Below are 67111 nucleotides of genomic sequence, written 5' to 3'. Positions count from 1 at the left end.
TCCATGAGACAAAGATGTTGCAGACCGAGGGTCCCAAAGAATGAAATAATTTTATAATTATTAATAATGAGACAGACTACCAGGAATGATATAGAACAGAGTGTGAAAAACAGGGGGCCAACAGTTCCTATGACTGAAGGCCCCAAGCCATGCTTCTCTGAGTATTTATTTAGAATCATAAGGAAGGTAAACAAAGTAAAATCATAAGAAAGTACAAAACAAAAACAAAGGATAATGGTGAAGACTTTTACAGATAAGGCCAAGTTCCTCTTTATGCTAATCTCAGGAGGGAGGGATTCAATTGATACAAACTAAGAACAATGTTGACTCTTAGGGAACACCTTAGTGCCACAAGGTGATCTTCAGCTTGTATTAAGCCTCCCTCATTTCCTGATACAACATTTGGTCTACTGTTAGTAAATTTGATATTCGGCTTCCCTCAGTGAGCTGTGTGAGACTCTTAGCACTGGTCCCAGCACATTAGCATTCTCCTGTTGCCGCCTAAAGACACAGTGTTGTTGCTATGTGCCATGGAGTCGGGACAAACTCGTAGCTGACCCTCTCGTGGATTTTCAGATGTTGTAAATGGCAAGAGAGGAGACTGCCCATCCTTCTCCTGTGGAGCAGCTGGTACATTCTAACCACCAACCTTTGGGTTGGAAGCACAATGCCTTCCCCACGAGGCCACCAGTTGTTGGTTGTTGTTAGGTGCTGTCAAGTTAAGCATGACTCATAGTGACCTTATGAACAACAAATCTGAACCCTATACTATCCTGTTCTTTCCACACCATCTTTGACATACTTGAGCCCATTGCTGCAGTCACTGTCAATCCACCTTGTTGAGCATCTTCCTCTCTTTTGCTGATCCTCCACTTATACAAGCATGATGCCCAGAATGTGTGAGACGAAGCTTACTTATTATCTCTCTTCCCTCCAAGGGGCACTCTGGCTCCTAAACATGTTTCTTGCAGTCTATGGACTGAATATTCAGGACTCTTCTGCAACATTACAACTCAAAGATTTCAAACTTCTTCTGTCATCTTTCATCATTGTCCTGCTCTCAGATACATAGCAAGTGATTAAAAAGACCATGGCTTGAATCAGGTACACCTTAGTCTTTAAATTTACATCATTGTTCCTTAGTATTTTAGACAGGTCTTTGAAAGCTGACTTTCCTAAAGCAACACATCTTTTTTTTTTTTCAACATATCTTTTGATTTCTTGACTGCTGGGCTCAGAGATGTTGATTGTGAATCCAAGTAAGATGAAATCATTGGCAATTTCAATCTTTTCTACATCCATCAAGATGCTGGCTATTGGCCCAATGGTGAGGATTTCTGTCTTCTTTTTAAAAGTTTATTTTTGATGTTGAAGACATAATCCACATTGAAGACTGTAGTCTTTGATCTACAGCAAGCATCTCAAGTCATCTTCACTTTCAGCAAGCAAGGTTTTGTCATCTCAATAATACAGATGGTTGATGAGTCTTCCTTTGATCCTGATGGAATGTTTTCCGGACCAAATGCCAGGTCACTGGAGTTTCCTAAAAACCCCCACACAGTAGGTGTTGTCATAAAATCCCCAGCTCTTTCAGACTTCTCAGATCTATCTACTAGATCTCTCTACCTGCCAATTAAGGCCCATAGGTAAGATAATCTTCAGGACCCAATATTCCTGATGTACTTTCTTGAACACCTTCCAGGTGGCCTCCTCCTGCTGACAGCAAAGGGCCCCCTTGGGGCCTCCAGATAAGAGGATGAATGACAGGTACAATGTTATCTGTCAAATGGACATCTGGGATCCTCAGGTAAATAAAAATCATACCTATTTCTATGCATTGGGCTAGACACTAGCTAAGAATCACATACATAGCCTCAGTAATCCTCATGGCAAACTTGAGGCTCCTACGATTATTTTCAATTCCCTTTAGAGGTACTGAGGCTTCTCAGGTGGGGTTGCTTTCCTAAGCTCACACAGCCAGGCAGCAGTAGGACCAGCATTCAGACATCATCAGAAATCAGAGCCCAGGCTTCACGTCGGGAGGGCTTCACATTGGGAGGGCAGGAACAAGCCACATCTATTTCAGCCATGTTCATGTCTGGCATAGCTCTGCACAAAGTAGCTTAGAAAACGAGTGCTGGACTAAATGGAGCCAAATCAAAAGATCCCCAAGGAAATAGAAAGATCCATTTATTTCCTATTGGACAGAGTCCCTTAGGGCATTTCTGCAGCTCTAGCTCCTAGCAATGAGCCTGGCACCTACTGATGTCCAAACAAGGCTCATCGATCAATAAAGCAATGAAAATTTCATACACCCTGGCCTGACTTTACACTGAGGTCTAGATTTACAATTGCATAAAATCCTCAAAACTAGACCTGTTACCATCACATTGATTCTGACTCGTGGTAGCCCTGTGTGTACCAAAGAACTGCTTGTAGGCGTTTCAATGGCTGTGATCTTCCGGAAGCAGATCTCCAGGTCTTTATTGTGAGGTGTGTGGGGGTAGATTTAAACCATCAGCTTTTTAGTTACTAACCAACTGTTGAGTTGTCCCACCCAGAGACTCTTATTGCTGTTTGTTTTTTGGTTTGTTTTTTTTTTTTGCCATGGAGTCAGAATCAACCCATAAACGATCCTCCAGCAGGTTACAGAGGCAGTGAATGGAATGGGAGGAGATTGACCATCCTTCTCTGACAGAGCAGCTAGTGGATACAAACCATGTGCCTTTGGGATTACAGCACAGTTTCTTACCACTAGACAAAATACAATTTTCTACTTCTATTATTCTTGCTCGTCCTTCCATAAAGAAGAATCATCCACATTAACTGTCCACTACAACCATCTTTCTTTTCCCTCTGCCCCAAGTTCTCATGTCAAAATGCTTCTCCTCCAATTTGAGGCTCCTTTTGGTTCTCCTAGAAGGATCTCAGATGGATCTTGGCTGAAATCAGAGAATACCTGAAAGATGTCTATCTGTGTTTTATTGATTATGCAATGGCATTTAACTGTATGAATCATAACAAATGATGGATAACATTGAGAAGAATTAGAATCTCAGAACATGTAATTGTGCACATGCAAAACCTATACATAAACCAAGAAGGTCTGAACAGAACACGGGAATATGTCATGGTTTAAAATTAAGCAAGTTTCGTGTCAGAGTTGTAGCCTTTCCTTATACTATCCAATATGTATGCTGAGCAAATAATTGGAGAAGCTTGATTTTATGAAGAAGAATGTAACATCAGGACTGGAGGAAGACTCATCAATAATGTTCATTATGCAGACAACAAAACCCTGCTTCCTGACAGTGAAGAAGACTTGAAACACTTGTTGCAGAAAATAAAAGACTATAGTCTTCATTATGGAATATATTTCAGCATCAAGAATACAAACGTCTTTATCACTTGGCCAATAGGCAACATCATGATGGATGGAGAAGAGATAGAAATTGCCAATGATTTCATCTTGATTGGATCCCAAATCAACACCCTTGGTATTGTTGTTATATGCTGTTGAGTCACCTGTGACTCATAACAACCCTATGTACAATAGCTCTGAACCCTCCCCATCCTGAGCCAATATCACTGTCTCCGGCACATCTGTCCCCATTACCACCATCACTGTATCAATCTATCTCATCTGAGGTTTTCCTCTTCTTCACTGTCCTTCCACCCTTTCAAGCATGATGTCCTTCTCCAAGGACTTGCTCCTTTTGGTCACATGCCCAAAGTATAGGAGATGTAGCTTCCTCCAAATCCTTGCCTCCAAGAAACAGCTCAGTTTCTCCCTCTCTGGGATAAACCCGTTTGTTATCTTGGCAGTCCATGTTATGTTGAATACTATTCTCCAGCACCACCGCTCAAAGGCATCAATTCTTCTGTCGTCCTTAGTTATTGTCCAGCTTACTGATGCATAGCAAGTAATTGCAATGACCATGGCCTGGATCAGGCACATCTTAATCTGCAGACTGACAATATTGCTCTTTAGCACTCTGGAGAGGTCCTTGACAGCAGATTTTCCTAATGCAATTTACCTTTTGATTTCTTGACTGCTGGTACCAAGAGTGTTGATTAGAGAACTGAGCATGCCAATATTGATAAGAAACAACCTCAATCTCTTCACCATCTATAATGACACTGCCAGTTGGTCCAGTGGTGAACCTTTGTCTTCTTGATGTTGAGCTGCAATCCATATAGAAGACTACAGTCCTTGACTTTCTGCAGCAAATGCTTCCCGTCTCCTTAGTTTCAGCAAGCAGGTTGTATCACCTACATAATGCAGGTTGTTGATGAGTCTTCATCCAATCCTGACGCCACACTCCTCCTCATAAACTATAGCCTCCTGAATGACCTGTTTTACATAGAGATTTAAAAGTTATGGAGAAAAACAACTATGAGATATCATCTCATCCCAGTAAGATTAGCAAAATTTAACAGAACAACAAACAACAAATGCTGGTGAGATTGTGGAAAAACTGGAACCCCTATTCACTGTTGATGGGAGTATGAGATGGGCAACCACTATGGAAGGCGGTGTGACACTTTCTCAAAAAGTTTGAAATAGAAATACCATTTGACCCAGCAATTCCACTACTGGGAATATACCCTAAAGAAACCAGAACTGCCACTCAAACAGATATATGCACACCCATGTTTATTGCAGCTTTGTTCACAATAGCAAGGAGTTGGAAACAACCCAAGTGCCCATCAACAAATGAATGGATAGAGAAGCTCTGTTATATACACCCAATAAAATACCATGCTTCATTGGAAAACAAGGCACTTATGAAATATTATACAAAATGGATGATGCTGGAAGACATTATGTTGAGTGAAATATCTCAGTCACAAAGGGACAAATACTGCATAAGGCCACTGTTGTAAAGCAGGACTGACATTGGGGTTGGGGGAAAGTAAGAAAAGAGGGGATTAATAATGTATACTGCATTGAAACAAATGAGGGAGAGAACTGTTTGAAAGGAATATAAAATTAGGTATTATTTTCATGACAAGAGTCCAGAATGAGAGCTGCATGGTGGAGTGGACTGGGGAGGGGGAGATTGAATAATAATGAAAGTTGGGGTTTTTTTGTTTTTTGTTTTTTTACTTTTCAAAGAGAAAAACCAACTGGGGGGAGGTGTGGGCAGAGAGGAAAATGGGCAACAATGAATGAATAGAAATCCACAAGCTTCCATTAAACTTTTAATTACCCCCCCCACTTTTACCCCTTGGTTTTTTCTTAAAAAAAAGAACAGAAAAGGGAATATATGAAGACAGGATGCATCCCTGATGCACTCCTTTTCTGATTTTGAACACGTAGCGTTATCTTGCTGTGTTTTGACAGTTGCTTTCTGGTCCAAGTATAGGTTTTGTATGAACACGATCAAGTGGTCTGGGATTCCTATTCTTCTCTTAGCCACAATTTGCTGTGATCCACACAACCCTTGGTAATAGCAGTCAGGAAATCAAAAGTCGTATTTATAGTGGGAAAATCTGCTGCCCAGCCTCTACAAAGTGCTAAAGAACAACATTACTTGCTATGTATCTGAAAGTTGGACAAGGAATAAGGGTGACAGAAGAAGAATAAGTGCCTTTGAGTTGGGATGTTGGAGAAGAGTATTCAATGTCCCATGCACTGCTAAACGAAGAAAGATAAATGTTTCTGAGAAGGTGCAACCAGGGTGTTCCTTAGGGCATCTCACGTACTTTGGGGCATGTTGTCAGGAGGGAGCAGTCCTCAGAGAAGGACATTATGCTTAGGTAGGTAGAGGGTCAGTGAAGGAGGAGACCTTTAATGAGATGAATTGACACAGTGTCTGTAACAATGGGCTCAGGTGGAGCAGAGATGAGAAGGATGGCACAGGAGAGAGCACGGCACTGATCTGATGTTCCTAGGGTTGCTAGGAGTTATAGTCAATAGTCAACTCAAAGGCACTAAACAACAATGTCGGGATTCTTGATGGCTTCGGGGTTACTGCCAACCCAAAGGCATGTGGTTTGAATCCTCCAGATGCTTCATGGGAGAAAGATGAGCAATCTCCTGCCATGCAATTAGTGCTTCTGAAAACCTTCTGGTAAGTCAGTTCTGCCTTGACTGTACATAACAACATTAGTATAGGGTGATAGACAAGAAAGGTCAAGAGCAAGCACCTACTCTTTGCTTTAATATGTGCTACCACATGTAATGATCCCACTGGACCTGCAAGAAGACCAAGATCCAGTGAGGTTAGATGACTTTTTGCAGTAACCAGGCAAGTTAGAGGCTGAATGGAGATTAACACCCAAGCCACCTGGCCTTATATCTCATACCCCTTCTCCACCAGCAAATTTCCCTCCAGACCCAGGTCACCTCCCTTCATGCAGTTTAGATCTCAGAATGTGTAAACCTGGTGACACCAGATCCGTCACCTTAGGGTAGAGTGAGGGAAGCACCTGGGGATCAGCTTACTAATTCGAGGGGCGATGAATTATTCACACCACCATTAACTGGGAGGCCCTTTCGGCCTCATCTCCCTTTACCTGCTCTGGACCCCCAGATCCTGGGACCTCTTGTCTCCAGTCTGTCTTCAGCTCTGCAGACCTGTGGGGACCCTGGTGAGGAGATGCTGGCAGAGCTAGGATCCTGTTTGCTGCTGGCCGTGGCTTTGCTGGGCCCAGGGCCCAGGGCTCAAGCCATGAAAGGTAGGAGCCCAGAAGGTAGGTGACAAGGAGGAAGGGGGGACACAAGTAGGTAGCAGTGTGGTCTCAGAGGACTTATCTGTGGAAAGATAGAAAGAGGGAGGCTCTTTGATGGATATTGAAGGAATCGAAGGTAGATTTTCATCTGAAAGGAGGTGAAAACACTATTTATTGACTGTCTATTATTATGTGCTGGGGCTTAATATGATTGCATTTAGTCATGTAAACTTTAAACCCCTCATTTTACAATTGAAGACATGGAGGGCTAGCTTTCGTTGTTATTGTTAGGTGGCATCAAGTTGAGTATGACCTTTAGCGACCCATGAACTATAGATCTGGACCTTGTCCTATCCTGTGCCATCCTCACACTTACTGACACATTAGAGCACATTGTGGCAGTCACTGTGTCAATCCACCTGGTCAAGGGTCTTCCTCTCCTTAGCCAATCCTCTACCTTTCTGAGCATCATGTCCTTCTCCAAGGAATAGCCCCTCCTAGGAACATGCCCAAAGTCTGTGAGGTGAAACTTTATCACCTTTACCTCCAAAGGAAACGTTGGCTGCCCTTTCTCCAAGATATATTTGTTTGTTCTTTTGGCAGTCGATGGGATGTTCAGTGCTCTTCTCCAGCACCACATCTCAAAGGCATCAATTCTTCTTCTGTCATCTTTATTCATTGACCAGCTCTCAGATGCATAGCGAATGATCAGAAAGACCATAGTCTGAATCAGAAGCACCTTAGTCCTCAAACTGACATCATTACTCCTCAATAATTTGGAGAGATCCCTAACTGCAGACTTTCCCAGTTCAATGTGTCTCCTGATGGAAAGTGATAGTTAATAGACATTGCTGAATGCACTCCCCCTCACTTCAAGAGGTTCCCAGTGTTCATGCTATACCAGTCCTGCATTAGATACACACAATTAATTCTACTTCCGTCAATTAACCTTCAGTAGTTCCTTAAGCCATTCCTTTTCCCCTTGGTAAGCATCCAGTCTTGGATGATTTCTTGTTTGCATGAACACTGGGCACCTCTCGAAGGGGGTGCCACTGGGCAATGTCTGTTAATTATCATCATTTCCATTGCCAGCTCTGATAGAACATTCAGCAAGTTAAAACTGCATAGCTGACCCTCCAGTGGGTTTTCAGAGGTAGTAAATTGCATGAGAGGGGATTGCTCATCCTTCTCCATGGAGCAGCTGTTTGAACATGAGTTCAAACTAAGTTCCTTTGAGTTGGCAGTGCAACTCCTTACCACTAAGCCATAGTAACTTGGTATTTGGGAGCCTCCAAAGCTAATCGTGTGATCTGTTCCTCTCCCCACGCCTGATCTGCTTCTGAAGCCTGATCAGGGTCATTTCAGTGTGATTGAGGTGAGGGGAGGGTATTGGCAAGATGAGGTTCAGTAAGACGGCAGGCGAGGAAACTTCCTTCTTGCTATCTAGCCTGTGTCTGCGTGTGGTTAATTCATTTCAGTGCTATTATTACCAAGGCACTGACGGGGTTGGGGAGAACAGCCTCAGGAGGCCATCGCCACTACACTGTGCTTCCACTCTAGGGAAGGCCCCTGTCATTCTTCCTGCTCTACCCTTTGGGGTGGCCTCCACTCTGTGGCAACCTCACAGTCTTCCTGGCCATTGCTCTGATCCTCTCCACCCTCTGTTATGTCTAATTCCCAAACATCCCACTCTTTATGAGGCTTTTTATGACGACCAGGGGGCCCGGAGGATATGGGCGTGTCCAAGAGGTGCCAACCCCTTGAAGGTTACAGACTGCTGTACGCATTGTTGTTGTGTAATGTTGAGTCGGAACCCACCCACAGCTAACCCTCCAGTGGGTTTTCAGAGATAGTAAACAGCACAGGAGGAGATTGTCCACCCCTCTCCTGTGAAGCATCTGGTGGATTCAAACCATGTGCCTTTGGGATTGCAGTGCCATTTTTTACCACTAAGCCACCATAGCTCCCCACTGCACGCATTACAGGTCCATTTTCATCAGTGAACGTAAAGAAGGTACAGCTGTTATTTTCATCTAGTGCCGTAATATGTTAACTAAAAAATGAACAAACTTGACGTGTATTTTTGAGCTGATAATTTGGTCACTCACTGCCATCGAGTTAGTTCCAACTCGGCAATCCTTCAGTGGGTTTCCAGGACAATAAATTACAACAAGAGGCCACTGCTCTTCTTTTGCCCGTGGACCTGATGGTGGATTTGAACCAACGGAGACTTATGGGTTAGCAGCACCAGATATTTGGACAGGAGTGCAATCTCAGTGCTAATCATAGATGCTATTTTCTGTCTCTTCTCCTCTTGGTTGGCTGGAATCTTTACTCTCCTCCTGAGAATCTGTTGTATGCCAGCAAGGAGAAATCAGAGTGCTTTAACACAGCATTCAGGTGCTCTGAGTGTGGATCCAACTGCCACATGATAACAAGCCTCCGGCCCCTGTATTGTTGGGCATCCTGTGCTTTCATACCTGATGCTTTTTGCTCAGCTGTCCCATCTGTCTCCAAGGTCCCTTTTCCTTTTTTAATTTTTTTTTCAGGCAGAAGGGGGAAATATGGACTCATCCTTCAGGGCTCAGTTCAAATATCATCTCCTCCATGAAGATTTTCTACATCCCTCCACAACCCTGGAGCACTGCTTCCTTGAGCTCCCACAGCCCTCTTCCTGCATGGGCTTCATGGGCCACTTATGCCGCTTGAGAGCTGCCTGCTCCCCTGTCTTTCCCTGAAGGCAGGGACATGTCATTTCCCTCTACTGCAAAGGACTTTGCATGCATTTAAGGCTCAGTCAATAATCAGCAGCACCTCATTTTCCTGTAGGCTTACGTGGGGCTCAGGGAAAGTATACACATTTCCAACTCCTCTGTCAATGCAGATACTGGAAGGGATCCAGGGTCTCACCCTAGACAAGAGTTATGGTAGGGGCTATTGTTGTTGTTGTGTACCATAGAGTTGAAACTGACCCATGGCTGACCCTATGGCAGGTTTTCCGAGGCAGTAATCGCATGGGAGGAGATTGCCCATCCATCTCCTATGGAGCTGCTGGTGGCCTCAAACCCCATGCCTTTGGGATTGCAGTGCTGCTTCTTGCCACTAGGCCAGCAGAGCTCCCCATATGGGAGGAGCTAGCGGTTCCCTTTTGCCAGCGACCAGGACTTCATGGCCTTGGTGTGACCCTGAGTTCAGGGAGCTGGCTGTGCCCCAGAACAAGGTCTCCTCTTATGTGGGTTCTGTCTGGGGCAGCCTGAGCCCCTGAGAGTTCCCACAGCTTTTCTTATCTGAGAGCTGTTCCATGTCTGAGGGCCAAAGCTTAGGAAGATAAGGGGAGGGGATAGGAGAAAAGGACAGACACTGGACAAGATGTCCCCTCCATCCTCCTGCCATAAGGCATGAAGCAGACACTGGCCTGCCCCAAGGCCAGGCAGGAAGCCAGTACTGTGACCTGGGTTGTCCCTTTATCTCATTTGTCCTCTCAACAGCCCAGGGAAGAGCGCTCATTACCCCATTTCACAGAGGAATTACTGAGGTCAAGGAGGCTAAGTGATCATGCTATTCCCTTCATAGCAAGCTGCTCTCCTCATTCTCTGTAGATATTCCCCAAGCTGGGAAAGGTGGAGGTCAGATAAAGAGAGGTGGACTCTTAACAAGTTGGATTGATCCCGTGACTGTGACAGTGGGCTGGACCATGTCAGAGATGCTGAGGACAGAGCAGGGCAGGGCAAAGTTCAGATTTGTTGTTCCTACAGTTGCTGTAAGTCATAATCCGCTTGATAGCTCTTAACAACAACAACACCACTTTCTCCTTTTCCCTGTCATTGTTCAGTGCTGTCAGGTCAGTTCCACTCAACGCAGCCGAATGCAGTCCCCACTCACAGCAACAGCACCAAACACTGTTTGGTCTTGCGCCATCCTCATAACCACTCCTGTACTCAAGCCTGCAGTTGCAGCATCTACATCAATACACTTCACAGTCACATCCTCTATGAAGCTTGTCTCTCCTGAGCACCATTAGTCCCAGCAAGATTGGCCTCCCTCTCTCAGGGCTCTCGCTCTCTCTCCCCCCCACCCCATTGTCATTGAGTTGGAACCTACTCATAGCTGACCCTCCAGTGGGTTTTCAGAGGCTGTAAATTACACAGGAGAAGACTGCTCAACTTTCTCCTCAAATCTGGGAGCTCCAAACCTACAGAGAGGTATGGCTTCTAGGGTTGCAGTTCCTCTCTGTGGGCTATACCACCAGAGCTCCCTATAGTGGGATCTGCATATTACAGATTCAAATGAGTTTCTAAATTCCTGATGCAATGCTTTGTATGGTCCAGCTTCTTGGATCATCTCTCAGCATATAGATGATGTTAAGTGTGGGGAAAGGATACAACAGTCACATAGATCTTTCCTGATTTTAAACCATGCAATATACCCTTATCTGATTAAACAACAACCTTTTGGTCTATGTACAGGTTCTACATAAGTAAAATTAAGTATCTGGAATTCCTATTCTTCAAAATGTCATCTATAATTTGCTATGGTTCACCCAGTCACATGTCTTTGCATGCCAATGAAACACAAGCAAACATCTTTCTGGTATTTTCTGCTTTCACCCAAGATCCATCTGATGTCAGCAAGATGGCCCTTATTTCATGCCTGATTCTGAATCCAGCTTGAGTTTCTGGCAGCTCCTCGTGGATGTGTTGTTGTCATAGTTTTTAATGTGTGATATTAGTGGGGAGTACTTGTAACCTATCCTGCAGGGAACTATGCTACTAATCCAAAGACCACATCTCCCTGCTGGTTCAAATCCACCAGCAACTCTAAGAGAGAAAGATAAGCAATCTACTCCCATGGGATTTGTAGCCTCAGAAACTCAAGGAAGGGTCACCTATAAGTTGGTTCCAACTTGACAGCACTGAGTTTTTATTATTTTAGTAATATTATTCATGATTTTTAAAAATAATTTTCACATTCTATGAGAAACAGAAGAACTGAAATCATTGTCTTATGGTTAGATTGATTGCATTAGGTAAACCTGTTGCCAGGGACCTCTACAGAGTACTGAGAAGTAATGATGTCAGTCTAGAGACTAAGGTGCGCCTGATCCAGGTCATTGTCTTTGCAATTGCTTGCTATGTATCAGAGAGCTGGACAATGACTAGAGATGACAGTCCTTTTTGATGCCTTTGAGTTGTGGTGCTGGATCACCAAGAAAACAAATAAGTCTGCCTTAGAGAAAGTATAACCAAGTTTCTTCCTGGAAGCTATGATTTTGAAGCTCTGTCTCACATTGTTGTTGTTGTTGTTATGTGCCGTCGAGTCATTTGCGACTCATAGCAACCCTATGTACAACAACGCTAAACCCTGCTCTATCCTGTGCCAATCACATGGCCTCTGACACACCCATCCCGATAACCCCAGTCACTGAATCAATCCATCTCATGGAGGGCCTTCCCTTCCTGCGCTGTCCCTCTACCCTACCAAGCATGATGTCCCTCTCCAAGGACCTGTCTCTCCTTACAACATGTCCAAAGTATGTCAGACAAAGCCCCAGAATCCTTGCCTCCAAGGAGTAGCCTGGTTTAACCCGCTCCAGGATGGATCTGTTTGTTTTCTTGGCAGTCCATGGAACATTCAATACTCTTCTCCAGCACCACAGCTCAAAGGCGTCAATTCTCCTTCTGTCCTCTCTAGTCATTGTCCAACTCTCTGATGTATAACAAGTGATTGCAAAGACCATGGCCTGTATCAGGTGGACCTTAGTCTCCAGAGAGACACCGTTGCTCTTGAGTACTTTAGAGAGGTCCCTAACCACAGACTTTCCCATCACAATACGTTTTTTTATTTCCTGGCTTCTGGTGCCAAGAGTGTTGACTGTGGAGCCGAGCAAACTGAAGCTGTGAACAATCTCAATCTCTTCGCCATCCATCCTGATGCTACCGATTGGTCCAGTGGTGAGAATCTTTGTTTTCTTGATGTTGAGCCTTAGTCCATACTGAAGGCTGCAGTCCTTGACCCTCTGCAGTAAGTGCATGAGGTCCTCCTCAGTTTCAGCAAGCAGGGTTGTGTCATCTGCATAACACAGATTGTTGATAGATCTTCCACCAATCCTTGGCCAACTGACTGGAAGAGATCTATATTTGTTCCCATCCCAAAGAAGGGTGACCCAACTGAGTGTGGAAACTACAGAACAATATCATTGATTTCACATGCAAGCAAGATTCTACTGAAGATTATCCAAAAACGACTGGAACAGCACATCAACAGAACTGTCTCACATACTTTAGATATTGGAGAAGGTCCTTGGTAAAGGACATCATAGTCAGAAGGGTGGAGGGACGGTGCAGGAGAGGAAGACCCCAGATGAGATGGATTGATACAGTAACTAGGGCAATGGGGGTAGGTGTGTTGAAGTCAGTGAGACTGGCTTAGGACAGGGCAGGCTTCAGAGCTGTTGTATATAGGGTTGCTATGAGTCACAAGTGACTCTACAGCATATAACAACAACAACAACATGGTTATGGAGGCTACAAGTTTAAATCAACATGTTGGAAGTCATACTCCTCCCAATGTTGACCCTTTCTAGTCTCTTTCAGCTTCTAGTAGCCCCAGGCATTCTTTAGCTTATAGATGTATCTTCTATGGATGTCCTTCCTCAACCTGTCTTTTATATCTGTATCTTTTGTCTTATCTCTTGTAGCTTGTATACAAAGCAACTCAGATTAGTTTAGAATCTACACTACTCCAGTTTAACATACTGCTTTCTTAACTTACATCTTCAAAGTCTTTATCTCCAAATGTTGTTGTTGTTGTTTGCCTTTGAGTCAAAAGGCCTGAAGCCTTTCTATAACTATCAACATTTATCACAGTTCATAGAGGCATGTTGTTTATGAGGTCACATCAAAGGCACCAGGGGTTGGCACTTAAGTGTATCTTTTCCTAGGACACAATTCAATCCATACTAACAATCAAGACACTGCACTGCAATCCCAGAGGTATGTGGTTCAAATCCACCAGATGCTCTGCTGGAGAAGGAGGGGGCAATCTCTTCCTGTACCAGTCAGATCTGATTTGACGGTACACGTAAAAATAATACAATAAAACTTGTTTTTAAAAAAGAAAGAATCTGTTGCTATTGTTGTTTTAACTTTTAATTATGAAAATTTTGAAATATATAGCAAGTAGAGAAAGTAATATAATCAACCTTTATGCATCGATCACCATTGGGCCAATTGGCAGCAGTAGAGACTGAGATTGTTAACAGCTTCAGTTTGCTTGGTTCCATGATCAACACTCTTAGTTCCAGCAGCCAGGAAATCAAAAGATTAATTGCACTGGGAAAATCTCTCCGGAGTACTGAAAAGCAATGATGGCAGTCTAGAGAATAAGGTGTGTCTGATTCAGGCCATGGTATTTGCAGTTCCTTGCTATGCATCAGAGAGCTGGACAATGACCAAGAATGATAGAAGAAGAACCAATGTCTTTAAGTAGTGGTGCTGAAGAGGATTATTGAATATACTATGGACTGCTAAGAGAACAAACAGGTCTGCGTGAAGAGTGTGAAACCAGACTGCTCAATAAAGGCAAGGATATTGAAGCTCTGTCTCATATTCTTTGGGCATGTTGCCAGGAGGGATCAGTCCTTGGAGAAGTACCTCATGCTCGGAAGGGGAGAAGGACAATACAAGAGAGGAAAACTCTGGATGAGACGGACCAACACAGTGACTGGGGTAATGGATGCAGATGTGTCAGAGGCAATGAAATTGGTTCAAGATAGAGCAGGGTTCAGAGCAATTGAGTCGTAAGCTACTAGACGGCACATAACAACAATAATGTATCCATCAACCATCTTCAATAAAATTCTCAGCATCCTGTTCTCCTTGTGTCTTCTTTCAAAATAAAATCTGGAAAAATTTTAAAATGATATCTAGAATCACATTATAATTCAAGATAGATATCTAACAGAAAAAGATGCTATCTATATGCATACCCTGCATTCCCCGTTCGGTCAATTCTAGCACATAGTGACCCTAAATGACAGAATAGTGATGTCCTATGATTTTTCCTAGGTAGTTCTGGTGGGTAAGGAGTTGTATTGTCAGCCCAAAAAATATGGTTCAAATCCATTAGCTTCTCCATGGGAGAAAGATGGGCAGTCTCCTTCAGTGTGATTTACAGCCTCTGAAAACCTGCTGGAGGGTCAGTTACGAGTCATTTCCAAATGGACAGCACATAACAACAGTATGTTTCCTCGTTGATAATCTTTACGGACACAGGCTGCCACATATTTTCCTCATGGGATGACACGTGGTTAGCAGCTGTTTAAGCCACTATGTCACTAAGATGTATGTGTATTTTATGTGTGTGTGTTATGTATTGCCAAGTCAGAACTGACTCATAGATGACTCTCCAGTGGGTTTTCAGCTATAAATTGCCTGGGAAGAGGCTGCCCATCTTTCTTCCACAAGCATTTGGAAGATTCTAATCACCTGCCTTTGGTTCTGGCAATGCAACTCCTTACCACTAAGCTGCCAAAGCGTGTGTGTGTGTGTGTGTGTGTGTGTGTGTGTGTGTGTGTGTGTGTGTAAACAAACGTGTGCAGCCCTGGTGTTCCTTAGAGCCAAGGATGGTGAAGCTTCATTTCACACGCTTTGGGCATGTTGTCGGGAGTCCTTGGAAAAAACATGATGCTTGGAACAGCAGACAGTCAATGAAAAAGAAGAAAACTTTGAAGGAAATGAGTGTATTGTCACAGTGCTACAGCAAAGGGCTCTAATGCAGCAATAGTTGTAAGGCTGTCTGAAAACTACCTAGTATTTCATTCTGTTGTAAGAATTGAAACCGACTCAATGGGAACGACAATAACACAGTTTGATTTTAAGAAGAAATCAACAACATGGTTTAAGATGGAAGGAGTATCCCAGGACACAGTCCTTCCTGTGCCTTTTGATACCATAGTTGTTTTCAGTAAGTGATTTCTGGGGTGACAAGATGACCCAATGACGCAAGCACAGCTAATATATTTCCTGTCCTAGATCTGCTATCAGTCATTCTCTAGAGAACTCAGATTCTTCCCATTTGGAAATTATACCCTTGACCTGAGTTGTAGGGGTACAAAGTGTTACTGATTTAACCATTGCTTCGAAGTATTTTCATTTTTTTAAATGGAAACAAGGATTGTTTACTGAAATAGAGAATGATGTCAAAAGACAGAGGAGGGACTCCCACTGGCTAAATATGGTACAGTGAACACCAAAGGAAATGCTCATGGATGGAAATATCTAAAATATGTAGAAATTTATGAATTCACAAAACTCAAAAGTGGTTAAAAGAAATCATGATTTTTTTAAATTTTTTTTTTTTTTTACCTTTCAGGAGGATTGCTTTGGATTTTGACTGATAGTTTTTAAAAGCTGGGTTATTTTTTTGTTTTGTTTTGGTTTGGTTTTTTAAATGTTATTTTTTAAATTTTAATAATTTTAATGAACATTTACAGAGATTTTGGATTTCCATTCATTATTATTACACTTTTTTCCCTGCCCAGCCCCCCCCACTCCTCGCCCCATGGGTTATTTTTTTAAAAATTATTTTATTGTAATTTTAACAAAAATTTACAGAACAGTTGGATTTTCATTCCTTTACTGTTGCACATTTTCCTCCCCAGTTAACTTTTTTAAGTTATAATTTTTCCTTTCTTCTTGTTGCACATTTTCTTAGCTCTCTTCGTCCCTCCCCAGCCCTCCCAGCAATCCATGCCTTGTTCCAGATTGTCACACGAATAAGGCCTAATCATCTATGCCTTCCAGACAATTCTTCCCCTCATCTGTTCTAAATGTTTAAAATCCCTAGCTATCAGAGAAACACAAATCAAAATAGCTATAAGGTATCATCTCACCCCAGCAACATTAGCAAAGTTCAACAGGACAACAAATAACAAATGTTGACAAGGTTGTGGAGAAATTGGAATTCCTCTTCACTGCTGGTGGCAATGTAAAATGGAACAGTTACTATGAAAGCCAGTCTGACATTTTCTCAGAAAGTTAGAAATAGACATACCATTTGACCCAGCAATTCCATTACTAGGAATATACCCTAAAGAAACCAGAGCCACGACCCAAACAGATGCATGCACATCCTGTTTATTGCTGTGTTATTCACAATAGCAAAGAGATGGGAGCAACCCAAATGCCCAACAATATACGAATGGATAGAAAAACTATGGGTCAAGGCACTGCAGTACATTGAGCTCCGTACAGGCAGCATTGGGCCAGGCAGAGCCAAATGGCACTGGGCAACTCTGCCTCATGGATGAGAAATAACTAACCACAAACAAAGGAGATCCTAAGAAGCTGAGAGGCAGAATGTCATCGGATGCATTTTTCATGCAAATCTGTTGAGAGAAGCACAAGAAGAAGCACCCAGATGCTTCTGTCAACTTCTCAGAATTTTCTAAGAAGAGCTCAGAGAGGTGGAAGACTGTGTCTGCTAAAGAGAAAGGTAAATTTGAAGACATGGCAAAGATGGACAAGGCTGTTGAGAGAGAGAGAGCGATATGAGGATGAAACAAAAAAGAAGTCCAAAGGTCCCAATGTGTCCAAGATGCCCCCTTTGGCTTTTTTCTTGTTTTGTTCTGAGTATCACCCCAAAATCAGAGGAGAGCAACCTGGCCTTTCCATTGGTGAAGTCGTGAAGAAGCTGGGAGAGACGTGGAATAATACTGCTGCCTACGACAAGCAGCCCTATGAGAGAAGTTCATTAAGCTGAGGAGAAGAACGAGAAGAATATTATTGCTGCATACAGGGCTAGAGGCAAGCCCGATGCAGCTGAAAAGGTAGTTGGCAAGACTGAGAAAAGCAAGGAGAGGAGGAAGAAGAGGATAATGATGATGATGAATAAGTTGGTTGTAGTGCAGTTCTTTTTTCCTTGTCTATAAAGCATTTATTCTCCCTGAACACAACTCGCTACTTTTAAAGAAAAAAAAAACAATTGGCATGTAAGATTTGTTTTTAAACTGTACAGTCTCTCTCGCTCTCTCTTTTTGGTATGGTTAACACATTACTATGTGTGTGAAAATACCTGGAGGTATTTTCAATAACCACTAACCTTGCCTAGTGCAGTATGTGGGTTGTAAATTGGCATGGAAATTTAAAGCAGATTCCTGTTGGTGTACAGCACAAATTAGTTATATATGAGGATTGTAGCGTGGGTTTGAGCTTTTTTTCCATTTTCAGTTGTCTGATGCACCTTATATGAAGTAATTCTTCTGCTAACTGAAACTCTATGAACTTTGATAAACATCAATAGTTGTAGAGGGGCTTAAGGCCTCTTGTTCATAGGCTTGCTATGAGTCGTGTTCAACTTGAATGCAATCAACAACAACAACCAAATTCCACTCTGTAATTGTATAAAAACAAAAAAAAGTTGCAGCTGTTTCATTGATATTCTGAATGCTTCTAATTTTATTATATAATCTATATTTATATAATTTTATTAATAAAAAAAGAAAAATGATGGCACATTCGCACAATAGAATATTATGCAGCACTGAACAACAATAAACTCATAAAGCATTACACAACATGAGGGAGGGAGTCTGAAGGACATTATGCTGAAAGAAATATCTGTCACAAAAAGGACAAATATAATACTGCTGTTAGAAAATAGGACAGATGGGGTGAGGTGGGCAAAGAATGGGAAAGGAGTGCATATGTTTTTAAAGTTTATATACAAAAGCTGTGGAGGGTGATGAATCCCAGAGACTATTGTCCTAGGAGTCTCTTTCCAAGCTAAACCCAAACAATCCCCAAAGTTTTCTTAAAATCAAGCCATCTTATTGTTGTTGTCACTGAGTCAGTTTCAAATACTATTGGTCCTTTGCACAAAAGAATTAAATACTGCAAAATTCAGCAAACAGATGAGCCCTAGATGTGCTCACCAGGTTGTGCCAAGAAATGTGGAGAACAGCTACCTGGCCAACTGACTAGAAGAGATCCATATTTATTCTTATTCCCAAAAAAGGTGATTGAACATTATCCAACACTATCACTAATATCCCATGCAAGCAAAATCTTGCTGAAGATTATCCAAAAGTTAATGGAGTAGTACATTGACAGAGAACTACCAGAAATACAAGCTGCGTTTGGAAGAGGTCATGGCACTAGGGATATCATTGCTGATGTTAGATGGATCTTGGCTGAAGGCAGAAAGTATCAGAAAGATCTTTGTGTTTTTTACTGTGGCATTTGACTGTGAGAAGAATAGGAATCTCAGAACATTTAACTATGTTCATGCAGAACTTATACAGAGCCAGCCAAGATGCTGTTGTCTGAACAGCAAGGGAACACTGAATGGTTCAAAATAAAGAAAGAAGTGCATCAAGATGTAACCTTTCTTCATACATTTTCAGTCCATAAGCTGAACAGATCATTCAGGAGGCTGAACTTTAGGAATTGGAGGATTGGAGGAAGACTTACCAACAACTTATGTTATGCAGATGATACAATCTTGCTTGTAGAAACTGACCCGGATCTGAAGTGTTTGGTGCAGAAGATCAAACACTGCAGCATTAAATATGGATTGCATCTCAACATCAAGAAAACAAAGATCCTCAGACAGCATCATGCTAGGTGGAGAAAAGATTGAGGTTGTTAGTAATATCATCTTAGTTGGTTCCACAATCAACACCCTTGTTACTGTTATTGTTGTTGTTAGGTGCCATCGAGTTGAGTATGACTCATAGTGACCCCATGAACAAAAGATCTGAACCTAGTCCTGTCCTGTGCCGTTCTCACACTTTACTTCCTGACACACAAGAGCCAATTGCAGCAGTCATCTTGTCAGTCCACCTAATTGAGGGTTTTCTCCTTTGCCAACCCTTCACGCTTCCCAATCATGTCCCTTTCCAAGGAATAGAACTTCCTAGCCATATGTCCAAAGTATGTGAGGCAAAGCCTCATCATCCTTGCCTCCAAAGAGCACTCCATCAACACCCTCTCTAAGACATATCTATTTGTTTTCTTGGCCATCTATGGAATGTTCAGTGCTCTTCTCCAATACCACAGATCAAAGGCATCAATCTTTTTTCTGTCATCCTTATTCACTGTCCAGTTCTTGGATGCACAGTTAGTAATTGGAAAGACTGTGGCCTGAATTAGACGCACTTTAATCCTCAAACTGATGTCACTACTCCTCAATAATTTGGAAAGGTCCCTAACTACAGATTTTCCCTGTGCAATACGTCTCCTTATTTCCTGACTGTACCAAGGATATTAGTTTTGGATCCAAGCAAGATGAAGATGTTGGCAATTTCAGTCTTCTCTCCATCCATCATGACACTACCTATTGACCCAGTGGTACTTCCTGAAAATTTTCAGTGTCCATCAATTCTTTCTGGTACAGTGATTCAGTGACTCCCTCCATCTTCTTTTGATGCTTTCTGGGCCAAATTATCTGAGAAGCTGGACTCCATGAAAAGGAATGTGGCATCAGGATTGGTGGAAGAATCATCAACAACCTGCGTTATGCAGATGACACAACAGTACTTGCTCAAAGTGAGGAGGACTTCAAGCTCTTGTTGCAGAAGATCAAGGAATGCAGCCTTCAGTATGGATTTTGTCTCAATATATTAAGAAAAGCCCCCAAACGAGATTCTTACCACTGGACCAATAGGCAGTGTCATGATGGATGGAGAGAAGAACAGTGTCAGTCTAGAGACTAAAGTGCACCCTTCCAGGCCATGGAAGGCCACCCTTCTCAATCTGTGAGCTGGACAATGAATAAGGATGACAGAAGAGTCGATGCCTTTAAGTTGTGGTGTTGGAAAAGAGTATTGAACATACCATGGACTGCCAAGAAAACAAACAGATCTGTCATGAAGAGGGTGAAACTAGGGTACTCCTCGGAGGCAAGGGTTTTTAAGCCCTTTCACATATTTTTGGCATGTTTCCAGGAGGGACTAGTCTTTGAAGAAGGACATCATGCTTGGAAAGGTAGAGGGTCAGCACAGGAGAGGAAGACCCTGGATGAGCTGGACTGACACAGTGTCTGTGGCAATGGGGTCATGCACGTCAGAGATGGTGAGGTTGGCTCAGGATAGAGCAAGGTTCAGGGCCATTGTTCATGGGGTGGCGATTAGTTGTAGCGTTCTTGACGGCACATAACAACATCTAGGTGTTTTCAGGGGACAGAGAACTGGGATACAAAATTTTTACAGATATAAGGAAATGCTAATTTCATCCTGAGAGTTTTTAAAATTGAAGACCACAGGCTTTCACATAAACTTTTAATTTGATAATATCTTTTCTTTTACATTTAAAGGTTTGGTTTCTGTTGACACCAACATACATAGTTTCTTTAGTTCCTTCCATTATAGACCAAACTTGTAAAATAATAGTTTTGAATATTATTACCAGTAGCAGGTCTAGTGCATGTAGTTTAATTCTTTGTGGTTCATTTTGTCCTAGGACACGCCTCACTAGGGATGCACCATCAAGACATGTGCTTCAAAGACCTTTGAAATAATTTTTCTCTGTGTGGATCTGCCTCCAGCTTGGTATCCTGTTATTGTTATTAGGTGCTATGCTATTAAACCAATTTTCAACTTACAGTGACTCCTTGTGACAGAGCAGAGCAGCCTATAGTGTTCTCTTGGCAGTCAGAAAGTCGTTTCTACAGAAGCAGTTTGCTTTCTTCCCTGTAGTGACCGATGAGGAGCTTCCAAGCCCTGAGCTACTGCACCACCAGGGCTTTAAAGCAGACTTGCTTTCACGTGGGAATTTTAGAAGCTTTTTTTTTAAAAAAAGAGATCTTTATAAACGATGTAAAACCTTCTACATCTTTAAAAAAGCCCAACTCCTCAGACAAGGTACATTTAGAGAGGGCTAGCCAAGCTGCCTGCTCCTTCCCCCTTCTGTTTCTTCCTCCAGCGGAGAACCATTTTTATGAGCTTCCTGCCATTGTTTTTCTTTTTAAATACAAACCCATATGTCTGCATAAGAATGCACCTTTGTACATTGTAATAGGCTGTGTGTTTTCACTGTGTGTGGGGGGGAGAGGGAGATTATCTCATGTTTTAACATCTTGCTGCAGAGAACTTGAGGGGGGTGCATGTTGTTGCTGCTGTGTGCCATCGAGTCAGGACCGGCCCTTAGCTGTCCCTCCAGAGGGTTTTCACAGATATTAAGTCGCATAGGAGAGTGCCCATCTTTCTCCTGTGCGCTGGTGGATTTGAACCGTGTCCCATGGCCAGAGCATATATTGTTGTTGTTGTTGTGTACCATCGAGTAGGAATTGACCCAAAGCTGATCCTTCAGCAGGTTTTCAGAGGCAGTTAATTGCACGGGAGGAGATTGCCAATGTTCTCCCACAGAGCAGCTGGTGACCTCAAACTACATGACTTTGGGATTGCAGGGCAGCTTCTTGCTAGTAGGCCACCGGAGCGTATAGTAGGTGTTTTGTAAAAAATTGCAAACCTACCGCTGCTGCCTCTTGTCCCCTTTTCCTGTTGTATTTTCCTCACACAGCACTTACCATTACTTGATAGTTTCAGTGTTGAATTTGATATACTCTATATACACATCCCGTCTCTTCCACGAACATGGAGAATTTTATCTCCTTTCCAAGATAGCAGAGATTTTTATCTGTTTTGTTCCTGCTATCTCCCTCACACCTGGAACAGTACTTGGCACTCAATACTGCTGACTGAATAAAAGAATGCTTCTTAAACTTTTGAAGAATACAAAAGCGAATGAGTGAATAAAGAACAAATGGATTGCTGTCAGGCCATGGCCTTGCCCACCCCCCATCTCGCCCCACAGACCCGGGTTGTAGTTGAGACCATGCCCCTTTGTCACATTTACCCAAGACCCCAGCACCAACTAACTCAGAGCCATCTTTTTGCTTCACTCCAGGTGTCAAATGTGGGGGTGTGCTCTCAGCACCTTCTGGAAACTTCTCCAGCCCCAACTTCCCCAGGCTCTACCCCTATGACACGGAGTGCAGCTGGCTGATCGTGGTGGCCGAGGGCTCCTCTGTGCTGCTCACCTTCCACGCCTTTGACCTGGAGTTCCATGACACCTGCGCCTTTGACTTCCTGGAGATCTATAACGGGGCGGCCGGAGACAAGGGCAACCTGCTGGGGAGGTTCTGTGGCCAGGTGCCCCCGCCACCTTTCTCCTCCTCGTGGCACGTCATGTCTGTCGTCTTCCACTCAGACAAGCACGTGGCCAGCCACGGCTTCTCTGCCGGCTACCAGAAAGGTCAGGGGAGGGCTTGGGGGTGGGTGGCCCTTGGTGGAGGTGGGAAGACGGAGAGCTAAGGCCAGACTGGTACAGTCCAGGCATGTGGGCAGGTTACAACAACAACATAGGCACCTTGCAGAAGTGCTCTGTAACCCGGATGGTCTTGCTCTCCTCCTTCATGGGGCAACCTCCGTGTTCATAACCACATCTTGGTCGTGGGTTCCCCCCCTCCTGGCAGCACTCCTCACATCTCCATCATTCCTGGGCTCCAAAAGCTGTCCTTGTGCTCAGGAATGAGGGTACTTATGCTTTTCTCCCCGGGCCCTTATTATTCCCATGACAATGTCACAAGAGGGTCACCACTAGGCTACCACCACTGATACTTTCAGAGGCTTCCCAGGGGCCCCTCCCCACCAAGTCCTCAGGAGTGGACAGCATACAGGGGTTGGGGGAGCTGGTGGCTCCTTATCCCAAAACCTTTCCTGAGCCTCTTATTGTGCGTTCTTGCATTCTCTCTTCTCAGCTTGGCTTGAAATCTGCCCAGAGACCAGGTTGGGAGCAGAGATTTGGCCTGTTTGCTTATCTCCTTGACTCCTCCCGGTGCACAAACTTGCTTCCTTCTTCCTAAGTTAAAACCAAAGGCCCTGTTCACATCCACGCAAGCACCAGGCAGCTGCAGAGGCTCCTGATCTGCCAGGCCCACCAGCGTTGATCCGGGGATGCTCAGACAAGCATGTGCTGACTCATGGTGACCTTGCGTGTGTCAAAGCAGAACTGTGCTCTCCAGGCTTTTCAGAAGCTGATTTTTTTCCCTTTTTAAATAGATTGCCAGGCCTTTTTTTTTTAAGGCCTCTGTTGCTGTGGTGGTGTGCCACTGAGTCAGAACCAGCCCATAGCTGACCCTCCAGGTGGTTTTCAGAGGCAATAAATCGCATGGGAGGAAATTGCTCCCTTGGAGCAGCTGGTGGATTTGAACCTCCTACCTTTGGGACTGCAGCATGGGTCCTTACCACTAGGCCACTAGAGCTCCTTAATGTGCCCCTAGGTAGATTCAAACCTCCATCTTTTGATTAGTAGTCAAACATGTTAATTCTCTGGAAGACCCAAATGCATGGCACACAGGTGTACTCCACTCCTGACAATTATTTTTTTTGGTGGCCCTTGAATCCCTGCCGGCCCTGGTGGCGTAGTCCATCGGCAGTTCAAATCCACCAGCCGCTCTATGTGAGAAAGATGGGCCATCTCCTCCCTTGTGGTTGCAGCCTCTGAAAACCCACTGGAGGGTCAGCTATGAGATGGTTCCTACTTGCTGGCAATGAGTTGAGTTTGCAATGCCGTGAAGCTTGAGGACCCAGTGCAGGGACATGCAGTCAGATCCTTAGACCCCATCTCAGGTCATGAGGTGAGACTATAGACTCTCGGGAAATACATCCCGAGTGTGGCCCCATCCTGCAGGTGACCTGGGAACAATCGCTGCCTCATCCTCACCTGTTGCATGACTGTGAGGCTTCTCAGGGCTCTCACCAGCCTCTCCTTAGAGTCTCTGGGAGTCCACACCCTGTTGGTCAGGCTCAGTAGGCCTTATTAAAACACAGAACCTAACCCACTGCTGGCCAGTCACTTCTAACTCTTCAAGATCCTACAGGATAGAGTAGAACCAGCCATGGGGTTTCCTGATCTTGATGAAAGCGGAAAGCTACATCTTTTTCCTGTGGAGGAGCTAGTGGGTTTGAAATTGCCATCCTTTTGATTAGTAGTGGAGCCTTAACAACAAGGCTCTAGAATTTCTCCTAGTCAGGGCTGCTATCAGAGAGGGCTGCTTGCCCAGGTCACATGGTGAACTGAAGGCAGAGCTGAGAGGCCACCTGTCCTCACCTGTGAGGGAGGTTTGAGAACATGCCTGCTTCAGGCACCTCAGTCTGTTAGAAGTGGGCAGTGGGAGGTTGCAACAGTTAAGTGCCCAGGCTCTACAGTTAGTCTCCCTGGGTTCAAGTCCCACTCTCCCAGTCGCCAGTCAGGTGACCTGCTGTCAAGACCACTTCAGTGTGCGCTCCTGCCAACCTCTGCATCTCTGCTTGAGGGCTTTCCCAAAGTCAGAAGGCCTCCCTTGCACCCCAGCAGTTCTTGACCTGGACTCTATAGGGTTAGTGTGTAAACACACCAGCCCCTCACTTCTAGGGTGACGTGCAACACGTTGGTGCCTCCATTTCCTGGGGATCCCTTGCACGGTTCAGCACCCACTGCCCATCTGCAGGGGCCCTAACAGTGGCCTTTAGGGGAGATAGTATCTTCTTTTCACTGCCCCACTTCTTCCCTTCCCACCTGGGCCTCATGCACCTCCCAAGTAAGCTCCTTGTGCTCAAATCCTTGGCTCAAGCTTTACTCCTGGACTTTACCAAGCTTGTCCAGGTGGGTTATTTAGTTTCTTTGTGCCTCTGTTTTGTTTCCTGTAGAATGGAGGGAACAATAATGCACTATTCCTAGACTTGGGGTCAAGGTTAAAAAATACAGTGCGGGTGCAGGTTGGGAGGCCTCAGTGAGAGACGAGGGCACCTGTGAAGGCAGCAGGTTGTAGGGAGGAGATCCGGTTACCGTGGGAAAGGAGAGGGGTCAGACTGAGTGGGTTCCCTTGCAGATGTGTGCGGTGGAGTCCTGTCAGGCCTGTCGGGGGTCCTCACCAGCCCCGAGTACCCCAACAATTACCCCAACAACGTGGAGTGCCGCTGGGTGATCCGGGCGGCTGGCCCCGCCACCGTCAAGCTGGTGTTCGTGGACTTCCAGGTGGAGGGCAACGAGGAGTGCACCTATGACTACGTGGCCGTGCTCGGGGGGCCAGGCCCCGCCCGCGGGCATCACTACTGTGGCAGCACCAGGCCCCCCACCCTCGTATCCCTGGGCCACGAGCTGCAGGTGGTCTTCAAGTCTGACTTCAACATCGGAGGCCGGGGCTTCAAGGCGTACTATTTCTCAGGTAGGAGGAGCTGGAGCTACAGCTCCTAGGCCCCAGCCGCCCCCCTGTGCTTGCTCTCTTTCAACTTTCATTGCTGTAGTCAGTGAGTTTCAGAAGCTGTAAGTCACATGGAAGAGACTGCGCATCTTTCTCCTGAGCAGCCACTGGCGAATTAAAAATATCAAATGTGCAACAATGAATGAATGGAAATTAAAAAAAAAAAATCAAATGTGTTAGCAGTACAACTTTCTACAGATTACACCACAGAGTTCGAGGCTTGCAGTGGTCCCACTTTCCTTCGTTGCACCCCTTTCTCTTTTCTCTGCCTGGAATGTAAAGGCACATCCCATTCTATGTGGCTGATGCCAAGGCATAACAAAAAGTCACCTCCTCTGTGAAGACTTCCTGACTCACTCACTGGGCTCACTCCCTTCCATCAATGCCTCCTAGAGGCTTTTCCGTAGCTCTGGCCTAATGCTTACTTTGTGTGTATGTGATTTGTGTGTCCATCTCTCTTTCCTGAAAGGTCGTTATGGGATCTTTGTACCTGACTGAGGCCCTTATGGGATCTTTGTACCTGACACACAGCAGGGACCCAACTAATGTTTGTAGGAATGAATGAACTCTCTCTCTCCTTTTTTGTTATGATTTTATTCTATTGCTATTTTAATGAAAGTTTACAGAAAACTTGGATTTCCATTCATTGTTTGCTGCTCTGTTGAACTTTGCTATTGTTACTGGAGAGAGATGATATCTCATAGTTGTTTTGATTTGCATCTCTCTTAAAGCTAGGGATTTTGAACATTTCTTCATGTGTTTGTTTGCCATCCTAATACCTTCTTTGGTGAAGTGTTTGTTCATATACTGTGCCCATTTTGCAACTGAGTTGTTTACCTTTATCTTGTTGAGGTGCTGGAGTATTCTACAAGTTCTAGATATAAGTCCCTTCTTTTTTTTTCTATATTTTATTAATTTTCATAAACATTTACAGAGATTTTGGGTTTCCATTCATTCATTGTTGCACTATATAAGTCCCTTCTTTGTAGCTAACACATAGCAGGGACTCAATTAATGTTTGTAGAAATGAGTGAATGAACTCTTGAGGAGTTCTCAGTCTAGTGAGGGAGATGGATAATGACAACTTATTGTGACCCTCTCCTATGGGACAGGAAGAATCGCGGGTGGCTTCCTGGAGGAGGGGAATTGAGTAGTGCCTTGAAGAAGCTAGAGAGAAGTGGAAAGAAAGGAATGGTGTTCTAAGCAGGGGAATTGAATGCACAAAGGAATGATGGTTAGAGAGGGTTAGGTGGGTTTCTCATACTGGATGTTCGCTGAGGTTGGGATGTGGGGAGTGGCTGAAGAGCAATGAGAAAAGGTGCAAAGCTGGATCATCACAAACTGCCTTGTTCATCAAGCCAGGGAGTCTGGGCTCAACTCTAAGGACAGGTGTTGGGTATCATTATTGAATGCTTATCCCTGGAGATTGCTAACTGGAGTGAGAGTCCCAGCTCTCAGCTGGCTTCAGTGTAAAGCAAGCTTTGTGATCCTTACCTGGTTTGCTGGCCATGGTACCCACAGCCTGTTGGGGTGATGTTAGGACTTTCTTAGCACCTGCCCCTGAAGCTATAACTGCAGAGGGTGGAGTGTTGCTTTCCTCTCCCCCACAGGAGAATGCCAGGAGGTGTTCACCTCCATGCGGGGTAACTTCTCCAGCCCGCAGTACCCTGGATCCTACCCCAACAATATCCGCTGCCACTGGACCATCCGCCTGCCTCCTGGCTACCGGATCAAGATCTTCTTCCTCGATCTGGACCTGGAGGAGACCAACAGCCTGACCAGAAACTGTGACTTTGACCATCTGGCGGCCTTTGACGGGGCCAGTGAGGAGGCACCGCTGCTGGGGAGTTGGTGTGGCCACCACCTGCCACCACCTGTCACCTCCAGCCACAACCAGCTCCTGCTCCTGCTGCACACAGACCGTAGCACCACCCGCAGGGGCTTCTCGGTGGCCTACATCGGAGGTCAGCTGGGGAGGGGGTGGGTGTGCTGGTGGGGGGAAAGCCAGGCAGTTGACATCCTCATCCTACCAGCTGGTCCGAATTCCCATGAATGGCCTGGCCCCTTCTTGGGTGACGACACCACTCCCAATGACTCCATTGAGGTCTTTGAAACCACACCAGAATGATTCTCCCTTTTTCCAGTTCCCAGTTCCATGATCCTGAATTCTTCCTCCCTCCAGCTCAATGGAGTTAGTAACTGAATGCTTGACTACTATGGCTAGCATCTGCCCAGAGTGTCTTAAAAGAAAAGCCTGCAAATCTACTTTCAAAAGATCACAGCCGTTGAAAATCTAGTGGCACTCAGCTCTACTCTGTCTCACCAGAGGGTTCTATAGCTGAAGTCAATTCAGTGGCAACTGATTTTTCTGAGTCTTTCTCCGTAAAGCCCTTGGCCTCTCTAGTGCTGTGGCTGAGCTCTTGTATTCAGGAATAACATGCAAAATATTGTCATTAAGCATTATTTAATGATGGTACACAACTGGTATAATTAGCCACGGAAATGCCTGCCCGCTTTGCATTGTTAGAAATGGTTTGGGCTGGAGCAGCAGAAACATTGACAGTACCTTGAATGGTTTTGGTAACGGGGTTTCCCTTCCCAGAATAAGGAGTCCAAAGCTAGGCAGCTGCTGTATTGACCAGGGGCCCAGCTGGTCTCTCTGAAAGTCTCTTGGCCTCTCCTCATGGCTGCAAGATGGTTGCCACAGCTCCAGGCATTATGCTCACATTCACAGCTAAAAGGAAGTAGGAGACAGCCCCCCCAAAAAAATACCTTAACAGGAGTGCAAAAGTATTCCCAGAAACCTGCAAGACTTCCTTTGTCTCCTGTCTTTGAACCTGGTCAGATGTCCATGCCTCACTCTAAAGGATGCTGAGAGAGCTGGCAGCTAGCTTTTGCAGCCTCCAGTTAGTGAGGCTTGCCAGCCAGCAGTGCCCACCTCTCTCCCCTCTTTCCGTTACCCTTTCTGGGCCCATTTCCCCTCTACTTGACTAGAGCTAAGCTTTGTGGAAATGGAGGTGCAGAAAGAGAGGAAATTACTTCATCGTGCTCACATAGGCAGTCAGTGACATGGCCCAGGGCCAGAACTCACATCCCTGCCTTTGCCTTCATCATCTTTGGCTGATGTAACTGAGATACTCTAAGTTTGTGACTTCAAAGAACCTGTATTTATTTTCTCACAATTCAGGAGGCTGGAAGTCTGAATTCAAGGCAGCAGCTCTAAGGGAAGGCTCTCCATCAGCTCTGGGGAAATCAGTGTCTTAGTTTCTCTAGCCGCAGCACTCCTCAATTCCTTGGTGATCTTCAAGTGGCATCATCCGTACTTCCTCCTAGGTCTTCTCTGCTCACTTTATATCTCAGAAATACACAGCTTGGCTTCACTAACAAGACAAAGCAAGTCCTATTCCTAAGTGGGCTTATATGCACAGGCACGTTGCCATTACTGAGTGCTATTGAGTTGATTCAGACTTATAATGAATGCGATGGGACAAGTTAGACATGCAGTCTATAGGATTTGCTTCCTGTAATCTTTAGAAAACTAAGATGTGCCTGATTCAGGCCATGGTCTTCTCAATCACCTGCTTGTGCATCAGAGAGTTGGACAATGAACAAGGCTGACAGAAGTAGAACTGATGCCCTTGTGTTGTGGTGCTGGAAAAGAATACTGAATAGCCCATGGATTGCCTAAAAAGCAGATATGTCTAGGAAAACATCCAGAGGGCTCCCTGGAGGCAAAGCAAAGCTTTACCTCCCATACTTTGGACAAGGCTATTCCTTGAAAAGGGACATAGTGCTTAGAAAGATGGAGGGTCAGAGAAGGACAGGAAGACCCCCCAATGGGACAGATTGACACAGTGACTTCAGCAACAGGCTCTAGTGTGTCAGAGATGCTGAGGACGGTACAGGATAGGGCCGGATTCAGGCTGGCTCTTCACAGAGTCGCTGTGACTTATACTTGACTTGGAGGGGCCTATCCACAATCTTTATGCAAAGAGCCATAGTGTGGCAGCAGTTTAACACTCAGCTCTAACCAAGCAGCGAGTGTTTCTACTCCAGTAGGTGCTCCACAGGAGAAAGATGTGTCAGACAGAGTCCCTCTGTAAAGATTATAGCCTTGAAAACCCAGTGAGGCTCTCACTGTCCTGTAGTGTCTGTAGGAGTTGGATTTGACTCAGTGGGAAATGGGTTTGGGGTAGATGGCCACTGCCTTCTTCTGTGGAGGTTCTGAGTGAGTTCAAACTGCCACCTCTAAGCACTTAACCACTGCACCACCCAGACTCCTTTCCATGGGTGTTGCTGTTAGAGGCCATCAAGGTGGCTCTCATGCAAAGTGGCATAGGCACATAGTGTAAGATTACAAAACCCTGCCCGATCCCGTGCCATCCTCACAGTCCCTGCCATACTCAAGCCCTGTATCGATCTATCTCATCGAAGGTCTTCCTCTCCTTTGATGACCCCTATGCTTTTCCAAGCATGATATCCTTTTCCAGGAGACTGACCCCTGATGATAACAAGCTCAATGTATATGAGATGCCATTTCCTTCTTCCTTGGGATTCCAATATGTGTTTATTGGGAGAGAACAGCCTTCCTGAGTGGCTGTGTGGGGCTTGAGGGAGGTGGACTCTTAGGACTGAGCAGGTCTGGCCAGGAGGCTGTGACGATGGGACAATGTGATGCAGGTCACGGTGCTTGGCTCTGAGGACATTCTTGCTGGGGGCGGATTTCTATCCCTCTAGTGCCTCAGGCCTGCCCACAGTCTAGAGATCTTCCCTCTTCCCTCTCCCACACACAGCCTGGGGACTCAGCAATGGGATGTGGAAGGGTAGAGCTACAGGAAGGACCAGGAACCTGTTGCTGCTACGTTGGGTCTGACTCATGGTGGCCCCACGTGTCAGAGCAGAATTGTGCTCTACAGGGCACTCGATGGCTGGTGTGTGGACGTAGGTCACTGGATCCTTCTCCTGAGGCACCTCTGGGTGGACTTGAATTGCCAACCTTTGGTTATCAACTAAGCATGCTAAATCTCACAGTAGAGATGTGGCTATGGACTTTGGTTGGCTCCACTCATAAGCTAGGGGAGAACTAGAGGACCTCCAAGTCCCACTCAGGTTGATCCCCTCAGCTTATGTATCTTGGACACGAGAGCTCTGGAGAGCCAGTTCCCACTGGGCCAGCTGGTGTGCCGTTTTCTTCCTCCAGGTCTCAGTGTTTCCACTTGTAAAGTAAAGACATGGACTGAGTGATCTTTAAAGTCCCTTTGGCTCTAATCTCCTGATTTCCTGGCCCAGGTCTCCCCTCAGCTCCCTGTGATTTTTAGACCAGACCCCTCCCTTCCCTGTCTGAATCTCCAGAGACTGAGGGTTGGGGCAGCTCAAACCTGACTCCTGTGCAGAAGCCCCCACCTCAGTGCTCTGCCCATCCCACCCCTTACCGCACCTCCCAGCCCAGTTCCCAGCGGGAGCGGAGGGTCAGACAGGGGCACGTGTGCTGGCGAGGCTCCAGCTGCAGCCCAGGGTTGCAGGCGGCCTTCCCGCTGGGAGGGCTGCCTCGGCATCAATCAGGGGTGACACACAGTTCAGCACCACCGCCATCACCGTGGGAGACGGTAGGCCCATAAATCCCGGCTACTTAGACACCAGAGACTGAAATATGTCTGAGGCATTTCCCGTAGCGGGGTCTAGAGTTCCAGGCCTCTGCCTCCCAGCTCTCTCCTTTGCCAGCTTCCAGTCATCCCCCTCGCCCATCCTCTTGCGTGTGCCGCGCGCGCACACACACACACGTATGCACGCACATGCACACTGCATACACACATGTAACATGCATGCACACATACAAAAATGTTCACCCAGATACCGCTGGCAGAGCATGCGAGGGGCAGCCAGATAAAGCGGAGACAGCACAGACATTAGAATCCTCTAGACTCAAAGGCTGTAATCCTAGCTTGGCCACCACCAATAATACCACCTCTTAGAGCTTCCATATCCTAACCCGTGTAGTGGGTTTAACCAGGCCCAATTAATACATAGGACAATATGGAAGGGAAAGTGAGGTCTTCCCTCACCACCATCTTTAAAATGACATCTCTCCCACCCACTTTGCTCTCTGCCTTTCTTCTTTGCTTAATTTCCCTCTAGAGCACTCCAGTTCTTTTCATAATTTACCCTTTTGTTTTTATTGAGAATATACATAGCAAAACACGCACCAATTCAATGGCACTAAATTCTTCACATTGTTCAAGCATGTTCACCTCCTTTACTTAGTAATTCTCTCCCTATTTACAAAAACTCACTGTTTCCTCAGCTTTCTATATAATCTCTCAAATTGCTCTTGTCAATTTGATCCCATGTGGATAGTCTTTAAAAGAGCCTAACGCTCAAATGGATGCTCTTTATAGGTTAAACTATTGTTTAATTTTTAGAGAGCTCTGCTGTGGCTTAGTGTGTAGAGAGCATTGTGCTGCTAACCCAAGGGCAGATCTTTCCATTGGTTCAAATCCACCAGAGACTCCACAGGAGAAAGATGGTCAGTCTCCTCCTGTGAGATGTATAGCCTCTGATAACTCATTGGAAGGTCAGCAATGAGCTGGTTCTGACTTAATGACAATGAGTTTGAGTGTTTTTTATTGTTTGGTTTTAAGAAGACTTTGGGGACAGACACCTAAGTGTTCATGACATAAGAATATACTTCATCTATAAGAGTATACCACATCTATAAATTTTGAACCATTGATGTGCAAGCAAGACATGATGGCCACTCTGGAAACTAAAGTGAGGCTGATGGACCTTTAGATTGCCTTACAACTGTCTGTTTACAAAGTAAACTTTACATCCAGGGAATGAAGAACACCCACCAACAGAACACTTTGCTAATCTAATTTGGTTTATTTTTAAATGTGTGCATGAAATGTAGAAAGATGTAACAGAAAGAAATGAAAGGAGACTACTTTGTATTCTACTGCCTTTCCTACTGTATTTTTATACTTTTTGGCAGCATTAAGTATTTTTATTAAAAGACAAAAAAAAATTAAGACTTTAGGGAACAGTTTTAGTGTAAGGTTTAAAAATTAACTTAGGGTTGTTGTTGTTGTTATGTGCCATTGAGTTGCCTGTGACTCATAAAGACCCTATGTACAACAGCCCTGAACCCTACTCTATCCTGTGCCAACCTTATTGTCTCTGAGACACCCACTCCCATTTCCCCAGTTACTGAATCAGTCCATCTCATTGAGGGTCTTCCTTGCCTGTGCTTTCCCTCCACCCTCCTAAGCATGACATCCCTCTCCAAGGATGGTTCCTCCTTGCAACATGCCCAAAGTATGTTAGACAAAACTTCAGAATCCCTGCTTCCAATAGGTCATCCATAAATATTTGTTGAACGATTGAATGAACTGTCTATAGGTTTTACTACGATTAAGTATATCCACTCATTCATCCTGCCAGTCACTCTGTCTGCACTGGCTGTACCTACCTAGATCTGTGCTGGGTTTAGAGGTGCTGCCTTAGGCATATAGCCTGGGAGGGGAGTTTGTAATCTGATGATGTTAAATGGAACAACATACATAAAATATCCCATTCTGTGCCCTGTAGGACTTCTGTGAACCTTCCTCACTCTCAGTCAGGTTCCCCATTCACCACTCTCAGACAGTGGGGACAGAGAAGGTGGCCCTGTGTGCCTCTGGTCTCCAGCATCCTTCTCTCCTTCTCAGTGGTGCCAATGAACGTGAGCTGCTCCCGCACTGACTTCCAGATCCTGATCTCAGCACAGACACTGGCCCCACTGGAACGGACCAAGGTCTATCTGGGCAGCCGGAGCTGTGCTGCCCAGGAAGTCGGCAGCAACTTCCGGATCCAGGCGCGCTTTGACACTTGTGGCACTGAGTCTCAGGTAGGGAGCTGGAGTGTCAGGTACGAGGGAGGAGCTCTGACCTCAGCTAAAAGGCCCCCACCACTGAGAACTTTTCTGCTGCTGACTGTGGTTAACTACTTCAGCTGGGGTGCAGAACTCAGCCCTCCTTGGTTCTATGTCAGCGTACTTGTTCATGTGAATGTAAAGTGGTGAGAGTTCAAATAGAGGAGAAAGGAAGTGGGGTACCACTACATACATAAAAGGACTCCCGAGGCCACTCTTCCACAAGACCCTGTCGGCTGTGCTTCCCTCCTTCTTCAAAATGCCTCAGGGGGACATAACTGTTCTCACCTCCTTAATACTATTGTTAATACTGTTTAATACCATGCATAGCGAACCCTCAGCAGGTTTTTAGAGGCTATAAATCACATGGGAGGAGACTGTCCATCCTTCTCCCGAATCCAGCTGGTGGATTCAAACAACCTGCCTTTGAGTTGCCAGTACAACTCCTTACCATTAGGCCACCCGAGCTCCCTCACCTCTTTAATCAGCAGAACCCTTTCTGGCTTGCCTCCTGCCCACCCCTTCCCCAGCCTTCAGATAGGAATCCATCCTTGAGCTCAGCAAAACAAAAGGGCCTTTCAAGTAACAGTATCCAACTCTTGCAGAAGGCAGGGAGGATTAAGAATGCATTTTTTTCTACTATCCTTATATTTTGGAGGCCATGAACTCAGGCTCAGAGAGTCCCTGGGCAGAGGTCCAAGCACCCTGGAATTTGTACTCTTTGGGGCAGGGCAGGAAGGGAGGTGGGGACAGAGGAAAAGTGGGCTCCATTTGAGACTCCCAGCCTTGATATCCAGGGGAATTTGCTAGACTGGCTTGGCAGACATCATGTGCCTTCCTGCAACACCCACTAACCTTAGCCAATCATTTTGCCTTGGCCTCTCCAGCTCTCCCCCCTGCCTTCCTTGACTCCTGGCAGGCGCTGCCCTTTTGACCTGAGAAGATGAGAAAGTGGGGGCAGGGTAATTCTAGTTGCCAAGGTATTCCACACTCACCCCCACTCTATGCCCCAAGTCCCCCCAGGATTTTCTGTGAGTCAGAACCACATTCCAGAGAATCCTGAAAGGATGGAGACAAAGAAACCCAGAAAGAAAATAAAGAAATCCTAGAACCAAGGGACTCACAGATATTAAGAATCATGCAGTTACAGAGCCATTCCCAGAACTCAAAATCACAGTCAAGGAAGCCTACAGGGAAGAGCTTAGAATGACTCCGTGGCGCAGGGTAATGCTTATCAATTCTTTACCCATAAAGACCAGTCTCGAGTTGCTTTCATAAAAGCCCATCATAAGTAGAAAATCAAAATCCAACTAAACAAAAAAGTCATTCCAACCTTTTCCTGCATTTCTTAAAATACAGAATACAATAGAGACTAGATATTAGAAGCATCAACCTCATACTTGTCTGTCCTTTTCCTCCTCAAGTCTCTCTCTAGGCTGTTCTCTGTGTGTGTCCTTCTTTCTACATAGATTTACTTTGTCCCTTTTATTAAAGCATATTCTATTCTCAGGCATTTTCTTTCTTTTCCCAGTGCCTGATTGTATAGCACAAGAGTTCAGGAGGCAAGTTCTCAGAAGGTGCAGTGGTAGGTTGAAGGCACAGATGTGCAAGGCTCTTGTGAGGAACGTGGGCCTTTTGGAAGACCCACAGTGCCACCTACCCCTGTCCCTTCCTGAGTTGTGACTTCCTTTCTCACTCTTAACAAGGAGACCACTTAGTCTCTGGTGATAGGCAAACAGCCCGGCCCTCAAGGCTGCTGGCTTCTGTATTAAATAGCTTCATTTTTAGAAGCTTCAACTCAGACGTGCCACCCGCTCTCCCAGGGTTGTTTGGGAAACTTAAAAAGGATAAGGGAGCTCTTGTGGCCTAGTGGTAAGAAGCTGTGCTGCAGTCCAGAATACACAAGGTTTGAATCCACCAGCTGCTTTGGGCAGGAGAGTGAACAACCTCCTCCCGTATGATTAACTGCCCCTGAAAACCAGCTAAAGGGTCAGCTACGGGTTGGTTCCAACTCAATGGTATTCAACAATAGCAATAACTAAGAGGGTCATTGTGCCTGTAGGTTGGGGGTGGGCAGGAAAGGTAGCCCTACATCACTGCAGCCTCCCTCTCTAGACCACACCCATGGTCCTATCCAAATGCTACCCCTCAGTCCCTGCCCCACTAATCCACAATCTCAGGTTGACTTGATTCCTGTCTCCCTCATTTGTGGGCAACAGAGTGCCAGGCCCTCCACACCCAGATACTTGATTACACTTCCCAACCCTACAGTGATGCTGATATTGTTTAGCTCCATCGAGCTGATGATGGCTCATAGTGGTGACCCTACAGACAACAAACCAAAACCTGCCCCGAGCCTATGCCACCCTCATTCCCTCAGCCTTCCTCAAACCCACTGTTGCTGTCACTATGTCAGTCCATCTTGTTTAAGGTCTTCCTCTCTTTGCTGGCCAATAATTCAGCATAATTATCCACTGCCAACCTAAGGGTGAAAAGATTCCAGATGGAAGGTCAACACCACACCAGAGACAGAGCTTCCAATTGGGAGGCAGGAGACCTGGTTTCTGGACTCCATTCTGAACAAGATACTGCTCTTGCTGGGCCCCTATTGTCACATCTGCAAAACTGCCAAGGAAGTGGCATTGAGCTATGTGCTCTGAAAAGCCCCCTTTAGTTTCACATTCTTTGGTCTAAGCGAAGCTTGGTGGCTAAGAGCATAGCAAGAGCTGGATAGCTAGCTCTGCGTGAGAACACGATCTCTGACATCTGCGGCCTAACCTCAAACAAGGGGCTTAAAACCCTGGGACTCAGTTTCTTCATTTTTAAATGAGAGTAATAATAGTACCAAGTACAGAGGGTTGTTGTGAGAACTCAATAAGATAATACACTTAAAATATAGAGCTTGTGGGACTTGGCAGAGGTCCCTGCATGGTACAAATGGTTTGCTCCACTACACCTCAAGGTTGACAGTTCAAACCTACCCAGAGGTACCGTGGAAGAAAGACCCAACAATCTGCTTTTGTAACCACTACAGCCTAGAAAGCTTGTGGAGCAAGTCCGCTATGTAATACAGGAGGTTGCCAGGGAGAGAATCAGCTTGACAGCCCCAGGGACGTGTGTGTGTGTGTGTCTTGGCATATGTTCCCAGAATGTAAGCTGTTATTGCAATGCCCTTGTCATCATTGCTATTGCTAGTGCCCCAGCACGGGTGGTGCAGATCATAGGGGCAGAGTTGCACTGCTAATAGAAAGGTGGCACTTTTCCAGCCATTTGAATCCACCAGTGGCTGGCCCCATCATCTCCTGTGACTTACAGCTTCAGAAACTTACTGGAGAGTCAGCTCTGAGCAGTTTCCAACTCTGAGGGCAATGAGTTGAGTTGTTGAGTTCACTGCTGCTACTTTTTTTTTTAAGATCCTGACTCCTTGAAGTCAGAAAAAACTGGCCCAGCAAATCTGTTCTTTCAGACATCTCACTCACATTTAAAATAAAGTTGCTGTTTTATTGATGTTAATGGTTATGCAGTGTGTGTCACAGTAGGATTGCTCCTTAGGGATTTTTTGCTGTTTTATTGGGTTTTATTTTCCTCAGCTAGCTAAATGGTTTATTTTAATCCAGCCACATCACTAATGATATTAAATGTAAATGGTCTAAACACATATATTAAAAGACAGAGACTCTATGCTGTCTACAAAATAACCACTTAATTTTTAAATTTTCTTTGCTTTGCATACAATCATTCATATACATCATGTTTTGTATATGTGTTTTCTTATTTATACAATCTTTCATGTATATTTCATATCATTAATGGCCATTGATCTATGCTGATTACCACCCTGTCTCCAAGGCTCCATTGACACTTTCTCATTCTTTCACACTCCACCACCACCAGCGGCAGGGTTTTCAATGGCTAGTTTTTCAGAAGTAGATAGCCAGGCATTTCTTCCAAGGTGCTTCTGAATGGACTCAAACTTCCAACCTTTTGGCTAACAGTCAAGCATATTAACTGCACCACCTAGAGATTTCTCTCATCATCTTTTACAGATGCAGGCAGTGAGGCTCAGAACTGAGAGTAAAAGGTTTTGAGGTCTACTCCCTTGGGACTGAGAAACAAATACGTGGGGGATTGGGGTCAGCTCAGGCTCCTCCAGGTGTGAATAAATGCTCTTGTGACCCCACAGAGAAGGAACAACACCTCCGTGATCGTCAGCGTGCTGTACATCGACTTCTCGGCTGGTGAGCAGGAGGACATCCACGAGTACGAGGTCCTCTGTGAGCCTCGGCGCAAGGAGGCGTCTGTCCACCTGCTATCTGGCTCCGACTGGCTGGGGCCCTATGCTGCCACTGCTGAGCACCTGCAGGAGGCACCACCCAGGTCTGAGGCAGAAGCTTTGGAAGGCTCAGTGGCCATGGTGACCCAGGACACCAGTGACATCGTCTTCCTGGGCCTTTGCATCCTGGCCGGAGTCCTCATGGTCATTGCCATTGTGGTCCTGATGCTGCTGTGAGTGGGCAGGAGAGGCACCTCGCATACCTGGGAGGCAGGCTAGGGTGGGATGGGGCCATGCTGACTTGTTGGTGACTTTGGGAAAGTCACTGTGCCTCTCTGAGCCTCAGATTCCTCGGGACAATCACTGTGTCCTGCCTACGTCACAGACTGACCTGAGGCTCAGAATCCCTGAAGGGGTAAGGGCTTTGCATATACAACATGTCACATACACATATGCAATTGTTGTTACTGTTATCTTGTTCATTTTAATAGTATTTTGCTGCAGAAGAGAACTCCTCAGGGTGTTAATTGTCAGTTCTGCATAGTTCTGATCACTGATAGTGATGTGGATGAAACTCGTTCTTGGAATGCATGAGGGCATCAGCAGTAAGGACACTTCTTATTTTTCCAACTAATTGCTTATCCCACGTCTTCATTAGGAGTAAGTCCAGAATTCATCCAGGGGGTCCACCTTCTTGAATTCACTTGGGGTGTTGTCAAAGCAAGTTAGTCTTGCATCCAAACTCCAAACATAGAGGTTTAAAAAGAAAAACAACAACAAACCCACCACCTGAGTAAAAACACCTCAACCTCACTGCCTTTGAGTCAGGACTAGCTCATAGCTTACCCTCTGTTGGGTTTCTGAATCTGTAGGTCACATGGGTGGAGACTGTCTATCCAACACCCTACACACGACGCCACCAGAGCCTGCCTACAAAGGAAAGGGGACTGAAAACCTCTGCAGTGTTGCCGCTCCGATCCCGATCCCTGCCGAAGACTGGTAACGGTGTATCCTCTTGAATGCTTATCCACCGAGGTGGGGATGGCCTTCTGGAGCAGACCCCTCCCTGAACCACGCTGAGGCCTCACGCACTCTCCGGCGGTTGAGGACTAATGTAATCCTGGTCCCCAAACGGCTAGTGATCTCTGGCTGAAAAGCTGACTGCGGTCCCTTGCATCTCTGGTTTGTTTTGATCCCTGGTATTGAGCTCGGATCACCAAGCCATCCTTTCTCAGATGAATACTCTCTGCCTTCCACCACCTTTCACTCAGAGCTAACCCAGTCCACCCACATCTCTCCAATTCATCACAGGGAGCTGAGGTGGGCGTCCTAACACTCTCCTGTGAGAAGGCCTCTGGGATTCTTATGCAAATTAGTCCACCTTTCCCCAGAGCACTACAAATCAAGAAGTGAAGCAATCTTGTCAATGAAAAATAAACAAAAATAAATGCACACTAGGTCACTTTTTTTCCCTGCTTACCTTGATGTTTGTATAAGGAAATCAATCAAGTGAATTATTCTATAATAACAGAAATTACCAAGTGGACTATGCTAACCTCTGGTATCAATTAAGGAAAATTGTAGCTTAATTACAACGCATTCAACGATCCAACAAACATTCACTAATTTCCAGCTTTGTGCCTGGTGCTGTGACAAGCTACAAGCAAAAGCGGTGAACAAGTCAAATGAGATTCTTTCCCATAAGCTGGTGGAGCATAACAGGGGAGGGAAGGAGCAGTTGAGCCAGTAACTGGTGAGAAAACTAGAGAGAAAAGAGCCAAAAAAGTAATAAATTAATTGGTGGGAGGGAGGCAAGTGAAAGAAAAACTTACCTAGACATTAGGCCTGAATCAACCATGATTCAGTTTTTTCAGTCACTTGCTATGCATCTGAAAGCTGGACAATGAATAAGGATGACAGAAGAATTGATGCTTTTGAGCTGTGGTACTGGAGAAGAACCCTGATCATCCTATGGAGAGCCATGAGAATAGTTGTCTTGGAGAAAGTGAAGCAGAGTATTCCTTGGAGGCAAAGATGACAAAGTTTTATCTCATATATTTTGGGCGTGTTGGTAGGAGAAGTTATTCTTTGGAGAGGGACATCATGCTTGGAAAGGTAGTGGGACGCCAAAGAAGAGGAAGACCCTCAACCAGATCTGACACAGAGATTGCTGCAATTGGGCTTGAGTAATTATGAGGATGGTACAGGATAGGACAGGGTTCACATCTGTTGTTTATAGAGTTTCTATGAGTCATATTTGACTCAAAGGTCCCTCCCTAACAATGAGTTATTAGGAGAGCTGGGTTCAAGTGGCAGCTTCTTATTGATTGTGTGAATCTTGGCACAAAACTGATTCTCTGAGCCTTGATTTCTCCATCTATAAAATGGGACCACAGGATATAGCAGCAAAAAGAATTTGAGAAGTCTAGAGTAGATATGGCACCAAGAGAGGGAGTCCTGACTGTCTCCCAGGGGTGTCTGGAGTAGAGGTTTCTTCTTTCTTTTACATTCTTGCTCTCAGACTCCCCCTGCCTCTGAGCCAGCCTGTTTTGTGAGTACTCCATCAAGCCCTGGATCTCAGTCTAAAGACAGGACACACACTAGATTCCTTCTGAGAGCTCTCTGGGGTTCTTCCTTCTAGGACCCAGGGATAGGCCTTGGAGTGAAGCTGGTGGGACTTGTGTTAGGTGGATCGAAGCTGGTCCTTGTCCTCATCAGCTTAGCAGAGTAGAAGAGACACCAGCCTAACCTGTGCCAAGGCCAAGCCTTAAAACTCTGTGTCTGATTGTATGTGTCTACGTGCACACATACTATTTGCTAGTTATGTGACTTTAGGCCAGTCACTTCCTCTTTCTACACCCAGTCTTCTTACCTACAAAGGAGAATAGCATCGACTTCACTGGTGTGCTGTGGGAATGAAATGACAACACGCCTGACAGCATCCAGCACATGGGAAGGACTCAATAAAGTCGGTTATTACCGTTGACCAGTGTACAAGGTCTAGGCCCAGCTTTACCACTGACCGGCTATGTGATCTTCAGGACATCCATGGCCTTCTCTGACTGGCCTCAGTTTCTCCACCTACAGAAGACGCTGAACATTATTACCACCTGCAGCATCACCACTGTCATTGTTCCATCTGCTACGACCAATCACATGCAAAGTGTTTCAAATGTGTCATCTCACTTAAGTGAGCCAATGAGGTAAGCCTCCCTGTTCCCATTTTACAGACTAAGAATCAGAGGTTTGGGAGGGAAGCCGCCATTCCCAAGGTCACATGGCTATGAAATGCTGAAGCTAGGATGAGAGATATTTTTCTCAGGTGGAGGACTGTACAGTAGGCCGGGGCCTCTTTAATCCTACCTAGGCCAATGGCCTCACACCCAATGGCTGTGTCGTATTGGGGAAGGACTGGAGTAGTGGATAGCAAGAGGATGGTTTTATCTCCAAGGACGTGCCTAGATACTGCCATTCCCAGCCCTCCAGGCAGCCAGCACGTTGATTATCCTGCGTGAGCTGTGGGAAATGACAGTCTTTATGACAGCACAGTGTCTATTAGAAATGAGAGGGCTGAAATGATACCCATTAGCCAGCATGCCCTAGCCCTGGAAGGGTGCCGGGGTATGGCAGGCATGGCGTAGCTCGCCTGCTCACCTACTATTTTCCCTTTGCAGAGTGAGAGTTGTGGAAAGAGCCTGTTTGAATCCCAGCTCCCTCCCCAGGGCCTGAGTGACCATAGGCTAGCCTAAACCAGGGAGGGAGGGAGCCGTGGGTCCTGCTGCCCGCCTGGCCCTGCAGGGTCGATGTCAAGAAGGAGCAAGCAGTGGCCCTCGGAAAACACGCTCTGGGTTACACGTCAGGTGGGCCTGGGTTCATTGTCAATTCTTTCCCTGACTCTATATGGCCTTAAGAAGATTGCATGACCTCTCTGAGACTCAGTTTCCTCATCTGTGGAATAGGGGTGGGGAGGCACTCTTCTCTCACAAGGTTTCCGTGAGGATGAAATGAGAACACACGGCGAGAGTGCCTCACATGGGGTCTCCACCTTGACGGATTTAGTAAGGGTTGGTTGGTGGGTGCCACCCCAGCCAAACACTCCTCTGCGAAATCCTCACATTTCAGACTTGGAAGGGGCCTTACAAGAAAGCAAGACCTTAATTGTATCTCTTATGAGTTTACTCTTCACTCAGCCTGACTTCCCCTTCATGCCCCCCAGTCTCCCTGCCATTCCCCAATAGACCAAGATCATTCCCACAACATCCTTATTCCTGGTCCATCTGGTAGAACCTCCTTCCACCAGCGCCATGTTCACATCTCTGCTCAAAAGGCCCCTGGTCAGCTATTTACACTAACATCCTCCATGACTTTGGACCCCTCTGTCTTGCTTTATTTCATAAAATGTGCTGCCCTCTGAAAAGATGTTATTCGTCTGTTTGTCTTAGCTTATTTACAGCCTGATTCCCCTCATCACAATGCCCGCGACGTGAAGGCAGTCAGAATCTTGCTCATCACTGAGTCAGAGCCTGGCATGTCTTGGACAGTCATTAAATATTGGTGAATGAGCAAATGAACACCACACATGAATGTGAGGTTACCATTTCTTTGTTGCAATCTGAGTCAAGGACATTTCCCAAGTATCTTCTGGATGTCCACCCTCTGATGGAAGTGCACACTGGCTCAGATGTGGACATTGTCCTCAAGGAGCTCACTGGCCCAGAAAGGAAGAGAGACACAAATGAAGCCAGGTCTAAGGCATGCAGATCCTACCAGTCAGAACCAGCAGGAACCAGCAGATGGCCACTGACTGAAGAGCAGTGAATGTGCGGTCTATTTGCAAAGGAGTGGGCAGGGTCCAGGGAAACCACAGGGGGATGCACATCCTGGGGTGGTCCTCGTGCCCAGAGAGATGTGAACTATGGACCCAGTCATGGAGGGGCACTGCAGGAGGCCTGACTGCTCTCTCCTGGCCTCCTTTTGCTTGTGGGGGCTCCTCATTGGCGGAGCCCATCCTCATTCAGCAGCTGCAGTGTAGAGCACGGGTGTCGAGGCACTCAACAAGGGGCAAATGGAGCTGAGTTCAGAAATACAGCAAATGCAGCCTCAAAGACTTTCTGCAACAGGACAGGGTTGTAAGAGTGCTAGAGGAGCACAGGGGGAAGAGGAGACTCAGCAGACAGACAAGGAACGGTATCGAACGCGGAGGCCCAGGAGCGCGTTGGCTGGGAAGACACTGGCATGGGAGCAGGGAGTACAGGGGGGTGAGGCCATAGAGGCGGGCTGGGGGTCACTGTGGAGGCCCCTGAACCACACCTGCTGCTTCTTGCAGAGGAGCAGTGAGGCACCCCCCTGTGTCCTTGGCTTCTAAATGAAGGCAGCCACTGGGCCAAGTGAATTCTGCTCTGCTGCCATTGATTTCCTTTCCTGGGACATGGTCTGCCATGTGGGAAGGCTTTGTTCTGTTGGCTCCATGCTGCTCAGGAGTAAATCACCTTGGCAGAGTGGCCTGAGCCCTGGCTTTATTAAGCGTGTCTCTGAATAACCGCGTCTACCATTGTACCAGTCTGGGCCTGCTTCGAGAGGCATCACGCAGTACCCACCATGAGCCAGGACCCAGCCAGGGCGCTGGGATCCAGAAAAGAACGAGGCAGAGACTTTGCTAGGGTTGGGGAGTGGGCTTCCTTTCTCAGCTCTGCCACTTGCTGTCCACGGACACTAGTGCAGATTACACAACCTTTCCAAGCCCCCATTTATTTCTTTGTAAACTGGACACAGTTACTGAAATTTACTCTATGCCAGACATTTTTCTACTTTTTTTGCGTTTATCTTCTCACTTAATCCTCTAATCATGAGCTACTACAATCTTCCCTTAAAAAATAAAAGTTAAGATTTAAACTCAGATAGTAGGGCCCAAACTTTAACTCTTAAATAGTAGAGCATTTCAGGAACTAAGGAGGAGTTCATGAGAAGAAAAACAGTTAAGAAAAACTGGAACCCACACTGGTAGCTGTAAAAACAAATACTAAGACTCACAGTCAGCCTGTAGCACACAGGACCACCACACTGGGTGTCTGAGGCTGTAAAGCTTGACGGAATCTTTCTCCTGCTTCATTTTTGGGGTGGTGGGCTCGAACTGCTGACCTTTCAGGACTAAGCAGTTTGTGTCCACTGTTGTTCTAAGAAGAGAGCTCTTGTGGCCTAGTGATAAGGAGTTGCACTGCTGACATGAAGGTATGTAGTTTGAATCCACCAGCTGCTCTGCAGAAGAAAAATGGGCATTCTCCACCCATGTGATTTACAGCCTCTGAAAAATCTCCTGGAAGGTCTGCTATGAGTCAGTTTTGACTTGACTGGTATACGTCAACAACAACATTGTTCTAAGAAACTAAACACTTTGTCTGCCTTGTTCACTTAATCTTCGTAATGATGCTGTGAGGTGGGGACTGTTGTGAGTCTCATCTACAGACAAGAAAACGAAGGCCTTGAGACATTGAGGTGAAACCCTTGCTGGAGGTCACAGCAAAAGGTTAACTTGAGTTAATGCCTCCTCGTGAGTGTCAGGAACTGTTCTAGGCACTTGCTGTGAGTTAACTGGTCTGGGCCTTAAAACACAGGAGCTGAGGTACGGTGAGGTTGGGAAGTCACCTAACTGGAATACTTCTTCTTGGTGCTGAAAGGAACTTGGTAAGTGATGACCAAGAAGACACAGCCTCATTCATGTCGAGGCTGCATAATGCACGTGAGGCTCTGGGCTCCTGAGGTCACAGTCCACCTTCTAGGAATCTATGGCCACTCCAGCCTGTCCTGCCCACACAGGCAGCATAGCTCAGAGTGCCCTTCCTGGGCCACCTGATGCTCCCTCCAAAGCCAGTGAGTTCCCAGCAGTCCCCTTCCCACACGGCCTTTGAGCTCTGGGGCCAGCAGTGGACAGTGCTCCTCTGCCTGTGCAGTCTTGTGCGTGGCTCTGATGCTGAACAGGTTTCAGGGGAGTTTTCAAACAAAGATGGACTAGGAAGAAAAGCCAGCAACCTGTTTCCAAGACTCAGCCAGTGAAAAGTCTATAGATCATAACAGTCCATTGACCGTAAGCTGGGGACCAAATCTGCTGCCGCTAACACCGACACTGGCCTCTCCAGTGTCAGGCTCCAGGCACAGGGGGCACCTTTGGGAAGGCACTCCAGCTTTCTTGGTGACCTGACTCCACCTCAGTCAGGACCCACAGCTTCTCGAGTTCCAGCTCCAGGGGCTGCACTGCTAAGAGACTTGGATGCTAAAGTAGGCCAAATAGTAACGCCGAAAATTCATGTCCACCTGGAACCTCAGGAAGTGACCGTATTCAGAAATAGGATCGTTGAAATGCAATTAGTTAGAAATGAAATCATCCTGAATGCCAACAAATAACTCATTGTCGTCAAATCTAAATCAACTCCTAGAGGACCCTGTAATGGGCTTCCAGAGGTTCTAAACTGCACTGGAAGAGACTGGCTTTCTTTCTGCCATGGAATTTTTAATGGATTCAAAACTCTTACCTTTGAATTGGCAGCACAACTCCTTACCTATTAGGCCCCCAGAACTCTCATCGCTGTGGAATGAGAACTGGCTTATAGCTAGCTGACACTCCAGTGGATTTCTAAGGCTGTAAATCACACACAGCAAGATTGCCTGTCTTTCTCCTGTGGAGCTGCTAGCAGCTTCAAAACACCAGAAATATAACTCCTTACCAATAATGCCTCTTGGGTGTAAGGAAGGCCCTAATGTGATAACTTGTGTTTTCATAAGAGAAAGAATAGAGGATTTGAACACAGACAGAGGGGAGACGCCCAGGTAACCAGGGAAGCAGAGATTGGAATTCTGTTGCCACAAGTTGAGAAGCACCAGTAGCCCCAAGAGCTGCAAGAGCCCAGGAAAGACTGTCCCCCAGAGCCTTCAGTGGGAATGTGGCCCGCCTGCCATCTTGAGTTTGGACTTATAGTCTCTCCAGAACTGTGACAGAATAAATTTCTGTTGTTTTAGGTCACTGATTTGGCTGTAATTTTTTATGGCAGCTCTAAGAAACTAATATGTACCCCACTTTCTTTGCAACAGCTGGCAGAAAAGGAAATATAATAAAAGCTCCTGCTTATTGAAACCCTCAGTATGTAGGTGCTGGTTCGACTCTAATCTTCATGGTGACCCACTTTGCAGATGAGAAAACTGAGGCTCAGGGAGGTGGAGGGGATTTACTGACAACACTAGTTAGCAGTCAAGCAGGAACTTGAACCTAGTTCCTTCCTAGGGTTGTTCCCAAGAAACCACGCGAATGTTTCCAGAAAGGCCTCCAGCTTCTTGTGCCAAGAGGACACTCGGAGCATTATTCCTGCTGGGCCCTGAGAGGGTGGGATTTAGGGAGATAGTAGCCAATTGTAGTGGTTTGGACAGACCTACCCATAAGCCACCAGTGAAACACAGACATCAGTGCTGGAGGTAGAGGTGGGGAAATCAGCGCTTCTAAGAAAAAAAAAATCCAGGGTTTGGAGGAGACCACAAGAGGACTTCCATTTTGTCTGCAGGCAGTGAAAGTTCCCCCAGAAGAAACAATGAAGGAGCAGGGCCCTGAAGGATAACATTAAGGGGGTACATGGGAGAGAAGTAAAGGGAGTATAAGTATTGCAGGCTCAGAAGCAACAGACCAGAGCCTTGGGTGTCTTCAGGGAACTCCAAGTTCACCAGTGGCTCCAGCACAGGGTGGGAAGGAAAAAGCAGAGGCAACAAGGGAAAAGGCAGCGGGGCAGGGGGCGGGGAACTCGGCCTAAGTGTTGAGACGTTCCCATTGGGCAAGCCAAGGCTTGTGCGCTCGTGGATGGCCATGCACACTCGTGGGCCCTGTGGTACCCCAACAAACCCCCTGAGATGTACTGGACTCTCCAGGTTACAAGACCACGCATCCAGTAAGTAGCAGAGCGGAGACTCGAACCCAGTTCCTCTCCATATGTGCAGGCATTCTAGCTGAAGTTCCAGAGAGAAAAGCGATGCAGCCTAAAGCCGATCAGAGGAGTGGGAATCACACGCAGGGCACCTGACTCCACGGGACACTTTGTCCCTGTAGCACATGCTGCCCTGGCTTCTTCCTGGGGGGTGAGTTTCTGCCCCTGGAGGCACCCTGGGGGGTGGTCAAGGCCCCACCTCTAGGGATTCCCCTGGCAACTCTGTTGACGAGGCCCCGCCTCCATCACCTGGGCGAGGGAGTTTCCCTATCTTTGAAATCAAATGCAAACAAAACCCCAAACAGAAACTGCCCAGCACCTGAGTGCCAGGTACCACAGCCCAAGCCTGTGGAGTGCACACACCTTTTGGCTCACCTTCAGGAGAAGAAAAGAAGCTGTTTGGATAAAAACTCCCTTTCAGGTGCCCAGTAATTTACAATGTGCTAAGTGCTTACCCCCACTCCCCCCACATGCAGCCTCTCCTTTGATCTTCACACCTGCCCTGAGAAGGCAATATCACCCATTCCACAGAGGGGGATACTGAGGGCACAGAAGTGAAATGACAGCAACCTGGGTGCACAATGAGTTGGTGCTGGATGCAGGGTAGGAAGCCAGTAGTCCCAAGAGAAGAATGGCCTCAGGCTGGCCACAGGCCAATTCAAAGGCTCCCTCTATGTGAGTGTGGCAGCCGGAGCCAAGATCCTCTAAGGTGAGGCCTTGTAGTCACCAAGCAGGGCAGAGGAAGGGCATTCTGGGCAGAGGAAACAGCACGATCAGAGGCCTGCAGGTATGACGACAGGTGGACAGTTCAGGCAGGCCATTCTGGTGGGGCTGGTGCCACGGAGTGTGAAGATATGGTGGGGGGGGGGCACCCTCTCTTCATCCTGCCTCCATCTCCTCAGCTTCCTCCCTCAGCATTTACTCTGCTCTCACTGTGTTCAGATCTCTCTCATCCACAGTTCTGGAAGTTCCTGCTGTGTGTTGAGGATCCAGTCCAGTTCATTTCTGGGTCCTCAGCCTGGAGCAGAGCTGGAGTCAGTGAATGAATGAAAATGAATGAATGAGCCCATGGTGCTAGGGGCTGTGCCAGCCACACATAAAAGAGCAGTTAACAGATTCTGCACATCCCCCTCTGTCCAGGAACTCAGCTAACTACTTTTATATGCATCCTCTCTTTAATACCTTTGGGGAATGTGTTATTATTTCATTATCATCATCATCATCTCCATTTCATAAGTGAGGAAACTAAGGTACAGAGAAAAGAAGTAACCTAGTCACAAAGCTCTTGGGTGTCTTTGGGATGCGAACTCTAGCTATCAGGCTCACTGAGAAGTCTTTTGCCCTTAAGCATGTACATGCACACACACACACACACACACACACACACACACACACACACACATGCAGATGCACAACCTGGAGGACACCCAGGCCACAGCCCTGCCGTTCAAGAGCTTGCCTCAGGCCGGTGAGTTTTTCTCCTCCCTCTCATTAGGCACCTCCAGCTCTTTCAGGTTATAGAAACTGTTATTTTGTTGTTGTTTTACGTAGCCTTCCTTTTCCACACATCTCCCTATCACAAAGTAATAATTCCTCATATCATACAGGAGCAAAGCTTTCCCACAGGCCTTTAGCATACCAGGCTCTGTGCCAGCTTCCTTAAAACCAAGGAATTTCCCATTTTACAAGCAGACTGAAACTCAGAGAGATTCATGAGGGGCTGTGGCCACCCAGAGAATCAGAGGTGGAGAGGGAGTTTACGTGTGTCAGACCCTCCAGCCCAGCATAGTTCTCATTGCCCAAGTCTCTCACAGAGGCACCCCTGCTAAACATTGCTGAGAACAAGCCAGTCTTGGGGAGCAGCAGGCTCAAGAGAAGAGAGGGGACAGGGACGACCACACTGCCAGTGGAGAGGGAGCTGGAAGACAGGTATGGGGTAGGGCTGGGGTACAAAAACACATCTCCAGTCGGAGTTGAACTTGGAGCTGGCTGGTGGCCAGTGGGGAGGTTTGAGGAAACCCTGCCTGGGCAATGGCCCTCCTTTCCCGCCCAGTTTACGGGCAGAAAGACACTTGGGAGGAAGGGGCTAGCTGGGTGTTGAGGGTTTAGACCCAGCCTGATATTCTGAGCTTGCCAGCAAGCCTGAGTGTGAGGGGCTTCACTTGGTGGTGTCTGGGTGTTTGTACATGAATGTGTGTGACCATTATTCTCTCTGTGTGCCTTCATGGGTGCCTGGCCCATTGGGATTTAAGAAATCCCGTTTCTCACTTTGTCTCCACGGCAGGTAAGGGAGGCATGGCAGACGTCACGGAGAAATGTGCGAGGAGAGTGGCCTGATCAGAACGGCCCCAGGAACCAGTTATATGCACATGTGTTCACATTCAGGGGTTCATGAATGTGTGCATGTGTGTGCAAGTATACGTGCACGCGTGTGTGTGCATGTGCATGTGTGCGCGTGCATGCGTCTGCGTGCATGTGTGCACATCTTGAGGGAACTGGGACTGACAATCCCGAGGCCCCTCTCAGTTCTGTGAGCATGTTCCTGCAGGCGTGTTAGTGTCGGGGTATTTTGGGGTCTGTGTAGGAGGAGAGCATTTCTGCGTACATACCTGGTGAGTGAGGAAGCCCATGTGCGCTGTGGGTGCGCGTGGGTGTCTTCTTCCTCCAGGCCCTTCTCGAGCTCCTGTCGACCTCAGAGAGAGAAAGAGGGAGCTGAGTTCTCCAGGCTCCTTCTGCCCACCGGGCAGAGGCCTGAGCTGGCATTGGGCACAGCGCCACCTAGTGGGGCATGGAGGAGGAAGCCACGGCATCCTGGAAGTGGATGGCCACCCTGGCGAGAAGGAGAGGGACCTCAAAATAATGAACACTGCACTGGAACAGATGAAGCAAAGAACTGTTTCAAGGGCACATATGATTAGGCATTATATGTTTGACAACAATACGGAATAAGAAGCAATCCACATTGCAAAGGGGACTGGGAAGGGGACCGGAGGAGGAGGGAGGAAATTGTTCAACAATAAATGATTTTTTTTTTAAGAAAGAAAGTGAACTGGGGGAGGGGAAGAAAAGGAGAGGGAGGAAAATGTGCAACAATGTGTTAATGAAAATCCAACTTTTCTGTAGACTTTAGTGAAAATCACATATATATATGTAAAACTTTTTTTTTTTTAAAAGAACACAACAACAACAAAAACCAGACCTGAAATTTCTACCAAGCTGCCACACTTGCAGTTTTCTGGAAGGGAGAAGAGACAAGATGTGGCCCTGGGGTGATCCTCTGACACCCCATTCAGTCCCTGCTCCTTCCTGGCATCCCACTCCTTCCCCAGGTTCCCAGATAGGAATACAGCTGACCTATGTTTCTGTTGTTGTTGATTGCCTTTGAGTTGAGCATGACTCATAGCGACCCTATGAATAAAAGGCCTGAAGCCCCTCTACAACTATCAATATTTATCAAAGTTCATAGAGTTTCCAGAGGCATGTTGTTTAGGAAGTGGATGCCACAACTGCTTCCAAACCTGCCGTAGTATGTTATTGTTTTTATATGTCATTGAGTCACTTGCGAGGTATGGGGACTCTATGTATAGCAGCTCTGAACCCTTCCCTGTCCTGAGCCAGTCTCACTTACTCTGACACACCAACCCCCATTGCCCCAGTTACTGTATCAATTTATCTCGTCCAAGGTATTCCTCTCCTGCTCTGTCCATCCACCCTTCCAAGCATGATGTCCTTCTCCAAGGACCAAACTCTCCTGGCCACGTGCCCAGAGTAAATGAGGCGGAGCTTCAAAATCCTAGCCTCCAAGGAAAGACTTGGCTTCATGCTTTCTAAGATAGACCTATTTGTTTTCTTGGCAGTCCAGGCCATGGTCTTCGTAATTACTTGCTATGCATCAGAGAGTTGGATAATGACTAAGGATGACAAAAGAAGAATAGATGCCTTCAAGTTGTGGTCCTGGAGAAGAGTCTTGAACATACCATGGACTTCCAAGAAAACAAATGTTGCTATTAGAAGCTGTCAGATTGGTTCTGACTCGTGGTGGCCTTCTGTACAACAGGACAGAACCCTGCCGAGTCCTGTGTCCTCCTCAGTCATTGCTGTGCATGAGCCCATTATTGGAACCACTGTGCTAATCCATTTTGCAGAGAGTCTCCCTCTTTTTTGCTGGCCCTCCCCCTACTTTATAGCTGACTAAGTCCTTAGGGACATTTTCCTTGGAAGGGTGGAGGGACAGTGCAGGAGAGGAAGACCCAGGATGAGATGGATTGACTCAGTACCTGGAGGAATGGAATTAGGTCTGTGGAAAATGATGAGATTACCTCAGGGTAGGGCAGGGTTCACAGATAATATGCATAGGGTTGTTATGAGTTGCAGGTGACTTGATGGCACATAACAACAACAAGAGAGACAACGGGGAGCTTTAGAGGCTTGGCCATGGCACTATAGAGACATTATAGCCAATGCTAGATGGATTTTAGCTGAATGCAGAGAGTATCAAAGGAATGTCTATCTATGTTTCATTGACTATGCAAAAACATTTGACTGTGTGGATCACAACAAACCATGGATAATTCTGAGAAGAATGGGAATTCTAGAACACTTGACTGTTCTTGTGTGAAATCTATGCTTGGACCAGGAGGCAGTTGTCAGAACAGAGCAAGGAAACACTGCATGGTTCAAAATCAGGAAAGGTATATGCCAGGGGTGCATCCTATCTCTATACCTTTTCAATCTATATGTGGAGCAGATCACCCAGGAGGCTGGGCTTTATGAGGAGGAATGTGGCATCAGGATTGGAGGAAGACAAATCAACAACTTGCATTATTCAGATTATTAATCTTGCTTGCTGGTTTTGAGGAAGACCAGCAGAAGTCAAACACTGCAACCTTCAATATGGATTGAAGCTCAACATCAAGAAAGCAAAGATTCTGACCACTGGGCCAATTGGCAGCTTCATGATAAATGGAGAAGAGATTGAGGTTTTTAACAGTCACAGCTTGCTTGATTCCACAATTAACACTCTTGAAACCAGAAGCTAGGAAATCTAAAGACAAATTGCATTAGGAAAATCTCCTGTCAAGGATCGATACAGAGTGCTGAAGAGCAATGATGTCAGCCTGGAGACTAAGATATTCCTAACCCAGGCCATGGTCTTTATTATTATTTGTCATGCATCAGAGAGCTGGACAATGACTAAGGATAATAGAAGAAGATCAATGTCTTTGAGTTGTGATTCTGGAGAAGAGTATTGAATGGACCATGGACGGCCTAGAGAACAAACAGGTCCAACCTGGAGAGGGTGAAACCAGGATGCTCCATAGAGACAAGAATTTTTAAGTTCATCAGACATAATTTGGGCATGGTGATCAGTCCTTGGAGAGGGACATAATGCTTGGAAGAGTGGAGGGACAGCACAAGACAGGAAGAGCATCGATGAGATAGATTGACTCAGTGACTGGGGTAATGGGGGTAGGTATTGGCTGAGGATAGAGCAGGATTCAGAACATTTGTACATAAGGTTGCAAGCATCTCAACAACATACAACAACAGAGCTTAATGGTTAGGAATAGTACTGCCAATGTAAAAATATGCAGTTCAAAAACCACCAGCTTGTCCTCAGGGGAGATAAGCAGATGGGCAGTCTCCTCCCATGGGATTTACTGCCTCTGAAAACCTGCTGAAGGATTAGCTATGGGTTGGTTTCAACTTAACAGTACATAATAACAACTAGTGAGATAAACGTTGCTTAAATGCACACCCATGTTCATTGCAGCTTTGTTCACAATAGCAAGGAGTTGGAAACAACCTAAGTGCCCATCAACAAACGAATGGCTAGAGAAGCTGTGGTATATTCGCACAATGGAATACTATGCTGCATTAAAAAACAAGGAACTCATGCAATATTATTCAAAATGGTTGACTCTGGAGAACATTATGCTGAGTGAAATATCCCAGTCACAAAAGGACAAATATTACATGATGCCACTGTTGTAGAATGGGACTGTCCTTGGGGTTAGGGAGACACTGAGTAAGATGGGTTCAATAATGTATACTGCACTGAAGCAGAGGAGGGAGAGAACCGTCTAAAAGAGAGATGTAACTGGGTATTTCTGTCATCACAGGAGACTAGGGCGAGGGCTGCATGGTGGAGGGGACCTTGGGGAGGGTTTGTAAAACAATGAAAGAATCTTTTCTTTTACTTTTCCATAATTTTTGGACTCATGTACTTATAACTTGTTAGTCAAATTTGTGTCTTCTAGGTTGCAACACCCCCATGATACATCTTGAAGGATATGTACATGTACAGCCAAGCACAATCAATAAGAGTGCATCTGAATTCCAAAATCAATCTCCATAATAGTCTATGTGTTTCCTACTGCCAAAGGGGCCCTTTAGAATAGTGAGAGAAGATCTTCACCCTGAAACCCACAGCGTCCCTTTTCAGCAGGAAGTAGCTAAGAGAATACACCGTCCCCTTTTCCTTATGACTCAGGGTGAAGTCTCTCTCAGGGAGGAGTGATAGGGAATGGCAAAGGATACACTGACAAAGAAGATTAATCAGAACTGGCTTTGACAAGCACTGTGGCATTTGGACAAGAACAAACTGGGAGGAGGGTAAAGAGAATAGTGCAACAATGAATGAGTGGAAGCCCAAAATCTCTGTAAATGTTTATGAAAATTAATAAAATATAATTATAGAAAAAAAAAACAAAAAAAAAAAACGTTGCTTAAAGCCTTAAAACCGAGATGGGTGTAGGACAACAATTGTCCCTGTTAGCCCAAGATGAGGGGGATTCTGAGGATGTGTGATTTTCAATTCAAATACCAGTAAAGTCCTGGGCAACCTGGTACTAATTAGTTACTCCATGAGAACATATGTTGCAAATGAGAACCAAGGTGTGCTGGGACCGTTCTGGGGAACCAAGCTTGGGCTCAGAGCTCAGAGAAGGCTTTTGTCCCCTCATCTCAGCATGAGACTGCTGTCACAGATTCCTTGGACAATCTCCAGTGAGGTTTGTGACCATCTTCACAGTATTGGTGACTCCAGGTCTGAGTGTCAATCCACTCCCCTCTCCTGAGTTCAGATTCTCATCCACACCCTGGATGACAGGACAGAACAGCCACTTCTTACACCACAGTTGAAGTCACCGTGTTCCCCTGAGCCTCTGTCCTTCCCCACATTCCCATGGCACTGAACAGTGTGTTACCACCTGCTGGTCAATCCAGCCAGACACCTGAGCTCATCTTTGATCTTTCCTTTTCTTTCATCTCTTATAACCTGGTCTGCTGACCCATAAACTAGTACCTTTCCAGCTGACTCCCTTCTCTCCCCCAACCCCAGTACCACCATGTCACCACTACTATCCTCCCACTGTCTCTAGCATGTCCCCAGTCCATTCAAACCAACAATCATCCTGGTTTAAGGAAGAGTAAGAATATAACCATGGACTTGGTTTCAGGTTCTGCTGTTGTTGTTCGGTGCTGTCAAGTTGGCTCCCAACTCATACAACAAGGAACTGAACCCTGCGTGATCCTGTGCCTTCCTCAAAACCTCTCCTGTGCTTATGGCCACTGTTGCAGCCACGTGCCCGTTCCTCTCCTTGAGGGTCTTCCTCTCGTTCACTCACCCTCCATTTTCCCCAGAATAATCTTTTTCAGGGCCTGCTCCCCCTGACAACATGCCCTAAGGAGCATTTTGCCGTACTTCTACCAAGAGAGATTTGTTTGTTCTTTTGGACATCCATGGTTTATTCAATATTCAGTGACAACATCTCATTCCATCAAATTCTTGCCATGCCAACCCCTGGACACTCCATTCTACTCTGTCTTGTAGGATCTGGGCCTTACCACCCACAGAATGACATTTGTAACCATTGTTCCAGTGGTGCCCATCATGGTACTGATCTTCTAGCTGTGTTCTGTGGAGAAGGATAATGTGTGTGATGATCATGATATAGTATCTATGTTGTCTGTGAAGATGTATGTGGTGGTTTAGTGGAATATGTGTGGAAGTGGAGATGATGCGTGTGATGACTAGTAGTGTGTGATGATGTGCATGGTGGTTGTGATGGCATATGTGGTGGTTGTGATAGTGTGTGTAGGGTTAGTGGTTATGGTGGTATGTGTGGTGGTGGTGATGGCATGTGTGGGGATGGTGATGGTGTGTGGTGGTTGTAATGGGGTGTGTGGTGGTTGTGCCAGTGTGTGGGGTGGTGGTGATGGCATGTATGGTAGTGGTGACGGTTTGTGTGGTCTTTATGTCAGTGTGTGTGCTGATTGTGATGGTGTGTATGGTGGTTGTGATGGTGTGTGTGGTGGTGGTGATGGTATGTGGTGGGTAGTTGTGATGGTTGTGTGGTAGTTATGTCTTTGTGTGTGGCAGTTGTGATGGTTTGTGCGGTGGTGGTGGTAATGCTTTGTGTGGTGGTTGTGATGGTATGTGTGGTGGTTGTGACAGTGTGTGGTGGTGGTGGTGATGGTGTGTGGAGGGTAATGATGTCATGTGTGGTGGTTGTGATGGGGTGTCTGGCAGTGGTGGTGGTGTGTGTGTGATTAGTAGTTGTGATGGATGTGTGGTAGTTTTGTCTTTGTGGTGGTTGTGATGGTTTGTGTGGTGGTGGTGGTAATGCTTTGTGTGGTGGTTATGTCAGTGTGTGGTGGTTTTGATGGTGTGTGTGTGGTGGTTGTGACAGTGTGTGTGTGGTGGTGGTGATGATGGTATGTAGAAGGTAATGATGGCATGTGTGGTGGTTGTGATGGGGTGGGGGGTGGGGGTTACAGTGTGTGTAAGTTGCAGTGATGGCATGTATGGTGGTGGTGACTGTGTGTGGTGGTGATGATATAGGTGGTGGTGGTTGTGGTGATGGTGTATGTAGTGGTGGTGACAGTGTGTGTGGTGGTTGTGATGGTGTATGTGGTGGTTGTGACGGTGTATGTGGTGGTGACGACAGTGTGTGTGGTGGTGGTGATGGTGTGTATGTAGTGGTGGTGATGATGTATGTGGTGGTGGTGACAGTATGTGTGGTGGTTGTGATGGTGTATGTGGTGGTGGTGAGTGTGTGTGGTGGTGGTGATGGTGTGTATGTAGTGGTGGTGGTGGTGACAGTGTGTGTGGTGGTGGTGACAGTGTGTGTGGTGGTTGTGATGGTGTGTGTGGTGGTTGTGATGGTGTATGTGGTGGTGGTGACGGTGTGTGTGGTGATTGTGATGGCATGTGTGTAGTGGCGGTGATGGTGTGTGTGATGGTGGGGATGGTGTGTGTGGTGGTTGTGATGGTGTATGTGGTAGTGGTGATGGTATGTGCAGTGGTTGTGGTAATGTGCATGGTAGTTGTGATTATATGTGGATGTACTGAGAGGAACCAGAGTAAGGCCTTCAGATCCTTTGTATCTGCTTCAATCAGTAAAACTCCATTTGTATCTATTCTGTATATTGAAGCTCCACATATTATTTTATTGGTAAAAAGGCTTTTGATACTTTGAAACAGTTCCTCCTATAGGTATATTTAGTTATTCTTTCTCCTTCTCCATTCAAGTAGTTTTCCACCTCTGTGTTTTTACCCGTGATCTTCCAATAACCTCTAGTCCTACCTGTAGAAAAGCTGTCTTCTCAAGGGACCGTCTTCCAAGCACCATCTGGAGCTCAGCGACAGAGGCCTCTTCTATTCATCTCTGCTTTAATCTTTACATCTCCCATGGCCTCTCCTTTGTGTTCTTGCCTTCCTCATCTGCCTAAGCTGAGAGCTCACAACCTCAGGTAACTTCACACTAATGCTCTCCCTTTCTACTCTGCTGGCTCATGTGCAGTGGGAATGGGACTCTATCAAGGGCCTCACACAGTCCACAGTGTGATGTGAGGGGCAGACACATGAACAGGTGAAGCCATTCTGTGAGATCAGTGTTGTCATGGGGGAACGTGGAGGTCCCTTATCCAAGGGACATAAAAAGGCTTCTAGAGAAAATAATCTCTGAATTTAGTTTTAAACGATGAAGTACGAATCAGGAGAAGAAGTCTGGCAAAAATATTCTAGACCAAAGGAAGAGCACAGGCAAAGATCTAGGAGCAGCGGCGCTGGCTGAAAATCGCCTGTGACTTCATCCATAGCCACTGGTGAGAGTCAGTGCCCAGAGCCATCAGGGGCTTTAAGCTTGTTGCCCACTGCTGTGGTGTGGACAGCTGAAACCCAGGCCCCGACAGGCACCTGGGGGGGGGGAACCCAGACTCTACTTCATGCTCTGCTGGAGAAGGAGGGGCAGTCTCCTGTACCAGTCAGATCCAATTTGATGGTACACGTACATACACACACACACACACACACACACACACACACACACTTTTTCTTCTTCTTTTTAAAAAAAGACTACTTCAGCTGTCGCGGCCCTCTGCCCGGGGCAGGCTGCCCTCGGCCCTCTGCTCGGGGGGAGCCGTCGTGGCCCCCTGCCTGGGGCGAGCCGTCGTGGCCTTCTCCCCGGGGCAGGCTGTGCTTGGCCCTCTGTCCGGGGCGGGCTGCGCTTGGCCCCCGGCTCGGGGCGAGCCGTCGCGGCCCTCTGCATGGGGCGAGCCGTTGCGGCCCTCTGCCTGGGGTGGGCTGCCCTCGGCCCTCTGCCCGGGGCGAGCCATCGTGGCCTTCTGCCCGGGGTGGGCTGCGCTTGGCCCCCGGCTCGGGGAGAACCGTCGCGGCCCTCAGGAGCAAGAAGGCAAGCAGCTGTAACCCAAGACCACCAGTAAGGTGATAAAGCGTCCTCCCTTCCCCCCTTTATGTCTATGCCCCTGTTCAGCATGAAGAAGCCAGAGAGTCGGCATCCAATTCCCAAATCAATAAGACAGTTGGTTTAATTACTATTGGAAAATGCTTATCATTCCTCTGTAGCATCTGGTCCCCACTGGACCCTCATCATTTCCTTCACCTGCTCCCCCCACCGACCAAACTGTGCAGCTCTGCAACTGCATCCTGTCCCATCCTCACCCTTCTGCCCCCAATCCTCACCTCCTTGTACCCCCAATTTGTTTTTCCCAATTAAAAAAATATTAAAAAAGAAAAAAAAAGATCTAGGAGCAATAGAGAGAATGGCTGGCCTGTACAATAAACTATATGAAGTCAATACTGTGGTATGAAGAATGTGTGTAGAGAGAAGGAGACGGGACCTGAGACATGGATAAAGAGCCAGGGTATGGAAGGCATCAGGTGCCAAATTATGGAGCCAGAACTTCAACCTAAGAATGATGGAAGACGGTGATGATAGAGACCAACACAGGGTCAGATTTACTTTGAGCTTTCTAGCTGCGTTCAGTAAAGTGAATTAGTGGAGACAAGGTTGGATGAGAAAGATTAGCCACGAGGCTGTGTCAGCGACACAGGCCCAGGACACTTACTGTAAGACACACAGAAGGGGGAATAACTGGGTAGTGTTTAGAAAACTGGAAGCAGGGCTGGTTGTTTCTGTTAGTTGTTGTCAAGTTGATTCCAATTCATGGTGGTCCCATGTAACCCCATGTGTGCAGAGCGGAATTATTCCACAGGGTTTTCAAGGCTATGACCTTTTGGAAGCAGATCACCAGGTCTATGTTCCAAGGTGCCTCTGGGTGGGTTCTGTTAAAAATAAGATTTTCACAAGATTAAATTTGTGTTCGAACTCATACGTTCCATTTGCAATTCATGAATCAGGAAGCATCTGGTCTGGAAGTCAGACAAGAGCTCCAAAGAACGTGAAGGGTTTTATAGGCACAGGCACACAGGAACAAGGGAGCTATATTGGCTCATTTTGGATTGGCTGGTGGGAATTTTCATTCCTTATTTGGGATTCAGGAGAAATTCTGAACTAGGTTAAGTTGAGAAGACAATTCCTAATTGGTTAGCTTAACTCTTCCTTACTAGGAGAGCAGAGAATTAACAAGATAGAAATTTACTTAAGTTTTGATTTGCTAACATAGATTTCAGCATGACTTTTGGGTCTAGTAGGTTAACAGTGTAAAATGACAACCTTTCCTTTTTGAGTGCTTAAGCATTTGTGTCACTCAGGTACTCCAGTGGGACTGGAGTTAGGAATAAAAATAAAATAAGTGTCTCCCAAGTTTATAGTTTGTGAGCTACATGGATGGTAGTCCATTCTCTTTGATGGGAAAAGATGTTTGAAGGGAAGACTGAGTTTAGTTAGGGCTCTCCGAACTTAAACTGCTTGTGGGTCATTCAGATGGATTTGGAACTCAGGATGTGGGCAGAAGATAAAGATGTGACAGTCATCAGCCTGGAGCGGATACTACCCAGAGAGTGGAGTGGTAGAAGAGAGTAGAGTCGTTGGACAGAGTCCTGAGAAACCTGTAACAATACACTCTCTGGAAGGCAGGCTCTGAGTCATTTCACTCACTGCTGAGCAAGCCCAATGACCAACAGATGAAAATAGGTGCTCAAATCATAGGAGAATGGATTAAGAGCAGTCTACAAAAGCCCAAGGTCTAAGAAGAGAAACCAGAAAAGAATGATGTTGGGGGAAAACTGAGCAGAATAGGTTTCTGGGATGAAGTGGTCAGGTGTGCTGTTGTTGCAGCCGTCAGTTAGGTTAAGAACTGACAACCTTGATCTCTATTTGGAAATGTGGAGCTCAGCAGTGACCTAAACAAGTGAAATGGTGAAGATGGAAGCTGCCCAAGTGGTGAAGATGGAAGAGGAGCCCAAGGTGGAGAATTAGAATGAGTGAGAGTCACAACTCGCATGAGAGTTGTAAGGAGTTGCTGGACGTAAGGAGAAAACCAAGTGGGAGCATAAGGGAGGTAGGAATGGAGACTGAGGAAGAGTTTTGTAGTTGTTTGGTCTTTTGATAAATGGTGATTATTGGTTTTGCTTGGTCATTTGTTTGCTTAGAATGGAGCGCTTTGTGGGTTGTTGTTATGTTCCATGGAATCAGAACCCACTAATAGCTGACCCTCCAGTGGGCTTCCAGAGGCTTTAAATCACACAGGAGTATACTGCCCATCTTTCTCCTGCTGAGTAGTTGATGGATTTGAACTATGTATCTTAGTGTTGCCAGTGCAATTTTATCACAAGGCTACCAGAGCTCCCGTATGCTTTTTGGAAGATAGCTTTGTGGGTAGGTGTTCAATATTCATGGAAAAATAAAACATGGAGAGAGGTGAGACTGAGGTACTCTGTCACTGGGGAGAGTGGGGACACAAGGGGCTTGAGAGAGCCCTCAACTTGTGAAAACCTGTGAATATGAGCACATGTGAGATATAAGACATCAGGTGAGGAAGTTACCACCTAATATTTTTCTCTTTTTTAGCAGCTTGTGAGGTAAGGTCATTTGTTAGAAGTCAGGGAATAATGGTGGAGTTTGGAGATTGACAAAAACAGAAGCCTTGAGTGGCTGTTGAGTAGCCTAGAAATGGGGGGGTTGATAAAGCAATAGAAAAGCCGAGGGCACTGAGTACCCGCTACTTTGGGAATATTTCAGTGTGTGGCGTAGGGAGGATGACCGAGGCTGATTCACACTTCTGCATATCCAGGGCCCAATTTTGGCTTGACACAAGCCAGGCAGTATAGTGTCAGTGAGCATGTTGTGTAAGATTTGCAGGATGGTGCAAAATCAAGGTGATTTCAAGAGCTCTTGAGAGAGAAAGCCTTGTAGGAGGAGTAGAAAAAAGTGAAGAGAGCAAGCTGAAGTCCTCCTTTGTTCAATCTGGGCCACAGCCTCAAAGTCAGAAGACCCAGGTCTGGCTGAGTAACTTTGACCACATCCTCTCTGTCTTCAGGCATTTAAACAACTGCTCCTGAAGAATCTATTGTGATTCTTCTGCATCTTTCACTGTACTAGCTGCAACTTCCCCATAATCCACCTCACAAACCAGCCATCACCTGGTGTTATCATCTATGCTCTTTGGTTCTGTAAAAGGAGACTCTCTACCTCAGGAAACTCTGATATGTGGTCCTATTTTGAACTGGTCCTGGGAAGTGTGTAGATGAAAATAGGATAATGAGAAACTTTCAACTATTCTGCCAGAGTAGTTTTTTGAACACCAAAATAATTTTCATGCCTACCCCCAAAGCTGAAGTTTTCATAAGTCTCACAATTTATTACATGGCATCTGGGAAAAGAGAAATGCAAAGAAAATCTAAAACCAGAAGATGGTCTGCCTTGTACCCAGATGCTCAGAGGACCCTCCACTCCATTCCACACTGATAATTGGCCTTGATCTCACCAGACTGACACTGTCATGGCAAATCCAGAAGCAGGCCCCGTATCCAGAGATCTAGGGTAGTGGTGTGCTGAGCTAAGAGTACGGAGATTGGAATAGTGCATCTGTCTTTGTCACTTCCTTGCTGGGTGGCCTTGGACTACAGCCTTTTTTAGGGTTGTTTCCTCTCTCTATACTAGATCATTTGATTGCTAATTTTCTGATATCTTAACCTCCAAACTATCAGAAAGAGAGGGAAGAGCCAAGACAGTGGCACCATGCTGTCCCCTCCAGCAAAGACATGGAAAACCAAGGGAAACAGATGCTGTTGGAAGTCCTGGACTCCTGAACATTAAAAAGACAGATAAAGACCTGAGAAACACCAATTGGAGGAAGAAAATGAACACACATGGCAAACAAGAAGGAACAAGGACTGGTAGAAAACTCTGCCAGGTGTCCCGGCTCAGTATAAACATCTTGAGACAAAATCTAGTAATGATCCTGGATGAGGACCACAGAGAGGCAACATCACAGCATCCCCAGTAAGAAACAGAAAAACCAAGTAAGCACAACATCAGGGAAACAAGGTAACTGGAAGGAACATGATTTAGATCTAAGGGGGAAAACACAGAAAAAAAGATGAGAGTGCCAGGGATTCTGGCATTCACAGAGCAGGTAGTGAGGTGGGCTCCAAAAAGAGATTTATTCAAGAGTGGTAGTCATTGATGAATTGGATGAGTAGCATGTACAAAGCAAAAGATTTTCCACCTGAGAAGACAATAGGCTTGCCCTCCTTCCTTGCACTTAAGTAAGGCCGTTGGTGACTGCAGTCAATGGGAAATTCCTAGACAACCTTGTCTTGTGACCTGGGGAGCACAGGTCATCAGACAAGAGCTACCACACACAGGCACTTCTTGTGACCAAAGGCACAAATCCCCCATCCCAGTCCTGTATCAACAATTGATGTGGACTACAGTTCAAGCCTCCCTTCATTATCTCCAGCCCTGTCCGTCACCCTCCCTGTTAAGTTGAAGTTGAAGTGAGTCTGCCTGCCTGATTCCACCCCCAAGGACAAGTGTCCTGCACCCTTGAGTGGACAGGAACACTCTGGCTGCCTCACACCTTGATCTCTACTCCCTAACCCCATGATTTGTTGTCTCCTGTGGCACGAAATGGTTATGCATCACCTCCTATAAGTAGCCCACTACTCTAATTATCTGGCAATTGGCAAGAAGAAGGCACACTATGCTGTTTCTTATCTAAAATATCCATCATATCTACCATCCTACCCACTTGACAAGTGTGTCTTCTGCTCCAGTGCCAATGGAAAGATGATAGACAGTGGCCACTGCCTTCCCAATCTGGTCTCAGAAATACTATACGCTCAGCAAACACAAACATTTATACTACCTGCTACTGCCCTGCTCAACTGAGACAGGTAGTGAGAGATCGAGTACTGCCAGAATACTGAACAGCATAGGGTGCCTGTCCCACTTGCCTAGAAATATCAAAGCACATGCAAAAAAAAAATTAAAAAGAAGCAAAAAAAATACATAATCAATCAATCAAATAGCATCCTAATACCATGAAGATAACAGACAATATCAAATTGCATAAAGAAGCAGGACAAAGTGATTCTAGCAAGGGGACAAAATCAAGGGCCAGAAACCTTCTTGAGAAATATATGATAATGGAACTACAGAATAAGAAATAAAAAAGAAAATATAATCTCCAAAGAGATCGAGGAAAACAAAAAATCTCTTAAGATTTCAAGAAAACAAAAACAACAAAAAAAGAGAAAATACTAGAATAAATAAAAAACAGACAGAAACCACACAAAATCAACTAGAAATCTGGAAGGTTAACAATAAAATATCACAAATAGAATAGTCAATAGAAAGAAGAGCACAGAATTAGAGTTAGGTCAATGGAAGAAACAATTAGCAAAATAGAAGACAAATCTCTTCATAGTGGTCTGGCTAAGGAACAATAAAAAAGAAAATACATGAAAAAAATTAAGAAAGTCTAAGAGTTATGTGGGATAGTTAAATAAAAAACAATAAGTGAAGGCTGCACGGTGAGTGGACTTGGGGGAAGCGATTGCATAACAACTAAACAGTTTTACTTTTCAAGGAGAAGAGTGAATTGGGGGGGGGTAGGCCGTGAGATAAGTGCAACAATGAATGACTAGAAACCCTAAGTTTCTATAACTTTTAATTAAAATTAATTAAAAAGGAAAGCAAGGAGAAAAATGCCCTACTGGGATGTTCCTCGTTAAAAAAAAAAAAAAGTAAGCTTCCATTAAAAACATGTTAGCAGATGTAAAAAAAAAAACACCCCAAAACATAAAAACAGAAGCCCTCCAGGATAGGAGATAACAAAACCATAGAGAATCTTTGAAGGTTTGTTTGCTAGCAGAAAATTTCCTTAATATCACAAAAGACGAAAAAATTTCCATCCCAATAGTTCAGTTTACTCTATGAAGGACAGACCCCCCAAAAGAAAATCACCAAGATAGATCATAATAAAATTTTCCAAAACCACAGACAATTGCTCTTAAGAAATGAAATATCCCTTATACAGAAGTGCCAATAAGACCCATCAGCAGAAAACATATAGACAAGAACGCAAGAGGATAGAATATCTAAAGTCCTGAAAAGAAGTTTTAACCACCAAAAATCATATATCCAGCAGAATTGTCTCTAAATATGATAATAAAATTAGGACATTCCCAGATGAGTAAAAATTAAGAGAATTTGTAAAAACCAGATGAATCCTACAAGAAATATTAAAGAAGAGTACTTCAAACAGAGAATTAAGGACCCCTGACCACAACCTGAGTTTAAAATACACAGTGGCATCACCCAACCTAGATAAAGACTTCTCAAAAGTTTTTTTTAAAAAAAATAAAAACACCAACACCAAAAAACTTTTAAGGATGAAAACTGGGAAACAAAGATATTAATCTGTAATCAGTGACAACTTAAAGAGGAACAGATTGTAGCAATAAGACTCCCAAAGAAAGAGAATACCAAGGCAATATCAAGAAATAATAGACTTTAAACTTCTTCTTGTTGTTATGTGCCATCAAATCAGCTGCAACTTTAGCAACTATATGTACATTAGCTCTGAACCCTGCCTTATCCTGAGCCAATCTCATCATCTCTAACAGATTTAATCCCATTTCTCCAGTCACTGAATGAATCCATCTCATCTATGGTCTTCCTCTTCTGCACTGTCCCTCCACTCTTCTAAGTATGATGTTCTCTGAGGACTGGTCACTCCTGGCCATGTACCCAAAGTAGGTGAGATGGAGCTTCAAAATCCTTGCCTCCAGGGAACAGAATGGTTTCCCCCTCCCCATGATAGACCTGATTGTTCTCCTGGCAGTCCACAGAATGTTCAACACTCTTCTGCAGCACCACAACTCAAAGGCATCAATGCTTCTTCTATCATCCTTAGTTTTTGTCCAGCTCTTGGATGCATAGCAAGTAATTGCAAAGACCATGGCCCAAATCAGGCACACCTTAGTCTCTAGATTGACATCATTGCTCTTCAGTTCTCTGGAGAGGTCTCTGACAGCAGGCTTTCCTAATGCAATTAATTTCCTGACTGATGGTACCAAGAGTGTTGATTGTGGAACAAAGCAAGCTGAAGTTGTTAACAATCCCAAAGTTCCAGTGGTAAGAATCTTTGTTTTATTGATGTTGAGCTTTAATCCATATTGAAGACTACAGTCCTTGACCTTCTGCAGCAAATGCTTCATACCCTCTTCCATTTCAGCAAGCAAGGATGTGTCATCTGCATAACACAGGTTGTTGATGAATCTTCCTCCAGTCCCAATGCCACATACCTCCTCATAGAGCCCAGCCTCCTGGATTATCTGTTCTGCATACTTAGATAAAGACAAATCTTAGTGTAAAAACAATGAAATTTAATAGACCCATTCACAAAAATAAAGATGAAAATTTTAAAAGCCTCAATAAACAAAATATCAATAAAAACTAGGGAAATGAAAGAATTCTTTAAAAAATGTAAAAAATAAAATGGAATAATCCATAAATAAAAAGAACAAAGGACTTAGCACAGAGAATTAGCAAAACAGAAAAATAACCAATATAAATGTAACAAAGTGGCACAGTAAATTAATATCGATCAACAATCACATTGAATATAAATAATTTAAATGAACCAGGTAAGAGAAAGAGTGAAAATATGGATAGAAACATAGGGAGAGGGGGATCAAACAAATAATTAAAAAAAGAGATCAAGAATGGCAACATTAATCTCAAAGGAAAAGTAGTTTTAAATACAATTTTAATCACAAGAGACAAGGAAAAGGAAATATAATGAGTAAGGAGTAAATCTACCAGAAGAAATTGCCATCACATTGGAACTGACTCATAGCTGACCCTCCATTGGGTTTTTAGAGGGTACAAATCATGTGGGGGGAGATCCCCTCTCTTTCTCTCATAGAGAAGCAAATATAGTTATGATAAATATTAATGTGCCCACTAGCAGAGTTCTAAAACATACAAAATAAACGCTAACAAAATTGAGAAGAGACAGATCATTCTACAATAATAGTGTAAGATTTTAAACATGACACTTCAGAAGATAGAAAATTTAAAACTTAACGATAGAGAGTAAGTAATATAGTCAACCAACTTGACCTTACAGACATATTCAGAAAAACCGCTCCCACAGCAACACAGAACACATTCTCCTCCAGTACAATGGATCATTTTCTAAAACATCGTATTTTAGGCCTCAGAACAAGCCTCAGTAAGTGAAAAATGACTGAAATATTATAAAGTATCTTCTCTGATCATAACACTGTAAATCTAGAAATCATTAACAGGAAGAACAAGTAAACAAAACGAAATACATGAAAACTTAAAATACTTGGCTTAAAACCCAATGCATAAGAGAAGATAATGGACACACACATCCACACACATCCTGAACACTTCCTAGAATCAAATGGGAATGAAAGCACAACATATCAAAACCTTTGGGTCAGAGAAAAAGCAGTGTGCAGAGAAGAATTCATAGCAATAAATGCAGGCATCAAAAAAGAAGAAAGGACAAAAATCAATACCATAACTCCATACGTGAACAAATAGAAAAAGAGCACCAAAAGAAGCCCACAGTCACTAAAAAAGATGAAAGATTAGAGCAGAAAGAAATAAAATAGAAAGCAGAAAAACAATAGAAGAAGCAAAACTTGCCATCAGTATTTTAAAAAGATCAATAAAATAAACCAGTGGTCAAATTAACAAAGGAGGGAAATGAGAAGATAAAAAGAAGCAAAATAACAGAAGACATGGCTGACATTACAACAGAGCCATGTGAGGTAAATGGGCCATAGTAATATTAGGAAAAACTGAGCTCCAACAAATTTGAAAGCCTAGAAGAAAATGGCAAATTTCTAAATTGCTGTACAGAGACAAATAGCCAAAACAATACAAAAGAAACCCTGGAGATGTAGCAATTAGAAACAAGTGTGGAGCTTTAAGACTCCCTTGACTTCAACTGAACGCAATTCCCGTTTGTTGCACATCTCATAAGCGCCAAAGCACTGTGCTACACATAATTGTGTAGTCTGGGAGGTAGGAGACCTACATTCTAGTTCCAACTTGGCCTGGTTTCACACATTGTGTGACCTTGGCCTCCAGCTTGAGCATGCATAGTATCAAAATAATCTGGAGATCTTGTTAAAATACAGATTGCTAGAATAGAGATTGTCCACTCCCAGAATTTCTGTTCAGTAAACTTGAGTGGGCCCAAGATTTGTGTTTCTAACACTTTTTAAAGTAATATGATACTGCATGTCAGGGACAATCCTTTGAAGACATAGATCTCTGTTCACGTGAATGT

General features: G+C 45.4%; 1 protein-coding gene across 1 annotated transcript; it reads left to right on the top strand.

The window, feature by feature from the left end:
- The first annotated feature begins 6605 nt into the window (after positions 1–6605).
- On the top strand, positions 6606–38339 carry CDCP2 (CUB domain containing protein 2). Its single transcript, XM_006879812.1, has 7 exons — positions 6606–6684; positions 22584–22931; positions 25549–25884; positions 27531–27931; positions 31292–31526; positions 33627–33805; positions 38013–38339. The coding sequence occupies exons 1-7, from the start codon at positions 6606–6608 to the stop codon at positions 38337–38339; spliced, it is 1905 nt and encodes a 634-aa protein (XP_006879874.1).
- Positions 38340–67111: the final 28772 nt, after the last annotated feature.

The sequence above is a fragment of the Elephantulus edwardii genome, unplaced genomic scaffold (genome assembly GCF_000299155.1).
Source record: "Elephantulus edwardii isolate Elephantulus edwardi_28Jun2011 unplaced genomic scaffold, EleEdw1.0 scaffold00005, whole genome shotgun sequence".
Taxonomy (NCBI): Eukaryota; Metazoa; Chordata; class Mammalia; order Macroscelidea; family Macroscelididae; genus Elephantulus; species Elephantulus edwardii.
Note: the sequence above shows the minus strand (reverse complement) of the source record. Positions and strands in the feature narration are given on the sequence as shown.

Coding starts and splice junctions, on each gene's coding strand:
- CDCP2 (XM_006879812.1), top strand. CDS start 6,606: ATGCTGGCAGAGCTAGGATCCTGTTTGCTGCTGGCCGTGGCTTTGCTG. Junction 6,685..22,583: donor CAGGGCTCAAGCCATGAAAG/GTAGGAGCCCAG, acceptor GCTTCACTCCAG/GTGTCAAATGTGGGGGTGTG. Junction 25,885..27,530: donor CAAGGCGTACTATTTCTCAG/GTAGGAGGAGCT, acceptor TCTCCCCCACAG/GAGAATGCCAGGAGGTGTTC.